Source organism: Ascidiella aspersa, chromosome 5 (genome assembly GCF_963924565.1).
Source record: "Ascidiella aspersa chromosome 5, kaAscAspe10.2, whole genome shotgun sequence".
Lineage (NCBI taxonomy): Eukaryota > Metazoa > Chordata > Ascidiacea > Phlebobranchia > Ascidiidae > Ascidiella > Ascidiella aspersa.
In genome coordinates, this window is record NC_139451.1 from 25,123,939 (window position 1) to 25,182,155 (window position 58,217).

At 36.5% G+C, this 58,217-nt stretch overlaps 1 protein-coding gene and 1 non-coding gene across 2 annotated transcripts; both read right to left on the reverse strand.

Moving 5' to 3' along the window:
• Positions 1 to 2,705: 2,705 nt before the first annotated feature.
• Positions 2,706 to 2,841, reverse strand: LOC146145583 (U4 spliceosomal RNA). Its single transcript, XR_014499976.1, has one exon. It is a non-coding gene; the product is annotated as a U4 spliceosomal RNA (small nuclear RNA).
• Positions 2,842 to 12,269: 9,428 nt separating this feature from the next.
• On the reverse strand, positions 12,270 to 20,825 carry LOC146145584 (uncharacterized). The gene is made up of 7 exons (XM_083390622.1): positions 19,970 to 20,825; positions 19,247 to 19,456; positions 18,593 to 18,698; positions 17,894 to 18,041; positions 16,904 to 16,984; positions 14,552 to 16,339; positions 12,270 to 14,497 (listed from the first exon to the last, which is right to left on the reverse strand). The coding sequence occupies exons 1-7, from the start codon at positions 20,079 to 20,081 to the stop codon at positions 13,214 to 13,216; spliced, it is 3,729 nt and encodes a 1,242-aa protein (XP_083246748.1). The 5' UTR covers positions 20,082 to 20,825; the 3' UTR covers positions 12,270 to 13,213.
• Between the last annotated feature and the right edge of the window lie 37,392 nt (positions 20,826 to 58,217).

Consider the following 58,217-nt stretch of genomic DNA (forward strand, 5'->3'; position numbering starts at 1 on the left):
AAATACAGTCCACAAAAAAAAAAACGTGTACGGCAGTGGTAGCCAAATTGTAGGGGTAAAATTAACGAATATTTTTTAACGCTTTAAAAAGCAGTATCGCCATTCTTTAATTATACACAACCAATTACGTTACGAAAATGGTACGCCGTGGCTATAGGGATGTGCGATACTGATATTTACCGATACCCGATATTTTGAACAAAAAATATCACGATCCAATTTGATACTAAATGACGTCAATACTATGCAAAAACATGCAAAAATATACATTTGAAGCGTACAAAGTTATTTTTTCCAGGCTGTAGGGCTAAAATTGTTCCTGGCGTTGAAATGTTTATTTACCTTTAGCTGCTAACCTACTACTTTGTAATAAAATTACCTTTTAATGTAGGATAGCTGCAGTTGATCGTAAACCATGGCTAAAATTTCTAAATTAATTTTGTATCCGCTCGGTACCGATACTTCCCTAGTATCGGACGAGTACCGATACTTCCCTAGTATCGGACGAGTACCGTTACTGCCACTTGGCATCGGGTGTTGACTCCGGTCAGATATTACTGGACATCCCTAGACAACATTCTTTTTTTATATATGAGTTTGCCAAGGGATCGGCAATCATTATTTTCTTCGCCAACTTAAATAAGTTTCACAAAGAAGTCCAAATGCCCTGACGTCCAATGTGTAGAACAGACACCTGAATTTATGACCATAGTAACCATACAGAAGTTTGCCTTATAATAGTTATTCAATTTTTTTATGTTTGTATTCACAAAATTATGTTAAAACAGGGCTCCGCAACCAGCGGCCCGTAAAACATCTACAGGATCTCCGTAATTGCAGATTTTTTCAATTTAATGTGAAATATTTTGAATGTTTATGTTTAAGCATTTTATTTATTTATTTATATCGACTACAGTATCACGTTTTTCGTAGGAAAGCATTAGAAGATTTCAGCTTAGTTTTGCACATATTAGTTAGGGTCAGTCTTTAACAGGTGGTGGTCCATAACTTAAAGTGTTTTGGTTCGTTTTTGGAAAATCTACTCAACCCAATGGCGCTATATGATTCTATGACATTTTACGCCATGTGCCTCGCAAACCCTACAAAGTGCAATTCGACAATAAATTCGATTAATTCCTGCAGTATGCAAATCTCTTTCATATACCTAATGCGTAACGTATTGTTTTAAATTAAAAGTTTGCCGAATATTGCTACAAATTATGACGTAAATTTGAGACGTAATCCCTGATAATTTTTATGTCGCCTCCTAACAAAAATCCTGGATTGGTTCTTGCCAGACTGTTATAAATGTTCTTTAATATAATAGATTATTACTAGGACAAGTATTTTAAAAGCAAAATTTGAAAAATATGTATTTTTTGAAATATATGACCTATAACAGTGGTTCTTAACCTTTTAAGGCTTGCGGCATTTCTAAGAAAAAATAAATAGATGGTCACCCCTACAAAAAAATTTCGTAGGTAACTTACTAGAATTTAAAAATAAACGGAACTGGAACAACACACATTAACTCGTAGAAAGTTTTAATTGGATATATTCCACTCTAATCTTACACAAAAAGTTGTAAGAGCTAAAATCAGATTCTTGAAGATTTTCAAATATATCTCGGCGCCCTTGAGCATTAGAAATGGCAACCTGGTTGAGAACCACCGACCTATAATATATTGTTTTTCGACGACTCGCCACCCTTTAAAACTAGCTCAGATGGTAGAGCGACGGTTCCGGTATGGCCGGAGGTCGTGAGTCCAACCCTCACTACAGGCTATAGTTTTTCTAGCCTGTCTTGCTTATAACATTGATCGACAGATTCGGTTAGTCGGCGATGGCTTCCGTTGCATATGATCATAAATAACTGTTTTGGGCATTACATTTTTAAAAATCTCAGTAATTTTTAGAAGTTTTTTTAAACTATTACATAGTGTATTCCAATAACGAACGAAACACTTGTTTTAACTTAAAATTACAAAAAAAAAGCTCGTGGCGAAACGTCTTAGTCAAGATGATGTCAATCTAGTCGATCTGTTTTGCTTTGCAATTCATTCTAATTGTTTATCCATTTTAAATTTCATCTTCACGTAGAAATAAGGAAGAAGACTTAAACTCATTGGACCAAAAAGGTTCAATTACCCTAAATCAGTGGTCTCGAACCTTTTTAATAAGCGACCCCATTTTCAATAAATTGAAATCATAATTAACATTGCAAACCCATTTTTCTTTTCATATATAATACTGCTTGAACTAAGTAACACGAGGGAATATGCGTAAATTATACACATTTTCAGAGAATTATGGCTAAATATGTGCACCAAAATCATTTATTTTAGAACGTTTTACTCAAATTATGAATTTGAATTGCATTTAGTGTGCTGGTTGCGCCTGCATATGTCCACCAGTATTGAAAAACGCGGCTCCACTTTGCATATGTAGCCTAATGCTATACTTCCGTGTAATACTCTACAACCGATTTACCATGTTTCATTTTTTTTAATTTGCTCATTGCGCTGAATTTCATTAAACCAAGCCATTTAGTTGAAAACGGAAAGAGTAGTTGACACACAAAATTGGACAAATTCGGATAGATTAGTTACATTGGTCCAAAAGTAAATATTTATATGCTGAAATCTTTGTAACCGTTAGCAGCTCTTTAGGCCTAAAAACAACTATTTTATGTTCTCTGGATAACGATTTCTTAAAACCGGTCAAATATTGCCGCGAAAGCTTTTTAAGCCATCGGGCGGGGTATTGGGTATAGTTTTCAACTAGCAATAATCGCGCCTCGGATAAACCTCATCAGCTACGATATCGCCACTGCGCAAACTATTTTATAAGATTATCTTTTCTATGTTCTCAGTTACGTTTATTAGTATGACGTCATTGTAAAGAAAAAAAAATACATACATCGTCCACAAACAGCTGATATATGATGAGTTATGGCGACCCCAGAAAAATTTAGGCGACCCCACTTGATGTCGCGACCCACAGGTTGGAGACCACTGGCCTAAATAATACTTAAAACTGAAGGGATAGGGAATTGGACGAAGGCAACCGGTCTAATATCATCAATCGTTGTGGTGTCAAACTTAGGGCGTAGGCTTTAGACCTTATTTCGACCGTTTAGGTCCTGTTTTGTTTCCACGGGTTTAGCTCTGGTTCATATTTAAACCTTATTTATATGTGGTATGATAGTACATTTTTTTGTACTCCGAACTATATATGTGTTGGAAAAAAATTTGTTTTAAGATGCTTTTAGGCATGAAAACTCTCGCGGCTTCCCTTATCCACAAATCATTAAATTTCCATTTCCACAGTTGCTTCTTGGACTACATCTACGAAGTTACAATTGAGTTCAATGTTAACATTATAAAGAAAAAACTAAAAGTCATATTTTATTACCAAAAACATGAAAATATGACTTTTCATGACTTCATGACTTCTTTAATAGATCTCTAAACAACTGTATTCGTTTCCTGTTTTTGCTAATTTTACCGCAAAAAATATGTCTTTAATGACTTCTACTGGCCCCAGTTGTTACTATAACTCAATTGTAACGCAAAACGGTTCACGAAACCGCCTTATACGCCAAACTTATCTCAACATTTTAATCCTAATAAAAAATCAAGAATTTTTGCGAAGAATTTCCTAAGTTCATAAAATACATCAATGATGTTTTAGCTTCGAAAAGAAACATTCGCTTCAAAAACAGGATGGTTTTATTTAATTGCTTTTAAATAATACCTTTGCCTTAGGGCAAAAAGTTTGAACCCGAAATGGTTTCTTTTGGACCCTATATGCGAAACGACAACAGTTTATTATTGCTGGTAAATCCAACCTGTCGCAACAGGTTTCTGTTTGTTTACTTCCTGTCCTTACACAGCGTACAGTGACGTTACGTCATTTGTTGTTCAAGAAAATGTACAACTCTACAAACAGCTTTGAAGCAGTTAAATATTCTCAATTTACAGAACTTTAAGCATCTTTGGAAACAAAAGAATCTTTTGATAAAACAGGTTATATTCTCACTTGTCATGTTTAGTAGACATATAATCCAAAATCTAAAACGCGTGCTATTGTTTTTAATTTATTGCTTGCCCTAAATAAACCGAATAAAATTTTTATTTATTTTTTATTTTAAGTAGTGTTAATTAAAGCAAAAAGCCTCGGGTTGGTACGAGGGCGGTACATTCTAAGATCAACTGCTTTACAAGTGAGTCATCTATTCTGACAAGGGGTTCAAAGTAAGTGAAACCGAAAGTAACTACATCGAAACTTTAATCTATTCCAAGAACGTTTAACAGACAAATGGCACCACGTTGGAAAACATTGCTATCATCTCCATTTTCTAATATAATTTGGTGCAGTTCCCAAACGGAAAATATATGACGTAATATTATTGGGTGTGACTGATAATAAATATTTTATATTGGGTAATTGGACGAGATCTGCTAGTCATGATTTCTTATTCTAGCATCGAGCAAGCACGTGACAAAGTTACCCGGAATGGCCACGTGATAGTGACATTAATCAATAGGAATGGAAAATTGGGTAATTCCGGATAAAACAGATTTCAGATCCATTGTCACTTAGGCTCGATGAAGTTTCTAAGAGTCCATTGGTCCAAACTGTTTTATTTAATACTAACAGCAAGTTCACCCGAGACACTGAGTGGCAAAACCCGGCATTTAGGCTTGACACAGTAAAATATCGACACCAGTATTGTCTTTCACTTATGGTTAATTTAGAGCAAAAAAACATACACATATTTGCTTTTGAATGTCTTTCCTTAAACGAAGGCTTCCATAGAACCTTTGACACTTGTCCGGTTAAAAAGTACTGCGATCTACGCACTAAAATGTACAAACCATTTAAACATAAAACAATAAGCCGATAAGGAGGTTGAATTTTTTAAAGAGGTGTTGAGTAAATTTGCCAATTTATCTTCGGAAAACAAGTTGTTATTTAGTAGGTAAAACATCAGTTTTAAAACACATGTATACTCTCTGTTTTAATCGTTGATTTTTGCTAGATCCCCTTACTGTGGCATGCAAAATTTGACATGGTTTCAGCCAGTGTTGTAAACAGGTTATTTTGAAATGACTTTAAATAATCCAACCTTTAAATAATCCAGTCCCAGTCAACATAAAAACAAACTGCTAAATTATTAAAATTGGTAAACTCGCCCAAATGTAAGCAATAAAATACCACAAACGCAGTATACAGCACTAAAAGTGTTGAATGTGCAAAAATTATAATTTTACAACTTACTTGACAAAATGATTTAAGTCCAAGTCAAGTCATTTGTCCGAAAGACTTAAGTCAATTCAAGTCATTTTGGTCAAACGACTTAAGTCAAGTAAAGACATTTACACCAATGACTTAAGTGCACTTAAGTCAAGTCAATGACTTAAGTCATTACAACACTGGTTTCAGCAGTGTTTTTAATCAATGTGCTTGTAAAACCCTATATGATCAGTAGCTGTTTTCATTCAAATACAGTCATTGTTTGCCTTTCTATGGTGCAACCATGGCGTAGTTCCATGAATAGAGTTTCGTTTGGGCAGGGGAAGCGAAACTTGTGATTCACTATCTGGTGAAATCTCTGTGATGCCCAATTAACTTTACAACCGACGTTATTTTCCAACATCAAAATGGAATTGCGGTGTTAAGATACTTTTACAAAAAGGAAAATACACTTGGTTTTAACAAAAAATGTTTTTATTCGGCAACCTTTTTGAAAAGATACTCATCACGTTTTTAATACTGAAACATTAAATTTGGTATTTGATTTTAAACTTAATGTTATCAGATGGTTTGCGTGTCGTCTATAACGAATGAAGTCACTTAAAATAGACCGTGCCTGGCATGATTAGTTGTTTATGGTCACAATCGAAAAGGAATTCGAAAACTCGTACTTCTGTATGTCGTACTTAAAGAACTTAGCCGGAAACGCAGCTACTAATTTCCTATACATAAAGGCTAAAACGGATATTTAAAAAAATAACGAAGTTGTCAAAGTGTTTTAAAATAGTTATAAAATATAAATTCCTAAAATCTTGTTACTTAAAAAACGGTTTGTCCTAAACATGTTTAACAAACAATCACTCCTGTTTCCAGTGGTGTAAAGGTCTAGGTCTAGGTATTTTACCCAGTTATCAATCTTGTTAAACTGCTTTATACACAACATCAGGTTTGACAAAATGTCTAGCAATTCGCTTAAGTTCGCAATCTTGATGTTCGTTTCGACGAACGAAAATGTTTTGGACAGTAGGCCTACAGCTATGAATAGTCCCGCCTGTTCTTTAGTGTTTGCAATTGGATGACGCAAACGCAACGACTTTAGGAGGTATTACTAAAATTGGTCGGACGAAATTACGATTCGTCTTCCTTAGTTTTGCAATTCATTTTTTAGTCGTTCGTCTTCTATATACAATATTATAAGTCGAACTGAAGTTCTGCGAAATTCCAGATTCCCCTGTTTTAGTGCGACTAAATGGGTCTTTTTATAGGCAAACCCTTACAAAGTGCCGAAATCCCACTTTCTTTCCAAATTTGTTGTTTAAAGTGTAAACCATCAAATGCCAAGAAAATGTGAACTAATTACCTTTAATATGGTTTTCAACAAGTACTAAAAGTGTGGTTCCTGTTCTGTTAATTTGAGTTATTAAATTTTTCCGGTTTAATATTTTTAAGCGCATTTTTCACCAATTATTACTCGTAAATAGTTAAACAGGAATTTTTAAATTTGCAAGATGGTATCCAGGGGTATTTTGTTAGATTGCGAGCTTTATAGTATTTCTTTCACAATCTTCAACAGGATCTTTGTTTGACCAAAGTACATTTAGTGGGATTAGAAGTTGTAAAACGTTGCCATTCAACCATGAACCTATACTTCAATCAATTTTAAAGACCAGTCAAAACTTCTTTGGTAAACATGTATTTAATCAAAGTAAAATTTCTGTTGTTGGCACTAAAATAGAAATGGGAAAACCAAGCTTGATTATCGATATATACTTTAGGCATGAACCGAAAATAACCTGTTCGAGGGTTCGCACTACAAATACTAAACATGCGAGACATTAATATACACCATAGATAATTTTAGGCACTGATATAACCATGAGGTATTTAATCATAAGGTATTATGAGGTACGTATTGCCTTACTGATTTATGAAGTGTGAAGCAACTTTGTTTAAACAAAAGTGTGCCGCGAAAATTTATTTTTAAACAATTCATGAACCAATGATTTAGAGTTGACCACAACTCCGTACTGCAATAGGGTCTCCCGCATTCGCCGAGGAAATTATGTCTTGCACCATAATGATCACTAACACAAAAGGCAGAAAACAGCGCATTGTGACTCATAAACGACAACGAGGCACGTCACAATTTAAGAGCGACGTTGCGTTAAATACACAGGGCCCCAGAGCGTTCTGATTGGCCCACATGGCCGACTCGTGGATATCACGTGAGTGCGTGTGCGCGGCAGTGCGTAACGGGTGTGGTTTCGCAAATCATTGACAAGCTTCTCGTGAAGAGGTCACGGTTTTACTGCCATATAAGGCAATGTTGCGTCTCGCCTTGAAATAGAATAATAAATGCCATTTCAAAACGTTTTTTAATCTAAATTAAATAACCCTGACAAGTACAAGTCTTACGGCTTTTAGACTTGTTCTTTTTTTTATTTTCCCACGGTTGCAATAACTCCAAATGTTGTCTGCTTTAATACATCTGACTAAAAATGAAGGTAACGATCATAAGTTATGTTTCTATTTAGTAATGAGAAAAACAGTTAATTTATAACAAAAAGTTAAGGGTTAAAAGCGCCACACCCAATTAGAGAAGGGCACTTTCGTTTCCTTTTAAATCTAAAAGAAGGCCAAATGTCATTTTCTGTTATAGCAAAAAGCATGGTAATCTATTTACTTTGGAAACATAATTTATGTTTTGAAGCAAGGGCAGAGAAACTCTATTGACTGGGGGCGTTTACCAAAAAGGCCAATTAAATATTTAGACAAGATTCGGCAGTGAATAGTTTCTGTGAATAGAATGATAATCTTAAAAGATATTTAAAGTATACGTGGCAAGGAATCTGGATAAGTTTTAATATAACTTTATGGCTGTTATTAAAACAGAGGATGTACATGTCGTACTTAAACAACATTAGTTACATTAACTGTGAATGTACGACAACAATAAAAATCGTAATAATATAAATCAAAAACGATTTGTTCAAAATGAATTAAGTTATAGTAGTGATTACATTTTAAATGATAAAAGGCGATATCTATAAAACGATTAGGTGAAATCAAACGAACTTTAAATAGTTTGCGAACAAATTTAAGTTTTGAGTATATTTGCGGCCCTACAACAACGCCTCTCTTAAAAATGAGTTTTACACAACTGAGTAAATGCAAATCGGACTATAAAATAGACACAATAATGACGTAAGCATCTTAGTTGTGTTGGTTACACATTACCTAAGTCCAACTATATTCCTGTTTGTGTGTACATAATTTTCTTTAAACAGTCTCCGTGTAACGCGAGATTTACATTGAGAGTAAAGGGTAAAACTACAAAACTACATACTTTAAATACCTAATTAAAATGCTTTAAAGTTTTTGTGAAAGTTTTTTAGTGTTGTAATGACTTAAGTCAATGGCTGGTCAAAAGCTTGACTTGGTGAACTTAATTCACTGTTTTCAAATAACTTGGCTTGACTTTGGCTATACATGACTTGATTAACTTGAGTATTCTGGATAAATAACATGTCTTGAGTTTGAGTCAAATGATAAGGGTTGAAATTCAGCGTTTCCATAAAACCATTGGTTATTACATTGCGTAATTATCTCATTCTTTCCACCTAAACCCAATTTGCTTGCTATGCGTTTTTTGGGCAATTTATTATTTAAGTTATTTATATTCTGAAAACGTTGCTAATTGTTAAACGTTTTATTTTCAACAAATGATTTGACTTTAAGTTAACTTTTTACAACTATGACTTAGACTGGGACTTATTTTTTTGCAAAAGACTTGATTTGGACTTATTTTATGGATCACATGACTGGGAATTAATTTAAAAAATAACCTTATGATAAGACTTGATGTTTTAAACTGTATGAAAACAGAAGATTTTCTATAATACATGGTTAATGGTAATCTAAGTGGCGACTTCAGAAGAGCAATATTGCAGTTATACACTTATGCACTGATGTGCATATATGTAATGTAAATTCATTTCAATGCTTGCTTAATGCAAGATTGTCACCGGATTTTAAAAGGCTAAGCCGTGTTTGAAATTCCCCACCTTGTTTTACGCTCATTTGTAAAACCGCAAATGTTGCGACGTACATGAAGTCGTGGCGAGCTCCAAAAAACGTTACACAATGAAATCAAGTTTTACAGCAAACAAAGCCAAAGACCAGAACGGCCGCGGAAACACGATAGCTTAAAAGGTAATATAAACCAGCGCTCGTGACAGCTTTCACAGGTTACTGGCGACGGCAAACGCAAACAGCTTTCAAACTAACACAGCCGGTTCTAAGTGTTAAACATTTTGCTCTACATTTTACAAGTGTAAATGGTTAAGTTGTTAAAAAGTCTGCGCGTTTGGCCTATAGAATAAACGTGTTTTTTTACCGTGGGGTAAAAATGTGTACTTCAATGACACAAATATAAAATTAACACAAACAAAGTTTCAAGTTTTACGGCAAATATAACGGAAATCTTTTGTAGCCATATGTAAAGTTTCATTACACCTATAATACTTTTATTGCCCAACACAAAAAACCTTTCGAGTAAAAATAGCCTATGACTTTGAATAACACAGATATGATATTAAAACACTATTTTGAAGTGTTTTGAGGAATCTTTTGCGGCCATATGCAAAGCTTCATTACACCTAATACGTTTATTGCCACCTTAATTAAAAAAAAAACGTACCATGCAAGTAAAAACGGCAAACTTTGAAAAAAAATATTTGTTCGACGTTGTTTAGTGTCGCACTTTAACCATGAAAAACGTGATTTTCTAAATCACGATTTTTAAGCGGAACTCAAAAAAGATGTCAAAGACATGTCGTTAGTCATTGATGTGAAAACTTCGTGATTTGACTGACGCGCAAAGGAAAAGTATTCCCCACAGTAAAAGCCAAGTATAGACACTGGACGGGCTGGATCTGGGAACCAACCATATAACCAACGAAGTAACGGTTTCTCCACCGTAATTATCTATAATAACATAGTATTAAGACTGATGACAAACAGCGTGAACAAGAAGAATAAAATGTACACCCAAACACACAGAAATCCAACAACGCCCCTTGTACTTTTTTGATATAATGTATTTTGTGCGACATATTTTTTGGCATAATGTGTTTTGTGCTAAATATTTTTGGTAATAAAGTATTTGTGCTAAATATTTTTTCCTAAGTTTTGACTTTTCAATATGTCTTAGCCTGGTTTGAGAAATCTTACCAGTATAAACGCACCGTAGGTTTCCTAGATTCTAAGGGGCAAAGCGAAGGCCTTTGCCGCCAAACCTTCAATTTATTTATTTATGCTTGGCTTTCGTTTCCTACTTGCGCATGAGACTTATTTATGGCATAAGGTTTTATGCCCTATAAAAAAATTACGGAGTGCCCTTTCAAAACAATTACGGAATCTATCCCAGTTAAGATCCTATCACTTTTGTATAGTCAAGTCAACAGGTTTTAAAACTCCGACAGTGTGATTGCATTTATTTCAAAAGTCCTTCAGTGTGAATTAAAATTCGCCTAAATGTGGCCTATACACAATACTATTAGTATGCAACATCTAGAACAAATGTAGTAGAACAAAAGTATGTGTGTAAGTGAGGAAGAAACCGGGTAGGCTAATCTTTATTTCTGTCCACGTTTAAGGTGTGGGTCTTTACGGCAAACCAAGTAAGAAATGTGGCTCCATGTTCTCTAATTGTTTGGCAAACTCTGTATCGTCTATAAAGCCCGCTCAGCAATGAAAATAAAAGGATGGACCACGTTGCCTTATTTAAATAAACACGCCATTTTAACCCACCATACCTAATACGTGGCGACAAACAGACATGCGAAGTGCGTGTATTGTGCGTATAGCGTCATAACGTCACACCAATAAAATGACCTGACTATGGCCTGCGTTCTGTATGTTCATTACGCTTTAGGAGAGGACCCTTGTAAAGCTACCGCCTCGGGCCTTTTATCGGCGAGAGATAGTGCTTATACACAACGTCTTTTCACATACTTGTGGAATAGTAAAGCCTTTCTCGATTATACCGGTTTTAAGGCACATAAACTTGAAGGCGATTTACCTAAAATATATATTACAGAGGCGGTGATTGAAACAGTTTACAATTTAATATACATTTTAAAGAATATATCAGTTTATATAACTTAAAAATACTTTTTATACAAGTGTTCTATTTTAATGCTATATTTGTTGCATATTTATATTAAAAGGGAAATCTAAGGCTCTTCTATACTTTGTTGGAATTTCACTGTAGCATTTTTTATGCACAGTACTGACATTACGAGTTACATGCAAATTGGTACATCCGTCGTTATATAACTTTACAAAGGCAACATAATAAGGTGCCAACACCTTGTTTGCTTCGCCACTATGCGTTCTTTTTACTTTTTCGACATTTTAAATCACAAACATTGTTTATACTGGGATGTCATATAAGTCGGACGGTTAGGCTACTGTATGTAATTTCACAATCGAAAACAACCGTAGCCAGCGATCTAATAACCGAACCATAATTGCTTCTGTGAAATAAAAACAATTTCCTTTTATTTCGACTTCCTCTGTTCCTATTTTTCTGATGTTCCAGTGTTTTTCCCATTTGTAAGTTTAACTCAAAAGCTGAACTGAATACACTTTTTAAAATACATTTTTTAAATTAGTAATTAATTTTCTAACATACAGTAGCTCAGACTACTTTTTCTTTAGACCATTGCATTTGTTAATGGCACTTTATTTAACTACTTTAGAATAAACAACATATTTGTTGATTCCCTAGTTGGACAGTAGGCCTACAATATCTAAATATCCCCCCGTAATAAACACAAACACACGCTTTTGTTGGAAAACAAATTGCAGCGAATTCTGATAACAGCACGCACAGTCACACACGCAAGTAGCACTCAATGCGCTAAATAACGAAAAAAACAGTAAATTGCGAAACTGGAAAGTTTTGACGAAAGTCCATATCTTTATTATTGTAGCTGTGGGTCCATACGATTTGTTTTAGGGAAGAAACAAGTGATTAAACTTCAGCTAAACCAGTTGTTTTTAATTTTTAAATACCAGAAACATACATTTTTTGTTAAAATATCAGTACAGCATTCATCGCCTTGGAAATTTAATTTTAGAACCATTTATTAAACGAATATTTGTTGCGAAAGACATAAAAGAACAAATTCGCAGGTTGAAGAAAAAACAGTCTTTACAATATCCAATACTAAGTACTGGTGCAAGTAAACAACAGACAAAAAGCTTAGCAACAAAGAAAAACATAATTCAGAACTTTGGGAAAAGCGTCGACATTTTACTTGGATCAGTTGCTTATAGCAGAACCCAAGAAAATCGCGGAACAAGACCGAATTTATTGCTAAAACGAAAATTTTAAATATATAGCTTTAGAACAGCGGTAAGTCATAGTAATACAATAAGATTTTTAAGCGATGTATTTGCCGATTTAAATGTTAGGTATGCCTAACTTTTTATTTTTTTAACAAAATTGATTAGTGCTTCTCGATTTTCACAAAACAAAAGGGTTAGGTTCAAAAGTTAGCTGATTTGAAAGCACAGTCCGGAATTTAGTGGCAGAGGCTAACTTACAATGACTAAAAATATATCTTCGAGAGGTCGTAACCGAAAGACTGTAGAAAACTTTGGACAGCTCTTTCAAAACTCTTGAAATTTCCGACTAAAGCAGGTAATATTCGTGATAACTGTAGGCGCTTGATGTTTAACATTTTCGTACAATCCTTCAGTAGAATGCAAGGCTATTTAAAGTCCAGGCGTTATGAAAGTACCTATTTTTGCCAAGAACTGACCAAATTTTAAACGAACAACAGAGTTGTTTATAATAAGTCCATCTTTAAAGGACTGACTATATCGCCAATAATTCTGTCTGTAAATCGGCATAAGCTGTTTCGAATTCCGCGGACGTCGAAATCTAGGACTTCTTCATGACGAGACAGAGAGGTTGATCGCTGATCGCGTGATTGACAGCCGGAGGTGTAGGAGCCGAAGCAAGGGAGGAACAACTGGACTGAGAGGTCCTCCTGGTTCTTGCAGTGAGCTCCAAGGGCATCATGTCCGGGCTGAGAGGTTGCGGAGTCGGGGTCCTCTTCCTTGGTGGCGGAGGACCGCTCATGGAAGGAGAAGGAGTCTCCCTAGATTGATGGGCTTTAGGAGGAAGCATGTTGGGCTTTTTAATCGGAGGTTGGTACTCGGAGGAGTTTCCAAGGTCAGGTATCGGAAGAGGATAAGCTCGCGAGCTCCAGGGACTCTTGGTTCCGGCAGGAGGAGTCACGACCGGAAAGGAAGGGGAACTCTTCTCCCTGGAAGTCGACCTAGCGCGCGGAGGTTGCTGCGGAAGAGCGGAGGTGGAGGAAGATGGACGGAGTTTCTTTTGACTCGCGGCGATCCGAGCTTGCATCTTGGAAGTGAGCTGTCCGTCCTTGAGCTGCGAATACAGCATCGCGGTGGCCTGGTCGTTCCTTCCTAAGCGCAACTGCTGCTCCTGGTGAATGCTAGGACGCCCTTGCCGCTGCGGATGCGGTTGCGCGGCAGCGGAGTGGCGCGGTTTGGAGAGCAGCATCCTCTGTGCAGCCGCGGCAGAAGAAGATGCGGCAACCTGCTGTTGCTGCTGCTGCTGCTGGGGATGCGGTCCGTGCTTCAACGACTTAACGAGCGCTTTCGTTCGTTCGATCGTCGTCTGGTAAGGGTCGTGGATCGTGTTGCCTCGTGGCTTCTGCATTTGCGGCTGCTGCAGTAGAGCGTTGCTGAGGCGCGCGTTAAGCTCGCTGGAAGGCGGCGGACCGTCGATCTGCGGCCTTTGGTTTATCATGGCGCGCAGTCTATCGGTGGAGAGGGCGTCCAGGGACCGCCTGTGGTGATTGGCTCCGTGGGCCGGGGCTATGTTCCTTTCGATTCTGCTAAAGCTGTTGTTGCCGGGTTGGTTAGGACGCGCCTGGAAGCTTCCCGAGGTTGGGAGCATCTTGGAGGGAGCTCTGACGAATGGCTTCACGGAAGTTTGCACCGCGGCTTGATGTCTCTGCTGTAGGGCCTGATGTTGTTGTTGTTGTTGTTGTTGATTTCGCTGCTGCTGTTGCTTTTGCTGCTGTTGCTGTTGATGGTGTTGCTGTAGTTTTTGCTGATGTCGTTGTTGTGAGGTGAGCTGACGTTGTTGTTGTTGCTTCTGAAGCTGTAGCTTGTGCTGCTGCTGTTGTAGCTGCTGCAGTTGTTGTTGTTGTTGTTGTTGTTGTTGTTGTTGTGTTGTTTTTGTGTTATTCTGCATCTGTGCGCGTCCGTTTACGTGTTGATAGCTGGAAGTGTACACAGACTCCAAGTTGGTCTGCGGCCTTCGCACGTTTCCGTTGCTCTCCGTACGGGATTTAAACCCAGAACCCTCGGGTTTGAACCTAGGTGACGGGGCGTTGTGCGGGCGTTTGTTGGGAGACGAAAGGGGTCCTTGTTTAAGCGACGGGGCCGGCGTGACAGAAGTGGCAGCACCTTGCACCTGAGGGTTATTCGCGTTACCCATCGGATAGGTGGACTTGTCGTTCTGGAAGATGTTCCGGGTCGGCACTCCGTGTCGCAGCTGAGGAATTCCGTCGCTGCCTGTCATAACAAGCGGTGAGAAGTTACTGGAACTACTGCTGGTGCTGCTACTGGTCGGGGCTTTCGGAAGAATTGGTCTCTTGTGAGCAATCTTTCGATCCGGCTGCAGCTTAACGCTTCCCATTGAGTGACGCGCGGCTTCAAAAGCAGCCCTGTGCGCCGCCTCGTTGCTCAGCATACTCAGCTTCTGGTTCAGGACAGAGTGGTTGTTGCTACTGGCGCTTGTCAGTTTCGGCCCGTTGGAACGGGCAACCGACTGAGGCACGCGCTGGCTGGTGCTGACGCTGGCCAGAAACTCGGTCGTTTTCTGCTGAGCAACGGCCGGCTTCAAAGTGGCGTCTTGAGGGTGGTTAGTTCCGGGAGCGCGCAGAAGAATAAACTGACCAGACCTTCCCTGAGTGTTGTTGCCACTCGGGCGTTCTTGCGCGAGTGAAGCTTGCGGTAAGCGTGCGCCTATTGGGGTGTGTCCGTTGTTGGGATGGGACACCGGTTCTTTGTTGAAAATCTGTTGAGAAGTAGTTCGTTGAGCGGGGGCGCCGTTTTGGCCACCGGCTTGCAGGCGTTGGTGATACGCGCTGTCTTGTTTATTGGCGGTGTGGTGCATGGGGTTGGTCGGTTTTCTACGGTTCTGGCGCGGCTGCGGGCTGGGCGTCTGTTTCACTTCGACGTTGCTGGGCAAGGTTTGGCGGACGAACGGCAGCAAATTGACGGCGTCGTCCAGTTTGACTTGAGCGCGCGGCGCCTGCGGAGTCACTTCTGGCACTTCGACCGGGGTGGGCGGTTTAACTCGGACGGCCTCGTCCACTGAGATGTTCAGCATTGCGTAGCTCTGAACGTGCTGCTTGCTCGGCGCTTTGCTGCCGCTCGAATTAGTTTCGTTCAGTGGCTTTGGAGCAATCGGCGAGACACGTTTGGGCTGGAGCGACTTAATGGCTTCACCGTTTGCTTCTTTTTCGGTTGTTGAAACGACTGGATTTTTGCCTTCTAAAGTGCGATTTTCATCCGGTTTCACTTCGGCCGGCTTTTGCGCGACTGCGTTTAATTTCGGCGCTTCGCTCTCGTTTGTCTTTGGTTTTTCGACGGTGGTGAGCTGCACCATTCCCAGCAGCTCGATCTTGGCGTGATCTTCGCGATTCTTCACCGCCTCGGCGTTGTCCATGATGGCAGGTTCGCGGCGCGACGGCAAACTGCTCGGAATCGGTTTTCGCGGCATCAGTTTCGGTAGCGGCTTAGGGGATTTCTTGGGTACTTTCTGGCTGGCGAAAAAGGCTTTGAGGTTCGGCATGGCCGACGACTCCATTTTGCGCTTCTTAGGGGCGTCTTTTTTCGCTTTGGCGTCCTTCGATTGGTTGCCGTTGCTGTTGTTGACGCCCACGTTGTCCCAGGTTATCGGCGAGAGTTTTCGTTTGAGCGATTTCGGTACGAAGAGGCCGTACTTCAGCTCCAACGTTTGGCTCTGCGAAAAAACAAACGTTAATAATGAAAAAAAGACAAACAAGTGTTCAACAACTGTGATTTTCAACAACTGTGAAGCAAGACAGGCTAGAAAAAGTGTATGACCGGAGGTTGTGAGTTCGCACCTCACCGCAGGCTATACTTGCTTTTCTAGCCTGCCCGGCTTACATCATTGATCGACAGATTCGGTGAGTCTGCGATGGCTTGGTGTACAAACGTCAACAACTGATGTTTTACTGAAGGTGACGATTTAAGTTCGTGGTTATTTAAAGTTAGCGACGATTTTTTTTATTTGTTTTCCACTTAAAATACATCTTATGTTTAAGGAAGATTAGCTATGCCGAAAAGGAAATTCTGAATCCGATAAACGGTTGAACTTACTAAGATAAAAGGCAAAATGATCGGTTTCCACACGTACACACAAAATTATTTAATAAACTAACCATTTTTAAAACCGGTGATAATATATTATTTGAAATAGCTAATTAACAAAATCATTCAATAGGTATATAAATAATTTTCTTTTAAAAATTGACCCTTTTTCTCCATAAACGCCTGAACTTACCACAGAACATGGAAAAATGTCCAAAATATCACCCAGGGTGTACTTGGGCGGAATAATGACTTCGCCGCAAAATATCAGAACCTGAAACGATTAACAGAACGTTAGTAAACACATAAGAAAAATTGTATTTGGTGTGTACGACAAAAAGAGAAATAAGCGGTCTCGCGCGAAACCGAAATTTAAGAGCATTTTAACGAAAATTGTTTTAACGGTAAACTTGTTTACCCGGCCAATAGTTATGTCGCTTTTTGTGAAATTATGTAGAATTCTGGTCTCTGGACTATATAACCTGTAGTTATGATTCTATTCTTATAAATTGGCGGGCCTGATTTTATGACTCTATTGTTTCTACGTTTAATACAGAAAGGACCTTTAGGCGGTATTGCTTCTACGCCACGTCATTCACGTGGAAATAAGTGACTTTACATATTACTCTTAATGGACGATGTTCCATCCTTCCAACAACAAAAATGCACCTAGAATTCCCGAAGAGGCCTTTTTGACGTTTCCAAAAATCTATATAATTTTGCTATGATTTGGTCCTGTGGTCTCACGCTAAAAGGGGACTTCTAGGTTGTTTTTATTATAACAAAAAAAGGAGAAATCGAGTTGTATTCACAAAGCAATCACCTGACAACCAATACATGAACGCTATCACTCTAAACCAGTGGTGATTAAACTTTTTCCTTGGTGCACCCCTTTAAAATAATCAAACAATTCTCGCACTTATAGAATTGCTTACATTACAAAACCATTGTAATTTTCCATACAAGTAACTGATAACACAGTAACACAATACCAAAATGTGAGTTAGTTTTACAATAAACTGAGCAAAGAAATAATATACGGTAATATATTTTCAGTGTCTGATTCAGCACCCCCGCACTCCCTTGGAACAGTTGTCGCACCCCCTGGTTAAGAAACTCTGCTTTAAGCAAAGGGTTTTCCGGTAATTTTAACGTTAGGATTAACATGCCGACCCTCTATTACCTCGACTTCTTCCGTTTCTTTAAACTTGAGCCGAATCAGCTTCTGGATGTGTTCGACTGTTACGTCATAGGCGCAGCGGAGGTATCGCTTGGAGCCTTCTTTTTCCAATTCCCGCCACTCGCTGCCCGCATCCGATTTTCGGTTTCGCCTGTGACGTCGACAATGAATCGGATAATTGGGCGATTTTTACGCGACAAAAGAGAAATTATTATTGAACTGCTTCACGCATTTTGCGCTTTTTGGAAACCATGGCGCGAAAATGTACCAGGATGACAACAAGCATAAATAATTCAAAAGCAATTCGACTGGGATATTCGACGTGCGTTTTTTAAATCTATATATTTTGCGTTTAAGAACTAATCTTCCGAAACAAACAACAAAACTGGAATCATTGTCCAGCAATTTAAGTTATATGTCGGTGTGGCACATAAAGGAATAACTTAAAACTCAACCAGACAGTTCAGTTTCGCACGAGTTTTATCTTTTTAAGTGTCCAAGTATGAAAAAAGGTGTTTTTTGTAGTCATTAAATTTTGGTTTTCGCTAATCTAAAATGCACAAATCGTGTAATGGCCGATATTTGCCTGTTTTAAACAGTGAGAATTACGTGTAAAGATCATTCATGTTTCGTATAACAATTTACCTGGCTTTTGTGGCTAGGATAAACAGGCCAATCTAAGATTTCCTAGCACTTTTTTACCTTTTAAATGGTTCTATCGACAGGCAAAGTTTCCTTGCGATTTTCCTCGGGTTGGCCAAGTTTTCATCAGCCTCGCCAAGGTCTTCCGGCGTTAATCCCTTTAAAACTGCAAAAAAGGTTGAGAATAAATCACGGGCCCCTTCATTTAAATCCCGAGTCCAACTCCGGCTAAATGTGCAATTTCGTCGAGTCCAGAGTCAGGCTCCTATTCTACAGCCTGTATTTCACCCATTTGCCTAAATAAAATAAGGTAATTACTTGTAGGGGTGTCCTTCAATTCATCCACCAACACTACATATGTGGAAAATATTCCGCCATTTGCTATTCCAGTTTTACAATTTACAGTTTTCGGCCTCATTAGTTTCGAACCGTGGCGATGCGCATGCGCACGTCGGACTCAGGACTCGGATAGTTTTACGTAGTCCTACTCCCGAGTCCCGAGTCCCCATTCCGACAGCAAAACAACCGACCCCGTCGAGTCCAGCGTCCTGAGTCCGCCTAAAACTCCGAAGACCTGGTTTTAGGACACCCCGTTAAGTAGGGCTCCTGTAAATTGGTGTAAGCCCGAGTCCGTCTAAAACTCAGAAGCCCTGGTTTTGGGACACCCCTTTCTAAGTAGGGCCCCGGTAATTTGTTGTAAGAGTTTTATCTCACCGTCTTGCTTGACCATTTGGTGTTCGCTCCAGAACTTTCTCCGTCGCTGCATTTCGCCTTGACGAAGTCCAGGCACCAACTTATAGACGATCTCCTGCAGCGACTGGTCACTTCGTATGTTGAGCAGGGGGCGAGTCTTGTGGACCTGGACTCTGCAAACCGGGCACGACTTGTGGTCGGTCAGGTAGCGGACGATGCACGTGCGGCAGACTGCAAAAGACATGGAGAAACGCAGTGTTACTGTTGTTTTTAAACTGTGCTACACGCCTATCACTTAAGTCGTTATACTTTTTGAGCCGACGCGCTAACTGCTTTTATGGGATTACGAAAATTTATGCAAATATTTTTGTGGTTGTTTAAATGTATATTGCTTTTTGTTCAGTCTAGCGCTGCAGATTTGCTTAATTGCTTGAGAGAATTGGTTTCTTGCCAATAGGTGGTACGCGACAAAAAAGGCTAAAAAAAACTATTTTAACTTATTTTTTTAATTTTCGGTCGTAAACCGGGGGAATATTGTTGGCAGGCCTTTAGTATTTTTATCCTCCTGGAGGGCTTTTATTTAGATACCCCCCTCTACAACATGTTTGGTTAATGAAGCATGACAATCTGAGAAACGAGGTACAGTATAAACCGCCTAACTGCTCTATTGCGTAGGCAAAACGTACATTCCACGCAAAACGGCATTAAATTTCAAATTCAAATTTCGATCGCATTGCAACTTACATGAGTGTAAGCATTCTATGATGGTGGTGGCATCGACAAAATAACCGTCACAAAGGGAACAGGTCACGTGAGCGTTCATCTCACGAACAGGGAGGTTAACTTCTTGGTCCATTTTTTCTTTTTTTAATTAGCGGGTACCGCACATAACTTTTTTTTCAAAAAACCTGAAAACATTCTGATTTTTAATCACAGTAAAAAAGAATACAATCCGGACAACGAATAACTTTACTGGGTCGCAATAAACCTTGGGTACTTTCCAGATTCTATAAATTTTATTAAAAATATCTATTTTAGGAGGATAGTCCTTTTTTCATAAGCTCTCCGCGCTTTGTGGTTCCACTCGTTAACGTTTTACGACACGTCAACACAAAAAAGGTCTAAGAATCGAGCTAATAAATTTTAACCACCTATTTAAAATATTATATCATCGCGGCCTCCTAGAAAAACCCCAGTCTAAACTATATTTTGTATTTCTTTTAGTTATATAGGAACTCTTTCGTTGTTTTGGCTAGGTTGCTCTTTTATACGGAATTGGCCTGGAAAAAATTGTTTGACGTGTGCTTTTAGGTAGCGTTGCTGGGCTGACGGAAATGTCACGCTATTGCAAATTTCGTAGGTTGGTGTAAGAATTCCCTGGCGATTTATTTCATAAAGCGTGTCAAAACAAGAAAAACGGCCATGTTCTGGGTTTAGAGAAACCCTTTAGCTTTAGTTCGATTGGTAATACCGTGCAGTTTTTAAATAAATAACTTGTTCCAAAAACTAATTGTTTAGCAAATTAAGAATTCACGTTATTGTGGCTAAAAAAACTTGGTATTGCTATAAAGGTAAAAATGCGGTTTTAAAACATTCATAAAAAGTCTAAATAAGGTAACGCGTTATTAGTTTAACAGGCAACCGACTACAATGAGAACTGTAAAAACTGTAAATTCAGTTGTCCCGTGAAATCAACACCCCCGCTTCGATTTCAACAGCAATCGCAAAGTAATTCAGAACCCGTAATCTCGTTGCCAATGCAATAAGCGTTAATTGCCTTTCCACGGGGCATCTAGAGGGTGACTAAGCTGTTAACACGTGATGGTCAGTCGGTAACAGAACATGCAACACGCAGTCTTGTATCTCAAATCAAGGGATGACTCACTATTGATTTGACAAGGCTGTGACACAAATACTCTTAACCGGTTATAAAAAAACTGGCCAATTGTCTCGCCACAAAAGTCATTGTCCAGGTGTTTACAGTGCAATATATCAGGCGAGATATTTGGTAATAGTAAAACACGTACTGGGTAACTAATTTGCAAATAAAAAAGTAAAGTGTATGTAGAAATGACAAATACTGCTTCTCTTCCACAACTAAAATGCGTAGAAAGCGCGTAACCCATACGCCTCCACACGAGCTAACGAGTCTACACCTAGCTTAACATGCTAGCGTGGATATTGCCTTTTTCCTTTCCGCCCTAGAAGCGTCGGGTAAACAGGCAAAACCTGGCACAATTTAACGAAGACCTGCGTTACATTTGGCGGGCGGCAGAAAAACGAATTTGAATTCTACACGAAAAAGCCTAACCTTTTTTCCTGCCCAACAGAAACGCGCACCAGCTAGTAACACAATATGTTTTCGACGAACGGCGACAACAGCACACAACGGCGCAGTTTCTACTTGTGACATATGCGCCATGACAAATAGCTGACACACCACTGTTCTGTTTGAATAACGAAAACCAACTGCAAAGCACTTTGAACATGAGGCCTCGATAACTTCCTAGATTGGGCTGTGCAAAAACTGCTGCGCCTTTTTCTAAGTATGTCAAGGCCCGAAAGCGTGCAAGAGAAACATTCGAAAGCGACAAGGCAACCAACTGGGCCCCAATACGCACGACTACTGAAGGTGACTTAAGTATTTCTGCACTAGACTAAGCTGGCATCGTGTTTTGCGAACCAAACGGAAAGGCGAGAGATTTTTCCGATGCTGTTCAGGAGAAGGCAAGAGAATAAAACGGGCGCGGAGGGAAAAAGGAGGTGCATCATTACAGTCTGTGACGAAACAATCGTTGCGTTCTTTCAATGGCTGTTCTGTCATCTCTTTTCACTCCCGATCTAAAGCGTTAGCCTGCCAGTTCACCTCGCGGCTACCCAGTTTTAATGCCTTCAAGGATACGCTGATCTTTGCATACAAGTAGGCCTGCTGCTTGTTTCCATAAGCAAAGCAGGATGTACATCAGTTTACATGCACTGTTAATTTATAGCCTTACATAAGACAGAAATGCCTGGACTTTTTATAAAACTGTAAAATAGCTTTCATCTGCTACTCTTCTTAAGCCTACCTTAAACTGTGAACTTGGTTAAATATGACATTTATATATTACTAATTTTTCTAGTGTAAGTTGGGTATTAATGTGTCTTGTTTTTTTTCAAATAATTATTTATAACCATATACTTACTCAACTATTTACAAGCATACGAGTGGCAGTATGTTTTTTATTTTTTTAAGCTTTGATCAACCGTATATGTGATATGTATATAACAAGTTCTTTAATGAACGCGCGCTTAAAAGCGTCGACGTTGCGTAATTAACACATACATAACAGGGATCGACTAAAGGTTATTTCGTCGAAATTGCGCCACGTGTGTTGTTTGTTCTGATTAAAATGCGTTCCTCTGATCAGCATATCGCGAACGTTTACAATCACCGTTGCGTAACTGGTAATATTTCATGATACTGACCGCATGTTGATTCTACATTTATTAATGAAGATTTAAACGTTTACCATGAAGAAAGTTTACATGAATACTGCTGGAGATGAGTGCGTTTTTTTCGCACTTGAGAGTGAAACATCTTAAATCTGTATCTTGTAAATATAGAAGCTATACTGCAAAACATTTCAGTCCACAGTTGTTTTCCGTATTTTAGCAACTTACACTCATTAGTTGTGTAGGAAAGTCATTGTTTAAAATTAAAAAAATATTCACGGAGGAGTAGTACCAATGCCAATAGTTGTGTCGTAATATTTTCCCATGTTCCTTTTAACATTTAAAATATAAAAATTACGACAGCGTTTTGAAGTGGTTTTATTATTCAGGTCTCCAGGCTATCCTCGATAATAAACAGAAATCACTCTACATAGCCAAAAAGCATTGTATAATATACAAGAAGTATACTTGCAGCAGCTTTAGGCATCATCCTCATCTTAAAATAACTTGACCAATATAGAAACGGTTATTACGTCAGCCTGTTCAAATAGCAAAATACTTCAAATAGTACGCGACTATTGGAATAAAGAGGAAAACTTCGCTGAAATGCACACGGTAGCATGACGTGTGTTTGAAAACATAAACTATACAATGCAAATACAAAAGTTCTTAGCATCATGATTACATGTAAACACATAAAAAGTTTAACATAATATAATCTGTTTTTGAGATTTATTTATGTTTATTAGGATTTTAATATGGTCGTGGTTTCGTTAATGATGAATTTGATTAAAACATTTAAATAAACAAAATGCAATTTATTGTCTTTCGAAATCCTATGAACTATCAAACTGACCACGTTTCCTAGTGATTTTATCAATAAAATGACCTATTTTGTAGCGTTTTCTTCGACATTTTAATATTTCATCTCTCAGTGCATCTAATCTTTGTCCAGCAGATTGACCGAAAAGGCTTTACGTGTTTAGCTATCGATTCGGAATGCGCCGAACGGAGGCATATCCGTGCAATTTTTGACTAAAACTTCACACTTCAATATTCTTCACACACTTCCAACTTTTGGAGTATTTGATTTGGCCAACTTTTTTTGCTATAGTAAACAACCGTCTTGTGTGGGTAACTTTTAAACCATCTTCTGTAAAAAATCGATATGGCCGGTCAAATGAGGTTTTTATTAGGTTATATATTGTTGATGGGTTGCCGGGGTAAAGGTGAGAAGGCGTTTGTCACGTTGGTTAGGTTATGTGATGTCAAACTCACTGTGGACATCTTAACAACACAGTTGTAGCACTACCTTCAATTACTCCCAGTTATGGTACAGCGACTCATTCAGCAGTAGCCTATGGGTGACATACAACAGTACCAAATAGATGAAAACACTAAATAAGGGCATTTCCTCTTCTAGAATTTAATATGTTCATATATCTATATAACGTCATTTTAAACGCATGGTGTGTAAACATTTATCGGAAATGAATATCGACTTACTTGACCTGGTGTAGTTTTCTTTTATAAGAACGATTTAAATAAAATTGCATTATTTTAGAAACCAAAACAGTTTAGACTTTCTTGTCTCAGTCAAAATCAGTCACTATAGGTTCTAGTTTATAAAAGAGAAATATATTTCGCCAATCACGGCATCATCAGTCTCTAAAAAACGAATACAAAATAATGTTAACACGTAAACCAGGTGGTAGAATTTCAAAATAATGGGAAAATAATCATAAAACCTAGAGCAACAAACTACGCGACCAGGTTAAAAATATAAAAATATAGAAGATAAAAGTTATAGGTATAGGGCTATAGAAAGCACGATAAAAAAAATCCTAAAATATTAATTAACGACTGTAATGACATCCTTTACGACAATATTAGACGTTGGAAACGGTATGCAAAACGTATGTAAACCTTAATCCTTATATTCACCTAGCATGAAGCACGGATTTAAATCTCTGGTTCACATTAGGGCTTTCTGTCATCCTTAATAAATAAACATTTTATATGTAAATCATTTATTTTTGTTGTTGTATAACCACAAGACCTGGATACCTAAAGGGCATTTAACTAATTAGTTTAAAAAGCATTTATTTTTACAAAATTATAATATCTTTTCGCCAAATTTTGAATATCAGCCACAAACTAAGGAAATGGAATAAATAGTGTTTTGGGGATTATTGAAATGTCGGTATTTCCGAAATACGACTCATTGCGTCGTTTTCAACTTATTCCAGGTAAGGATCGGTAGACAACACCGATCCTTCCAAAATAAAACCAACCCTGACCTTCGGTCGGTTCTCCGAAATAACTTTGACGCATATATCCCGTCCTATATCCACGCTCTTGACAACAAAAGCGTTGCTTTGTGACGTAAGCGAAACGCGATCGATTAACAATCGATGTTTTAAAATTGGATACGCATCGTTGAGCATTCGCGTTTAGGGTCAATATTTCGCCTATTTTCGGGGTTATTCGTAAAGCCTAGGTTAAAACGTCAGTAGAGTCATTTCCCCGTTTTTATAGACAAATTTAGGAAATTTAAAATTTAGTATAACCGTCAAACTGTTTAGTAAGGACTACAAACACCGTTCAAAAACTGCTATTCTTTACGCAAAAATAAATGCGAAACATGTATTACCAAAATTTACCAACTGAAGTCGAAGCAGATATTAAATGCAAATTAGGTATAGTCTGATGGTTTGTGGCCAATGTCTGAATCGAATAGTGATCAGAAAACAATTCTATGTGCCTTGGTATTCGCAAAATACTTTGTCTGAGTGCCACGTAAACCCCATATAATTTAAAATATTAAATATTTTCTGAAGTCTGCCTTATCAGCAATGACCAAGTTCTTCTTCGCCATGTTAACAACTATAAATTTATTTGTAACATTCACAAAATGTTCATTATTTCTGTATGGCTTTAATATATATTTTTAAGTGAAAGTACCTCCAGCCAATACGCTTCAAAATTTTAAATTATTTCTTCATTCCTATATTACTACCTTTTTTCTCAATGGAATACTTGAATTCTTATTTATAGGTTATTGTTTTGTCTTCCATGCCTTACAAACAATCACACGGTTTTGCCAGAGCAAAGATATAAACAACGCACTTTTTGTCCAAAAAATTATTTGTAAAAAATTGAAAAAAATTTAAGCAAAATAGATACCGAATTATTTAAAGGCGCTTCCTTAGTTGTCATTAGTGCGCGCCTTTCAGTGAGTTAAAATTAGTTTTTACTATAAAACGGTATCTTATATGAAGTCCGTTTTCAAGAGTCACAATGTATAGTGATTTTATTGAATGGCCAGGTTATCTAAGGCGGTTTTTAAATACAGTCTGTAACCAAAATTTCGACTCGAATAACAAAACATTTTCGTAAAACAAAATCCTTATGTCGGAAACTGTTAAGCATACCTTAAAAACAAACACATCCTGTATTTCAAATAATTTTAATGTTGTGTACGTCAATAATGAATTATCAAATAAACAAGAAGCTATACGTTTTACAAAGACAAGAGAAACATTGTAGCAGCACGTGTTGCAGGATACAATACTAATAGATATAATTAGGAACTTTGAGGCTAAATAACTATCAAGTTTGTTGCAAAATTTGTTATATTAGAAAATGTTCGTGATTTTGTGTAAAATGTGCATTATTTGTCAAAAGTGAAAAGTGCATTATTTGTCTTAAAACATAACACATGTGTCGGCTTAAACTTTAAAGTCTGAAAATCCGTAACGTATAATTTACGAAACAAACCTAATAAAATGTTTTCGACAAAATTTGTGAAACAATCATTCAGATCTTTTCACATCTTAGTTAACCGCACTCGTAAGAATACCTTGAAAGGCTGGTAAATAAAAGAAGATGTTTTGATGTTGTGACGCCAGTTTTTTTTATTGCAAACTGACCTGAGTTTACGATGTGTGATATTCGTTATGCGTTCACCGTTTCCTTGACAGCTGCGTTTTGCGATGTTGTTTTTCGCATAAAGCGCATATGCTTTTACCTGGTCTGGCATCGCTTTAATCGCTTTACTCACGGAAATGCTTGCAGTTATGTCAAGCAACGGCCAGCCATTCAATTGAGGCGCAATTGTTGTTGGTGTGGGCTGCATCCTTTCGTCGTATTGTGATAAGCCCACGTTGCTAGCACGCATACCGACCGCGCGCTGAAGGATAAACAAACCTGTTTTTACTGCCTCGTCGAATATTCGCTGCTTATTTGCTGATAAAAAGAGTGGCGTGACGACCCTTCAAGAATTAATCGTTGCGTCCACATCAGCAGGGAAATTGTTCATTCGTCGGGTTTAACGACGTTGCGAATCACGTTCAACTTAAAAGAGCGTCGAAAAGATAAAATGCAATGAATCTAATTTTTCAACCTGTCTATTACGTCAATTCAAGAATTGTTTAGTTTTACATATATTAACAAGAATATTTCCAAAAGCTTTAACATGTTGTTATTTTTCTATTTAAAGAAATAACGATGTATTTTTTAAGATTGTTAAAAGGTTTCTTTCACTGCTGTTTTACAAAGCTTTTGCCACCACTACAAGGAACCTATAGGAACCCGTTTTACAACTTATTTTCATATTTGTATAAAGCAATGTGCCAAACAAAAGTTTGCCAGTTCCTCAGGCACAAAACTTGCACAGCAAATCGCCCAGAACAAACATGACAGGAAAAGCTATAAAGGCTCACTCAGGAAGAAAAGCAGATAACACAATGAGATATCGACGGGCAAGTGGGTTAAATTTCAACTAGGCGCGTGGGGTGAACAAAGGATTCTTTTGATAGCTTTGTCATTTTCAACAACTCCAACCGAGCTACAAAGTCAGTGAAGTATCGGTGTTATTAAATAAACTATTCTGCAGTGAATAAGTTGGATTAAAAATGTTGTTTCCGTACTTATTTTTTCTTAGAAATACAGACAAATAAGTGATGAAAAAAAAGAACAGCTTTATTAAACACAAATTCGTAATCAATACGTAAACAAAAACTATTGTCACATGTTAAACCTGAAACGATATCAAACGTTGGTAAGACCTATACTTCGTTGTTTTTTCCAAAAACATAAGTTGTAAATAATTTTAGTACTTTAAAATATGTACAGCAGTTCTTGATTTTTAAATGTGTGCGGCAGTTTAAATGCTTTGAACTTATCTCCATTTGAGCTTAAATTTTGATTGAACCAGAAATATATTTCAAAAGTTTGTTTTCCAGAATAAACTAACAAAGAATTCCATTATAACTATGGTATATACGTACATTGCTTTACCTTATCGCCTAACTAAATTAACTAAAACGCCGACTACAATTTGGCGGGATTTATAAGTTTAAAATGGTCAGTTTGCAAGCGCGTTTCTAGCCTAAGTAAAGGGTTCTATGCGGACTCTTAAGTTAATGATTGGGTGTTAGGATTTATATAAGGCTAACACATAGTAGTTTTATTTTCCTGTATTCGTCCAAGTAATGAATTCAAGTAAATGACCGAGTATTGGTCGCAAAGACATAAATTTTTGAGGTACAGTACATAATTGTTTACAAAAACCGACGTCAAAATATTAATCGAGTAATAAGTTTAAATCGAGTAATAAGCAACGTTACACTCTTTAAAATAGTGGGGAATCATAGAGTAGGTATTGTACTAGAAATAACCCAAATGATTAATATGTTTAACAATTCAGAAAGAATTATGAGGGCAATACAAAAAAAGAGCTTAAATAGGTTTGATGGGCCAACACAGACAAAACTCAGCTGTGACGCTATCACAATCACACTAAATATCTTCTTTGGAATTTATTTCAAAAGCAGAAGGTTTAATTTGAATAAAGAATAGATAACTTTATTTTTGTTTAAAAATATGAAAAGCTGTGTCGTGCTTTGAAATAAATTCTGTCTGACTTGTTTTTGTTATGGCCTAATTAAAATTTATTATCGTTCTGCAAGCTCTGCAGAACTTTGTTTGCCAGTTAAACTCCGCTTGTACTAGCCATACACTCACTAGAGTTTAACGTGCTTTAGGGAAGTTCATCTAAATATAACCTGACAGGCCCGAGCTTATATTGTCCTGGCGATAAGGATAAAGACCAGATGCTGAAGTTCCCAACTAACAAAGCGTTACAAAAACGCCTGTACAATTGCGTTTTTCTCTTCTCCTGTAAGTTTGGATATTAAAAACAGTACGTTAGGACAGACAAACCTATTTCGTAAACAAACTTTCACCAGATCGACGGATTCACTGAACATGTTTAACGTTAACAATATTTTTTTGTTCAAAGCTTACCTATACTGCAAATTTACGAATACCTATTACGTGGTGAAAACAATTTTCAGAAGAAAATAATTTAACATTACAAGGTTGTTGGCATTATACAAAAGTATGATGCAACGTTTGTCGTTCAAACAAAAACCACAAAATCAAAAGATACGTCTTTTCAATTCGTATAACCTGCTATAAACAAATAAGTTGAGCTTTACGATCATCACTGAAAGAAATAAAAATTTGCATTTGAATAAATATTAAGAATTTAAACAATTAAAAGAAAACAAACTTTTTGCCATTAAGAGTTGTTAGGCTAAAATGAGTTTAATGTTTCTCAATATATTTTTTTAGTTGTGACCATCGACTGCAGCGGAACATTGTTTGATTTTTCGGTGCCGGCATATCTCAGGAAAATATTGATCAAAATTCCCAGTACAACGTGTAATAAAAGTACATACAAAGTGGGAATCCGTAACTACCATATATATTTTTGTGAATCTTGATCTTATATATTTTTAGGTTTAACTATCGGTTTTAAACTATAGGTAAAAATACAACGCGACGCGTACCGAAAAGGAAAGTGCAAATATTCGTTCCCAGTACTTACTTAATTACTTTCGCATCCGTTGTGAGCAACCGCTGCCACATTTCGTTTCAGGGTCGATAACATCTGAAGGAGAATTGGAACCTACCCTTTATTAGGTTCGTTTCACTGGCGTGAAGCGCGTGACGTATTGGTATGAGGTTTAACTCCCGGGTTTTTTGGCGTTTCTAGCTAAACGAATTTTTCCGAAAATTGGAATTTCTGCTAAATATAGCTGACTGTTCATTTTGACAACAGTTTGGTGTTTAATCATTACTCACGCGTTTTAAACCACCAGTGTATTCGCTTCAAAAACATATCTCGTCTCCGACAACCTAATTTATTTGTTCTTTTAAGTTTAAGATAATATGGGATAGATCGGCAAACTGCGTCTTGACAGTGGCTCTTCTGTTCGGAGATTTAACACCAAAAACAAGGCAGAGAGGTTTACATCATGTTTAAAAATCTGTGTCAACGTTTAACGACTGATTGTATTAAAACCTTGACAAGATTTCGTACAAACGTGATTCATCAAGTCAAAGTAGATAACTTTACGTAAAAGTGACTTCTATAACCAAGACCTGATAAAGCACAGTTATGCGAAAAACTGTCAAGAGTTGAATACAATTTGTCGTTAAACAGTGCCAACTGATTTTTAGATTTTTTCTAGATTAGCAAACGTCTATCAACAAAGACCAATATTGAAACTTCGCTTCGTTCATCACTGCTGTGTGGTGTAACAAAACAGCAATGTTTTTCATATAATCTCTTATTTGTTACTGCTTCAATGAACCAAACCACGATGTATAACTGTTGCAAATGCCTTAAACAACACAGTCTGTGAAAATCCATAATTTATGATTTCTTACGATGTTTTCAGTTGTTATTATGTGAGCCCAAAATAGCGCAAAAAAGTTTAAATTGTATTACGCGGCTCTTTGAAATAATGGATTTCAGCATGCGTCTAGTGTGCTAAAAAAGTGTCCACCCCTATAATAAGGCATAGAAAAGGGTAAACATTTTTTTAAATGAACATACAATCGTGTACATTTAAAGAGCCTTGTGCTTATATGTATTGTTGTAGCAAAACAAAACAGTTCCAACAAACGTAGACAATTGAATTGCGGTAACCTAATTTCAATACTCAAAAGGAAGGAGGTCGAATTTCCAGAAAATACATCTTTTTTTAGTTTGAAAAATTTGAATGAAGGACCAATGTCTAAAAACAAATTATTGTCGTTATCACTTTAAGGTCATTTTTGTAAGATTTGCTACGGTTTAATTTTTAAGTAGTTTATCAGCCTATTTTTAAGCACACATAAAGAGGAATGCGATTACGAATATCATTTTTTTAATGTTGCAGCATCAGGTTTTCGATTTAGAAAGATAACTTATTTTCCTAAAATAGGCATACACTAAAAAAAATAAAAAATAATAAGCATAATGAGTAAATTTGTTCCAATGAACACTTTTAGGAAGCTTAGTGCGGTCGTTAAAACGCATAACGTATAAATAATACAACCGTGTAGGGGGGATCAAGGTTTTTGTTGGCATTAATTTTTTGGAGGATGGCGTCACTAAGTTAAGCCTATCTTAAAAACGCTGTTGTTATTGAGCGAACTTCGCGTGCAGCTGTATCGAGTCTAATAAAAAAATTGCAGTTATTTGGTTTTTATTGACAACTTTCAATGAAAAAGGGTACGTGACGCAGTAGGCACATAAAAGAGATTCGTATATTTGTTTAAATAGAATTCATAGTTTAACTTAACAAAAATTATTCTTGATAATTTTATGAGTTCACATGGCGTAACATGCCATACTATGTATGGAGCTTTGGGCTGAAGCAAGCAAGAACATGTTCATAGCTGAAAGAGACAAGAGCAAAAATTAAAATGGACAGAAGTTCGAAGCGCGAAAAACATATTTTTTATAAGTAACCCTTTGCTTGATGCCGCTCCTGTATCCGTCCCTGCATCCGTCGTTTTTAAATGTTACTGTAGCACATTAAATGGGCCTCGAGAGTTTCAACTGGTCGTAGAGCTTTTACTTTAGAACTACTCTATTTATATTACAAAGGACATGCATACAGCATGCGAGACTTTAACACTATTATAAAATATAATTTTACGGCATTTATGTGTAGTTAGGATAAATATTAAGCTATAAGTGTAATTAAAGTAAATACTAAATCTATGTGTACGCCTTTAGCGTCATGGGAGTTTTTTGTAGTAAATTTATAGTTGATCTTCTTCAATAAAAACCCAACCCACAAAAAATCACAGGAGAAATGTGCTTCACTATCACGGGTCGGGTATGTGTAGAAAAGGTTAAGTGTGAGTGTCTGTACGTCTCATTTAACTTAGACGACATTTCATTCCCCTCTATTTCAGTTATTTCTACGTACTTTCTTGGCAATTGACGTCACAGTGATGTGCAATTACGTCATAGTAATGCGCAGTGGACTATTGTGACGCAATTGTTGGCGCGTTCGTTACGGTGGCAGGCTTTTCTAATCGATTCAACCGCGACAAAGAATATTTGTGTACTGGCGCTAGTTGCTAACTTCACAAGTGAAACAAACATTTGTTTTAAAAAGCTTCTTTTAAAACACCTAGTTCAACATTTCAAGTAATTTCAAAAAGTGGATTCGAAGAAGTTTTTCTCAAATAACAATGACCCAGTGTTACGCCTAAATAAGGACAAACCATCAGTTTGTATTGATTTAAATCTACATGTAAATCGACACCTATCAAACTGTGTGTTAGCTTTGCTCTGCGACTTTGGGAATAGTAGACTATAATTTATATGTTTTAATTTCTAGACCTTATTGGTTATGCATAGCTAGATTTCTTATAATAACGGACATTGTAAACCGCAGAATTACAATATCTGTCATTTGTCAATGTTAACACTGTGTCTAGCTTCTGCGAGAAACTATATGCATCAAAATTCCAAATTTAGCAATTTAGGCTTATATTTATTTTGAACCTATAATCCTAAAAATTATGTATAAACACAACTGTTTTTACATGTAGTAAAACCATTTTTTTAAATAAAATCTATACTTTTTCGTTAAACAGTAATTTATTTATTAGCTTTCTGTTTAACGATGAAAGTATAAAATTTATGGTAAAAAAAGTAAAAAGCCAGTCAGTCCTAAACTAGCCGGAGGTACAAAAACTGGCACTAAACTTGTTTTACCTGCTGTTTTAATTAAAGCGTATAGACCACACCCATCAGTTTTGCTAAAATCGTGTTGTGATTGTGTCAGTTTTGCGTAAGCCACTTGATAGAAGTCACGTTTCGGACATCATCATTAAACCGGCGACCACATACCTGTCTGGCGCAAAAAACGTCAGAACACGAACAAAAAAGGAAAGTCCAATGCAAAGCGCTTCGAAACGTTCGACATCGGACCAGTTGGGTTTTTTCTTGTGTCTAAATATACGCTGCTGTCAGCCAGCGCTCTTAAAAGACAACGGAAATTTTAGAGGCACACACAAAAAAGGATTATATAGAAGGCATCTTTTATACTTCCTCAAAATGCTATGTTTCAAAACCCAGATCTTGTTAGTTTTGTTCTATGATTTGCATACAGAAAAAAGTTTTAACGCATACAGAAAAATACAGAAAAAAGTTTTAACTTTGATCAAGTTTAGAAGTGTAAAATCAATTTACATTGACGAAAAATGTCTTCCTAAATACCCCATCGTTTTATTTATTACGTCGTAAACTTAAAACAAAGGCTTTTCCAAGTTATGCTTACAATTTTGGTATTTAAATCATAGGTTATCACAACCACCCTACAGTATATTAAGAAAGATTATAATATCAATCATAGGAGATACAGATTAATGTCTCGGTTAGAATAGTTAAGTTACATGTTTTAATCAAAAGTAGAAAAAGTATTTAAGACAATACATTGGTCAGTAGCATCGTGTAAAAGTTTTCAATATATTTGCCTTATTGAATTAAAAGTTTAGTTACATTTTACCTAATTAGTTACATTTACTTAAAAACCGCAACTTTCGGTTACTCTGGTTAAGTTAAAAACCGCCTTAAATGTTTGCTAGACTTTATAGGCTGAGTAGCGACGAATACAAGTTTAGTACACCATAATCTAGAAAATCAAATATTAAAACAATATATACATTTACACATTTGTTGTTACCAATAGGCATACACTCCAGCATTATGGACTTAGATACGCACTATCCATCACAAATTATTTATATGAGACATTTACATAGTTTGTCGTGTGTTAAGGGCAATTGCAAAGTTGCCATATTGTTGTTCTGTTAAAAGTTTGCTGAAAAATATTCAAGATTTTTTTAGTGTGCCGTGAGCGAAAAAAGGTTGGAAACCACTGCTTTATAGGCTAAGCAGCGACTAATACAAGTTTAGAACACCATAATCTAGAAAATATTCCTTAATTGTCGAGAGAAATAAGCGTAACACGCGGATAATAATGTTAATTATTGAAACAATATATATAGACATTTACGTCCATCGAGTGCAGTGCTGTGGTAGATTTTGTCACGTTTAAAGCTAGGACAAATTACAAATCGAAAATGAGCTGGGCCTTCAACACGTAGCAAGCGCCACACATGATCGATTTCGGTAACCCTAAATCGCTTGAAGGGGTTTGCGGCTTTAGATTACCTCCGCTGGGATTTCTAGACATTCAAGACTCGAGCACTGAGTTTCGCATTTGAGTAGATTGCAATTTTAGCGCCTCGGTGTACTTGGAAAACTATTTGCTTATTGCTAAGTGCAGGAAGGTAAGCCAAACTTATTAATTTTCCCGTTTATAAACGAAATAGCAATGTATTTGCAACTTACTAGCAATTCTGTTTCACAGACCAACGAAGGTTACGAAGGTTGAATAAAGCTTTAATTGTGTGAAAATAAGCTCTTATAAGCTATGATTGATCCACTTTAAAATGAATGCAGGATTGCAAGCTTTTACAAAATGAATCTAAAAAAAATAAGAGTATTCAGAATAACACTTTGACATTTATTCTGAGATTAACTGTACCTCACTATTTTTTGTTTGAATGTCAACACAACATTTTACCTATTACCTAAAATATAGTCGCAGTTTCACTAAAGAGTTATAAAAAATATTATTCAATGTCCCTTAACGAGTTACACCTGTTTCGGTATGTGACAAGCGTTTGTAACATTTGATTTGTAAATATTTTCTAAATGTGTGATTATAACATTTATTTTGTGTAAATAAATATTAACCCTGTTTGTCCCCTTAAGTATAGGCTTACCAGGCATACGTGCATTTTAGTCGGAACAGATACGATTTGTAGGGCTTTGTCCAAACGACCCGATTTGTAGGATTTAAAAATGTTTTCGTTAAACTTGGTCTGTTTTTACTAACTTGATGAAGAGTAATACCCGATGTGCGTCTTTTTAGTTCCTTGCATTAAATGTGAATATAATTCCTTATATAGTTACTATATAACAATCCATAAGTGTGCCGCGACATAATTGGAAATTTTTAGGAATCTAATTTTTGCCTAACTCTAACAACCTATTGTGTACGATTAGAGTGTATAAATCCAATTATAACTTCCTACGTTGTGTACAGTACAGTAGAGTTGATGTGTGTTGTGCCAGTTCCGTTAATGCACTATAGTGAATTACCTGCGTAAAAATCTTATGATGGGGGTGCTGCAAAATATTTATTATTTCTGAGGGGTGCCACGAGCCACAAAAGGCTGAGAAACACTGCACTATAACGTGTAATTGGTCCAATGGTGGGTTAACTTGTTAGGCCTTTGCTAGTTCAATCATGGATTGTCTCATTTTTATTGCACTTTTGCGCGAGAATTGGTTTGGCAACAACAATCCATCTTAAGTTCAATATTTTGTAACGTCACGCCATGTCGTATTTTTATGACGTTACACTTAAATGGTCAATGAACCGATTTTAAGCCTAAAAATACGGTATAGCTAAACTTTGTGCCATGCCTAATGATATGCCCATCTCTATACGGGAAATCTTTAGGATATTAAAGAGACAGACAAAAGGTAATAGGAGAAGGATCAGATCCGACAAAGTTAAATGGTTTTATTTTCCGTTTTCTGCCTTCAAGCCGTGTAATAGATAGCTGCTGTTGTACTTAGGCCCGTTGATGGCTTACCCAACACATTTGAGCATAAGTCATGAACGAATGCAAAATTGAAAACTCAGGGTAATTTAATTGACCTACACTATCCTAGCCCAAACACCAATCAAAAAATGATGTAGTATGTATTCCAGTGAAAAAATATTCTTTGCTTCAAATTATGTTTTATAAAGGTGAGCCACAAACGCAATGCATAAAGCAAAGTTATTTTAACTGGACGTCCTATTTTTTTACGGCTAAGCAAATAAACATTAACGGCCTAATTAATACAGTTAAGCTAATGATGTGACCTCAGGTTACATCCACCAGTAAATCTGCAGCTATACATCTTCTGTTGATCGGCTTAAAGTCCTAATAGAGAATATATTTAGCCGGTCCGAAAGTAGTCAGGTAAACACTTTTTTATCTCTTTTCCACAAAGACAACACGGAACTCAATATCGAAACCGATCCAAATCCGAGAAAATGCTTCAGTGCAGGAATCGACAATAGTAATTTTGGGAATATGATAAAAACGCTCAAACCATACATATTAACTGACATAATTTTGACGTCTATTTCTACGGACTTATTCAACTCTCGTATATAGACTGTATTTGTATTACATTTCTTAGCTGCTTTAAATACGAGTGTGTTGGATTGTATGTTCAATGGTAATCACAGTTTAAAATTCCTTTAACCTATAGTTTACCAGCTCCTAAATTTTAAGAATAGCCAATGTGAGTCAAACAATCAGTCAGGCAACTTTTAGTTGGGTAACTGAAAACATTATTTGATGTGCTATGAAGCTGATTAGATAAATTACATATAGTTGTTTAGTTGAGAAAAACGTTGGTCGATAAAGGCACTTAACATTTAATTAGTACAGCTTAGGTTTTTACTTTTGTTATTGGGCAATTTATAAGGTTATAAATTTCTTGCTGTTTTTCAGACCCAATATCGCCCGGTACAGTTTCACCAAACTCACGTAATAGCCTATAACCTGTCCTAATAAAGAAAATGATTTTTTCATCAAGACAACTTTGATAAAACAAATATTGATGCAATCACTTACATTTTTGTCTAACTAGAATTTCGGTGCCGAATGTATACTCACAACAGTCAACAACAAATAACATTTGATCGAGTGTGATATACTCGGGTCGAATATTTAGGTTAGCCTTGTACAATTAAATTTTGTTAGGCTATTCCCTTACAGAAAGTATGACTCGCACAATTGTATCAGCACTGCAAGCTTTCAATGCATGAATCAAATATGGTTCGAAACTAGGAATATTTTAGTGCTTCACTCCTAGTATACAAGGCTATATATCTGCGCGCCAATTTAGACATTAAGTGGAATGTACTGTGCCCAGTTTATTTTAATAGTAAATGCTTTACATATTAAGACCCAAAAAAGTCTAAATACACGAATGGTTCAGTAGGCCATACAAGATTTTAGCCTTTAAGACGTGCTTATGGCGAAAAGTGTATAGTTCATGTAACGTATTTATAAGCAAAGCGAAGATCGAATGTTGAGGCCTGATCTTGGTACAGCATTAATAAACTTTGTCCACATTTAATTAGCAGGCGTCGTATGAGCGTTTAAAACAGGCGTCGTATGAGCGTTTTTTTTAACATTTATTATTGTGTATGCGAATCTTTTGCACATTTGCAAACGACCACCAACAGTTGACGATTTTATTTATTTAACCGTCAAAGTTTCTATTCAAACAAAGCACCAAGTCAGGATCTTCAGAAAGTCGGACTTCAGACAGCAACCGCTGCAAAAATTACCCACAGCAGATGTTTATTTTACGGTCAAACCACTACGAAGCCGTTTGGGTATAGAAAAGCATTGGACCATTAAGTTCACACATATGCTTGCACCTGAGTGTCAAACTATGCTTGACTGAGTTTAAACACAGCTAACATGTTTTAGGATTTTTTTTTCAGCACAAAAACATTGATCTTTCACCAAAGCTTATCATTTGTAGTTTTGCTGTCAAAGTTGGGTTTGAAACTGGGTAACCCTATAGGACTAATATTTGAGACTTTAAATAAGGTAACTAAGCGTGGGACTATTTAATGAATGTTGGACAATGAATAACTTAAGCTTAGGTGCATTATAAATAAAATAAGGTTTTTATTTTGCCAATAGTAAAATACTACGTAAAAATATTTGGCTTAAAAGTGTAACTTTATTATGAAGTGTCCTCGTGGCTTAAATATCCTACATAAGGTATTTACAAACTTTTTTGCTAATTATGTGTTGTCATGTGGAGAAAAATCATGTAAAACCAATCCGAATGTGAAACTCAAATAATGTATAGCCGTATCGCGGTGAATACTAAAAATAAACTTATAGTTTTAAAACCTGATCACATCGATACAATCTGAGGTAAGAAAATAGCACAAATTGGTTTAAAGTAGAACCTATCCAAAACAGCCTAAACCTAAGTAAGATTTTTTAAAGCAGGGCCCCAACCTTTTTTACTCCGCATGAAACTTGAAATGAAAAGAAGCCCTTCACCAAAGGTCTACGCGTAACCCATTCCACAATGTTGTAAAATTCACTGTGAGAGCGTCATGTTATTGAAATAAATTAATTCGCAATGACGTCTGTGCCACATGGCGCGGAAACACACAGGATGATGGGTTTTCTATTCAATGCAGAATATAAGGGAGGATTTAGGTAGTTCTAACACACAATACAGGCTCATCGTATTAAAGAGGTATTAAAAAGTTTGTGGAAAACACCCATACAGCGCTGGAATAGGCTGGATGGAAAAACAATTGAATAGGTTCAAAAAGAAACTATTAACCGTGTGACGTGTCGAAACAGAAAAAGGAAATGAGAAGTTTCGCTGTAAACAAACTAGCACTTAATAACCACTGTCACGTTAAGCTGAAAGTTGACGAGGTAAATACTGTCAATCGGGGATTATCAAAACATCAAGTGTGTTTTCAGTTTTTTCTAAGTAAACTTGAAGTCGTAACTGCAAACATGCGGAAGAAAATTCGTGTTTAATTCTAAGTTTGGCGTCAGCTTTTATCATACTGTGTATTGCCATGATGATTCAGTTTAATGTCCCGCTATAGAACTGCCATGACTAAACGTTGACGCGTCGGGAGTATCATTTAAATAATGCAAAGGAGCATTCCAGCGCATCGTTATAACAACAGGCCTGTTTAAATGTTCAATATAAAAGCGCCCATAGTACTTTTAATCTTTACCTTTTTCGAATTTCAAATGTTCGAATATCAGCCGTCTTTTGACACCACTTTGTGCATATTTTCAGTCCCTGGTTTGTTTAGTTAGATTTTTGCACTCTTTCCTATATCTTTTTGTGTCACTTTTAATTAGATCACAATATGGTTGTAAAAGGTCAAGCGTGTGGGAATGTATCCTACTTACAATCTAAAGTTTTTTTTTTTAATTTTATGCCGAAAATTTGACAAGTTCTGTTTTAAGTGGTTGTCTTTTTTAAATACGGCAATTGAAGAAATAACTATTCTAGGGTCGTTACACTTGGCCTTTTCGAGAAATGCGACAAGGCAGCAAGGGAATGACTTTGCTGTTTTAAAATAACATTGTCAAAATAATCCTAAGATACGCGTCTCTTCGCTCAAACTTCTATTTACACTTTTGTTTACCAGGTTGAAACATGACACAAGTCGATTAGCTTTGGTTCAACCTCGTCACGATTTTCTGTGTATTTTAAAATACATAACTTTCAAATTACTCCAACGAAATTTCGATTGTATTTACAAGAAGTGTCTGATTTGAAATAGCATTTTTCGACGACACGAAAGTGATTTGTAAAGTCAAAGAACAATGAACCCTTTCCAATGCATGTAAAATTACTGTTTACTTTTTTGGATTGCTTACAAGTTTTCACTTTTGTTTTCACACTTAATTTATCTTGAATTAGTTTTATTCGCTTTAAGTCATTAGCTCTTCTACTCCAAATGTCGATAGCTTTGTCGTCTGTATAAAACAAACCCTAATACGTTAAATGTTTTATTACCTAATTAAGACAGACAATGAAACATATGTACACACACAGTGTTTTTTTAAGGTATTTTGGGGGACCGAAACGGTCCCCCAAATTTCTCCAGCGGTTTCCCAAATTTTGGACTTGCAACTTTTTGGTATTTAAATGAAACACTTGCGGTCTCTTAAAACTTCTTAGCGGTCACCCAATCCAAACCTTAAAAAAACCCTGTACACACATATATACCGGGACCGTCGCTCTACCAACTGAGCTATGCAGGCTCAGAAGGGGACGAGTCGAGAAACAACCATACGCCAATGCTTGCTCACTCTGTTAGTACAAGCAACTTCATATTGAATCTGCAATGGCTTTCAGTGTACTAATTAAGACAGTTTATGGCTTAGAAAGATGGCAAACACGAACATGAAAAACAGATGAAGGGTCCACCCTACCACCGAAATTGGTCAGTTGATGTTGTAGGGCTCTAGATAGGTCGACAGTCAAAAATGAAACTTCATGTTTTTTTTTACATCAACAGGAGTTTCATGAAAATTCAGGGACTAGAGAAGAGACAGCACATTAGGCCGTCCTTGGTATGACTGAGCCTCTGCAGAGAATTTCAAGGCATTTATAAACTGGTTGTAGTTTTATGGGCTGTTTTTCTTAACTATAGTTAGCCAAAAATGTATGCTATTTTGGGGTAAACGTATTTTCCAAATCTTTCTTCACAAAAAAGGAGGACGTTTAACAGGTTAACAACCAACTGTATTTAAATAATACCTATAATTCTCTTCACTTAACTTTTTGTAAGTTAATGTGGACAAAACGCAAAATAGACCATAATTAGTTGAATCAAAGTAAAGTGGCCCTCGTCGTGTTGCTGGCGCATTTGTCTAAAGTAATGGAGAAATCCTGCACAGAATCAATCTTTGTAAATATAACCACTCAAAACTGCTACGTTCAGCCACCCATAGGTTGAGAAACACTTCTTTAAGCCAAACGTTGGAAATACAGGTTGTAAAGTAAAGATAATGTAATTACTAGCGGTGTGTTTTATTTATAGACAAACTGGCGCCAGAATGCGTGGAAAATTAGCTCATAAAGCGACCATTTAATGGCGTGGTAATTAAAAAGTGGGTTTTCGACTATGGAATAACTACACTCACGAAAATTGAATTGTTTCTGAAAACTTTCATTCTCAACAAGCAACATTTCAATTGTATTTAAAAACTTCATCAACCTTAGGCCCTTCAATGGGATCTCTCGCCTAAATCGAAAAGTTTAATTTTAACGCTTTTTTTCTGGATTATAGAAGTCGAGCTTTATTTTTAAAGCGACTGATTAAAGTTATAAGTTTACAAGAAAAGTTTAAAAAGTCGACATTCGATAAAATCGACATATCTTGCTGTATTTAGAGGTTTCGATTATAACAGATTATATATACCACCATCAGTGTAGAATCAATTTATTTCTAGACAATGTTTTTAATTGGCGTTTGGCGATCGGCAGACAACGGACATCCTAACATTTCTTTATTGTGTTTCTTTACGGTATTAGGGGAGCAAGAGACACTACGGATAGGTAAAACATTCTATTTAACAATGGGTTAAAGTATCAGATAACCCCCTTCGTATGCCGAACAATTAACCGCATCACATTCCCCGTGCTGAGAGGCTACACCGCTGTACAACAAGGATTCTTAATCAGAGTTTGAATGGGCAACCAAGGGAATTTTTAACTATAAACCTACAGAAACAGAACTGCATTTGTTTTGTTAGGGCTGTTTTTGGGTAGGAAACTTACATAAATTAGCGATTCAATTCGACGCATTCATATGGGTTGAATTTAGTCATTATTTATGGGAAAATTTTGCAAAAACCTTTTGTATTTAAAACGTTAAAATTTTGATTTTTGTTGTTGTGCTTAAAGAGACGTTCTCTGTCTGTCTATTACACTTGCGATATTATTCAGGTAAATGTCATTCAGTTTGCAGAATAGTTAAACAAATCGTAATGAACCAAACGTGGTCCAAAAACCTTCGATCTTAGTGTACATCGCTTTTATGTCAAAAAATATTTTAAGCAAGGTTTAACTTCGACTAATAGGTTGTATTTTTATGAAACATAAATAGCTTGGCAATATTGCACCACCTTTCGCAACATATTACCTCGAAGGAAACTTATTCCAGTTCCAATCCAGAACAAAGTGAATTAATGGACAAATATTTAGTAGCAGCTGCTTTACATGTATTACTATATCTAACGTTTCCATTTTGAATACTGTTGCGATAAAGCTGACAATACATAACGTTAAACCAAGCAATAGTTCTATATATGGTGAGTATATTGCAAAAGGATAAGCTGGTATTCTATCAAGTTAGAAAACACAACGCTAATGGATATTAAACTTCCAATACCTTCAAATTTGAATGCATTTCAAACCAACAAATCCAAAATAAACGTTACGTAATCAGACAAAATAAAGAACGCATACAGGCGTCTCCACAAATGGAGGCGACCGTATTGACACCCCGCCAATTGACACAACAACGAAATGACACAACCGCGAAATGACATTACTCTCTTGAAACCTAAAACCACGCACCGAAAACGTTCCACAGGTATTTGGTTTAGTGCCTGTATCGTTTCCATTAGGCATTCATGGTGTTTAGGTCTTATTTATCGGATTTGGAACTAGAGGGTCAGCAAACCCATAGAATGCAGAGGTTATATGCTTGGTGTTTCATATAGCTAGCTGGTTTGGCAGCCTTTCGTGAGCATGTAATTTTCTAACGTCTTTTAAAAATAACGTAGTTTTGCAACTACCAAAAATGCCAATTTCGCTGTAGTGTGTAGCTTCGTCAACTTCCAGCAATAGCATATTGTCCAAAATGCCATATAACTTTGATGTTACTATGCATAACAGCCATTTTGCTGTGATGTCATTATGCAGAACTGTCATTTTGCTGTGATGTCATTTCGCTTTGATGTCATTTCGCTTCGATGTCACTTCGAAGAACTGTCATTTTGTTATTATGTCATTTCGCTTTTGTGTCATTATACAATGCTGTTATTTTGGTTTGATGTCAATATGTAAAACTGTCAATCTTCTGTGATGTCACTTCGCTTTGATGTCATTATGCGGAACTGTCGTTTTGCTGTGATGTTATTTCGCTTCGGTGTCATTACGCATAACTGCAATTTTATTATTATGTCATGTCATTTAGCTTCGGTGTCATTAGACATATCTGTTATTCAAGTGTGATGTCGCTACGCTTTGGTGTCATAATGCAGAACTGTCATTTTGCTGTGGTGTCATTTCGCGACCATGTTTTACGAGGTCAATAAACTGCTGTTTAAATGTTAAATCGACCAATAAAGTATTTTTACAAGATCGATACAGACTTTTGTAAACATTGAATCACAAGTTGAACACTGTTTGCTGTGCATGGATTCTGTCAAGCTTATATACTTTCGTTTTAGGAAAATGTGAAACAGCTTGTTCCGTGTGATACAACGATTAATGCGACGTCCTTTGGTAGAAGTGTTTAAAGAGCTTGGAGCGTATGACACATTATAAATGTATATATATGTTCAAATAAGAAATATATAATTCCGCTTTGGTAAAATACATATTCCTGCAAACGTCAGATTTTGCTATTTAATTAAGTTTTACTTGTTTATATGTACAAAACTTATGTTAGTCAATATATCTATCTTCCATCACAAAATTATTGCAGTTGATACAAGGGCAACTGAAATGCTTAAAAATTAAGTTAGGTTTTCTGTGGTTGTTTTTTATTACGTTAAAGCTGTTTTGACTTTTTTTCTGTTTAACAACTATAAAATGTAGGTTATACGTTTTTTATGTGCGATGTGTTATTTTTTTCTTACACACCTTGTACTAATTTCCTTTCAACGATAAGCATTAAATTGCGTGATTCTGTAAATTACAGGGTATAAAACTAATTTGTAATGTTCACTTTCAACCAATTACAGCCCGCAACCTTTGACAGACAAACACTTTCAGATGAAATTATACAGCGAATTAAACTAAAGATTGTTTGTCGCCTATGATTTAAACGGGGCTTACTAAAAATAACTGGTACAATTCGTTAGGAAGAAAGTAAGTCAGCAATTTAACCAAACCTCTTCAGACATTTTACCAGAGAATTGTTTTCGTGGGAGGTGTATTGCCTACCTATAGTAAACGCAGAGCAGAACTGCTGTTTAAATATTTTTAGTAACAGGTTGTTTAAAGTAAAAGGTGCTTCAGGGTTAAAGGTTAAGGTAACCCCGGGTTAGAGTAGTAATCTTACTAATGTAGGGGACAAAGTTAAACTTGTAGGTATAGGTCACCTACTACAGCGGCACTGATCTTTGTTAAATCTAATACTTTGCGCGTATTGTAGCTAAAAGGGCTCCCCAGGGCTCTTATCTCAACCAGTCTGGGACTTGACATTTCACGTACGCCAATATGATGAAAACGCATTATTGACCGCGATGGCCAAGTATAGCTACGTGCGCAGATAGCGCCACTCCATATTGCCCAAAAATATCACATTAAACTATACAGGAAATCTAGATTATGTGTCTAACCCACCAAGGTTTTAGTGAAAAATGATGAAGCGGTGCCGAATTCCACGAAGGTAAATTGCATTGGAACAACCTTAATAATTTATTATTTGTGTTCGAAAACGTGTAAACACTACAACTGTTTTCAAAATTTATATTCAGACAGCGTACAACAACTTGCTACGTTTAACTAGTTTAGCCACCTTTCTGGTGACAAAAAAACGATACCAAACGCTAAAACTGTTTTACACCTTACAAGTCAATAGTACTTTGCTCTCATGTTATCGCGAAACGCTCTCACCAGAACTTATTTAAATAAAGCTTAAATGGTAAGTTTATAAATGCATTATAATTTTAATTGCCGCTAATAAGTTTAACCATATGCACACCTCTTGTGAAATGGCTAACAGGTTACTGTTTAATGAAAATTAGGCGTGAATTTGTAAACAATAGCGCGCTCGTAAGAGAAATCCGGCTTAAGCTACTGTACTGTAAAATACACCAGCCCAGTGCAAAAGAGCGTCGGCGGCGCGTCCTTTGAAAGCGGGGGAGTAAAACGAGGCAAAAGTAATGGCGGGTGCGCGTCGTCATGCCGCGAAGGTCGGTCACGTGACGGAGATTAAAAGATCGCACAGTGAGAAAAAGGCAGCGCGTGGGAGCGAGAGAGCAGGAAAGGCGCACAAAAAAGAAAGAAGGCAGGAGCAGACGGAGGTTAAATGAAGGGGCGTGGATGTTTGCGCGTTGCTCGCGCACCGTGTGTGTGCATTCGAAACTGAACAGGGTCAGGGCGGCCTTCTTGATTATAGCGTTTTGCGGAGGCAGGAATTGGCCTCGGCTAGCGTTTCCCGTTTTTTTATTCTTTACTACTTGGGTCCGGGGGCAAAGAAAAAGGCCTCGCAATGGCTGGCGTCGAACGAGCGCCATATTGCTTTCGAAAACTGGCGTGAACCGAATGCAGCCTTACATCTTAGTGAAGTGACTTGCGACAGGGAATGCAATCCGGGTTGGTACTATTTTGAAATCGCATGACGTTTGAATTTATTATTACCGGTGACGCGGTCTGACGATAACAAAATTTCACGGCGGCTAAAATTACCTATACAGAGCAATAAATCAATATAATTTAGCCCAGTCAGACAACCTCAAAAACGAGGCATGCATCTCGATTTTTATATAAGAAGGAAACAAATTGTATCACATTTACCTTTAAAACAAAATTTTAGAGTAAATTAATATGAACTCTAAAACGAATGACACTAGGTTATACTGCTTGTTGATCATTGCTGTGACGACCCGAATAACTGGTGCCACAGAATCTGATAAACCACAAGCAAAGCGTATAATACTTTCAAAACAAACTATGTTTTTTGTTGTTTTACTCTTGTTTCAAAGTTTATGTTTTACTTGATTACCTTGGTACACTTAACTTAGCTGTGTACGCTGTTCAACACTATAACCCTTTTATAGCAGGTGTCTGGTTTTGTATGGACCCCATCAATATACAAATACCTTGGATAAATATTCTTCCCAATGAAATGTAAAGTTCCACCTTTTAACATTTGTATAGTTTAGCGGAACAAAAAACGGCGAGGTAGCTGCATTGCGATGTACTAAAAAATATTCTATAACACACTAAGTTGTTGTAGGAGGATGACATTCGAAATAGAACCTGCATAAACGACTGAAAACAAGTTTAAACTTTGCAAATTGCGGATGGCAGTACATAAAGAATCAATAGCTAAACAGCAACCAAATAGCGTTGTACACCAGTGCCATTGAGTGATCAAATTAATGGCAGCGAAAGGCGTTTCACGCTTATGAAAAGGTTTGATTTAAACTAAGTGATGTTTGGGCATTTTTCTGCTCCAAGCGTTTCACCAAAACGAAATGTGATTTCTAGCGTTTTGTACCATCGGGTCACACGTCCAAATACCACCAACAAAGTCGTTTACTACATTGTATCAGCTCATTGCTCATTAAATAAAGTTAAAGAGCTTTAAACCGAAATCAAGAGGACTTAAATCAAACTGAACTTGAAGATTTTAGATGTTTAGTAAAGCAGTTATACACGAAATACTCAATCCAGCAACCGGTGTCTTGCTAAACAGTCGAATCCCTTTTGATCAACTTTTTTTTATATTTGTAACCCACTCTACTGAGTAAGCGTGTCCAATTTTATTTATATCTTGATCGTATACAATTGTTTTACTGAAAAGCCCCAGGTTTGGTTGTCAAACCGTTATAACAGTTGTCAAAATAAGCAAAATAGATTTTATTTTTTAAACCACAGTACATCCAACCCAGGCCTTAATAGTCGCACATCCTGTTCCTAAATCCTATTTCTTTCAAATAAAATTCTATTCCTTTTAATTGCTCGTTTGGTTTTCGAGGTAAGCTAACCTTGCCGTACTTGGCGTTACATGGAACAAATTACCATAAAGAGATTAACAAACCATCTTGTTGTTGGCTTGCGGCAATGCTAACAACTTAAAAAAAAAATGGATGTCGAAAAATATTCGAAAATGTAGGCTAAACGGCCGGATATCATATAAAGCGCCAAAAATCAGTTTTAAAGTTCACATAAATTTTAGAAGGCCAATTGATTTGGACACTTAATTAAATCACAAAAACATCACCCGTACAAAGTAATTTTTTTACATATAGGGGCCAGTTGGTTGACAACAGGATTTTGTTTAAATTTGGGCTACATTCATTTGTTTGCGATTTATTTTTAATCCACTTACAAAGATTTATTTTTATACACTTACAATTTGGTACCTTTATTTAAAGTTGCATTTTAATGATACAGTAGTTCAATACTGAATTATAAGTAAAACAGTAAAATATAAATTAACGACATTTTAGTTAAATTGGGTTCAAAATTAACCTGGCCGCAATTTACTGGTAACTTGCGTCTTTCTAAACAAAAATACTAATGTCAGAAAAGAATTGAAATTGTATAAAACTTCCGTTTAAAGTTTAGATTGCATTATTGGATATTTTAGGGTTTGGCCAACTTAAAAAAGGATGTACCTTTGACTTAAAAAAAATCGCCAAATTGAAATTCGAATTTTCAAAGTTAAAAACATTCAATTTAATTGACTAATACAAAAAGCGCTTCTGGTGAAAAACGCCGTTTATCACGTCCGTTGCGCAACGCTGGAGTTTTATGCATTGTCTGTACAAGTAAAGTTTTAAGTTACAGTGGCTGCTGTCTGCTCCTAATGCATTTACTTGAGTGCACATGCCGTAACGGTTTCACAGCCTGTGTTGTGATATTACTGCTGATAAAACAGTGACAGTGATTGTTTTGTGCGTTTCCCGAAAAAGGCAATATTATCGTTCCATGCTGGCGTATATACAGTATATACCTGTATTTCAGTGCAAACGCTAAATGCGAGTACAGATAGAGCGTCTAAAATGACGGAATACCAATGGAATGGTGGTTACTTTCACAGTCGTCTGACCTTCACAGTCGTCTGTAATAAGCTAAAGATTGCTGGTTTCTTAAAAAAAAACTATTCCCATGGGGTCCTTGAACAAAAACCTGTAGGTTAAAATAGTAGAATTACCAACGAAACAAAAATAAAATGCAAACCATAACAAAATACCATTAGACGCGTAAAAGTAAAATGGACTCCAGCCATAAGACCTAAAAACGTCTTGGACTCTTGGTGTCAATACTATGGTATAGATTATTTTGCTTTAAATATTGTTGCTTTGTAGATGTGTGTTCCCGATATAATACAAAAAAGTTGACTTCTAAATGGGGTTAAAAAGGAAAATCCACGGCACATTGACAGCCACCGCCATTATTTGTACTCTGTCACAATGGGTTGCCCAATCTGTATTTTGCCTTCCAAAGCTCTGAACCACATTTGAACCTGGGTATTGATTGGTTTGATGCAATTTGATCTGTTCGTTTTAAAAATTCATTAATTAATCAGAAGTCTGTGTAAGGCCACCATTCCAAAAACCTGTGTATGAAATGACAGAAAAGGTTTATTGGGAAACGCATAGAGGTTAAATGCGTTTAATAAGCAGACTCGGCGAGAATGGGTGGCGCTCTGTTGGCAATACAAATATCCAAAAGTTCAAATAGTTGTAAATCATTTGCTTAATAAAGTTATCCGTTGCTTGGCCAAATACGCACAGCATCGGACGCTATGGTCTTTTGACCCAGATGAGAAAGACTTAAATCGGCCAGCTACGGTGGCGTTCAATTTAAAGTGCTGGAAAACCTAATCTAATTGCACCTGACTTCAATTAGCTGGCGTTTATAAACGGCGCTAAATGGCAAAGGGCACGAATTTCCGTGGCAATTTCAGCGGGCTTTTAAGGCACTTTTAAGCCACGGTGCGGATTGGACAGGGTGTGTTTAAACGTGTTTATGAAAAGCGAGTCGCTTAAGGCATTATATAGGCCAATTACTCAAGAGGCTTCAACATGAAACGGGTTTGTCAGCACGGCCGCTGTTATGAATGAAATAAAAAGTAAAGGTCTCACAATTTTGGCGTCACATTTGATTTCCATCCGTAATGCATGATTTTAGCAAAACTTGCATTGACATAAAACTGTATCTCAAATTCATCTGTCTTTTCTAAAAAATATCAAACTGTTTTTAGGATTTCCACCATTTTGAAATTAATTTTATAGTTTCTAATAATACTCAGTATCTAACAAATGTAAAATAGGTTTTAAAAATGGATGTTCTTTACTTTTATGAACTTTGAACAGCAAGTACGAACTAAACCGTTAGTTCTAAACATGAGGCATATCTCCTAAGACAGTGGTCTTCAACATTTTAACCAAGCGACCCCAATTTGAAAAAAATGAAATCAGAATTTACATTGCGACCCCATTTTGTGTCAAATACCAATTAAAAAAATTCAATTATTGCTGGAACAAAGTCACACAAGCGAATATGCGGAAATTGTTCGCAATTCCAGAGAACTGATGCTACACATGTGCAGAAAAATTGATTGCCTTTAGGAAGTTTTAGTTAAACCTGAATTTAACAAACGAACGATCACAAAAATTGCAATTTGTTTCAACAGTAAATTGCACTTAGTGCGATGATTGCGCCTGCAGAGTATCAAATAGTTTTTGCAAACGCGGCTCCACTTTGCACAAGCATAACCACCTATGCTTTACTTCAAGCGATTACGATGTTTCGTTTTTAATATTATGCCCTTTGCGTTGAATCCAGCCTCTCAAAGCCATGTAGTTGAAACAGCAATGAGTATTTTAGTAAAATAATCACAATTAGAAAGAGTGGGGTACGTTGATTGCCTCATATTGACTTAGCAGCTCTTAGCAGCGATTTTATGTAGAAGAAATGAGCTTGTCTCACTTACGCATTCACTCACGTAAATTAGTGTGACGCCATCCTAAAGGAAACGAAATACATTAATAGTAATAAAACAGCAGGAATATGAAGAGTTATGGCGACCCCAGAAAAATTTTAGGATTCACAGGTTGGAGACCACTGGCCTAAGAAGCCTTTGATAATAATTTCTTATCGTGATTTAAGCTCATATTTCAAATTTGTATTGACTTTTTTGCTGCCGTTCGCTTGCTGCTATGTTTGCTTTTATGGTTTCCTATACTGTGGAGTTGTCTTTTAGTCTCCTATTTGTTTCTAATTTTCTGTGTTAAGGCTACGTTGTACCGTTGCTACATTTTACGACCAACTTGCCGTATTTTTACGCACAACAATCCCGGCACTGGTTAAAAGTTAGAAGAAATCATTTATATTATATTTGTATAAATAAAACTTAAAAAAAAAAAATCAGAATAGGAAACGTATAAATTTAATCCAAAAAATTTAATAAAGTCAATTAATTCCGTACCTATATTTCGAAAAACGGGAGTTTTTATTTTGTGGTATTTTGCAATCAAAAGTATGTGATCATTTTTGTATTATTGTATCTTACCTATTAGCGCCGAACCCTGTAATAGTACAAGGAGGAAACAAAACAATTAAAAATCTATATCTGTTTTTGCGGTTACAAATGGTGTCGCGTTAAAAAAGTAAGGGAAAGCAAATAATGAAAGAGAATTTTTCGAGCCATAAAATCTATCATCAGGTCGTTTAGTTTTATTTTGTTAACCTTTGACTATAGGATTACTAATTTGTTGAGTACACCATAGCCCAGGGTGGCCAACCAGTCAGATACCAAGATCCACATTTCTTACTTGGTTAACCGCAAAGAGCTACACCTTACTAACATGGAACGAAAAGAATGGCCTATCCCTATCACTTCATTTCTTGGTCACTTCCACAAAGCGTTCGTACGAAGCGCGAAAAAGAGTGCCTTTATTTGGTTAAATGAACAAAATTGTAATATAGAAGGAGACGCGACGCATTGGATGAAAAAATGTACTTTTTTGATATAATTATTTGGGCAAATAACTTGTGGGGTTAATAACCCACAACTCTATGGCTGCACAGAAACCCAATAAGTGTTTTCGCAAAGTGAAAAAAGTAATACGTTTTGCGTTTATTTTGTTTAAAAAGTGTTGCTTAAAACACAATTGACTCAAGGCAAACAGTCTGAGTCGGAACCGGCAATAATCGATAACTTAACGGTCAACCAAACGTAATCAACAGATTCTAGAAATCGTAAGTGCAAAATGAACGAAAAATCCGTATAAAACTGTGTGAAGAACCGCATGAGGTGCTTTCAAAAAGGAGCTTTCAAAATTTCAGCTGCTATTCAGGTTTTCCAAGCGAATCCTACGCGCCTCTCTACTAACCTTTCCAGCAGCCCCGGGTCGTCCTATAATCCATTCCGTTGGGCTTGCGAAAGATTGTTAAATGATATTGTGGCCCACTATATGCTGGCACAATGTTTAACCACCGTGATATAAGCGTTGGGAAGTTCGGAAAAAATATTTCATAAATCTTTCAAATTAACCACATTTGTTTTTGCGTTATTCTTTATTGCAAGTCAATGTATTTTTAACCTAGTCGCGTAATTTTATTTTCCTATATGAATTCTAATTGCTACCACCTAGTTTACGTATTTGCATTAGTTTATGTTTGCTTTTTCAGAGACTGATGATGCCGGATTGGCGAAATGTATTTCTCTATTAATAACTAGAACTTATAAATGACTGATTTGACTCAAACAGAAAGTCTAAATCTAAAGCATATTGCTACCATTTGAAGTCATTGTTGTCATTAACGAGTATTAGGGCGAGGAGATGTCTTCTTTTTTACATATTATTTAGTTTGCATAGATGTACACGTTTAGTTTTATCGCGCAAGTCTATTGTGTTTGTACTGAATTTGCAAGACGAATGGTGAGCTGAGCTCCTTGGTTGAAAAAAGCAGAATGTACGTTGCGCCATACATTCGCATACTTCGTAGTTTTTTTTATATCGCATCAAATAGGACAGAAATGCTATTGACAATTTCCAAATAAATCAAGCCGGTTTATGTTATAAATAATAACATTTTGACCATTAAGTTATTTTCGTGGCATAATAAAATGCGAAACCAAACACCGTATTGAAATTTTTAAACGATAAAGCGCAAGTTTGAATTTTTTTTTATTATCTCGGTTTGTTTTCAATGCTCATAAAACAGTCGTACACACGGTAACTAAAATTGTTTTTTTTAATTGTCTAACCAAGGGCCACCAGGGTTTAGGCGTCCCTATAAAGAAGGCAATGACATAAAAGATAAACTATAATCAATGATCTATGGGCCAAAAGCAATACTAAATGTTGCGTGTCTTTAAACGAACTTTTACAAAAGTAGAATAAGGGTCGACCAAGGTATTTCACAACGGGGAATTGTGTTGCTTCGACATTGGCTAGGTCAGATGTTCTCAAATTGGGGTACGCGATCCAGTTCATATTGATACGGTTCAATTTGGGATATAAGGCAATCGTGGATGCTTGCGTCAATGTTAAGAGCGATAAAAAATTTCAAACTTACTCAGCGCAGCGAATAAGCCAAAACCAAGATGCTGCGCATGATAGGGACTTGCTGATAGACATCAGAATATAACTTCATTAGAATGCACAATAATAAAATCTTTCCACCCATAACCAGAACTTTGTTGTGACAATATTTTCTTGACATTCGGTGGTATACTATCTGATCGTAACAATTAGGCTTAGGGTTTATTTAGGAAAATTCGGAACTTAATGGCCCAACTTTTGTTTTTGCTAAAGTTAAGTTTTTTATTGCACATAGACCCAAGTTGGCCGTAAACACAATGCAATTTCAATTCATTACTTTTGGGGGTACGCCGTAAATCGTACATACAGCTAAATCAAAAGGATGTGCAGCTAAAAAGTTTATAGGAACCCTTGTCTTGAACAGGCGAATACAAACGCACATTTAGGTCTTATAGTGGGTTTGTCATTTTTGACCTATTTTAATGCGCTGTTTTGACAACAGATATTTTTAAACGGTTATTATATTTGGTATATTTTAGTAATTCGTGTGCCACAATGCTTTTTGTAGGGCTTAATGACAAAAACTATTTATATCCCAGAATTCGGGTGTAACGTGCAAACTTACTATAGTAGTTATCGATTAGTTGGCACAATGACTCGACTATACTACAGAAAGGTAGGATTTGTAGCATCCCCATGACTAGTAAAATACTTACATTTTGTAGGTCAACAAATGGTGCATAGAAACACTGGTGGCAATGGATGCTACTTCAAGTTGCTCAACCAGCATGAAGTTCAACCACCTTTGAATTGTGGTTAGTTTCGGCAATACTGCTTAACCGCCTTTGCAAGGGTGCAATGAGCCTTAAACTTGAGCATTTTTTATTTGCGCGCATTTTAACTTATCTTCGGTATTTTGGTAGTTATAAATAATGCTATGGCTGCTATTATTCTGATGCTTACCGTCATAAATTCCACGCTTTTGTCGAAACACAAACCACAAAAAACACTTTGATTTCAATGATATAAAATCTTACCATTTAAAGCAGACACAAAACACAATGATTGCAAGAAAGTCGAACCTCTACTAATGTTTGCTTGCTTTCGAAAACAGGTTGGGAATATTTGAAAGGATTTTGGTCAAGTAATTGTAAAACATTTCTTTAGTCGCTAAAGCCAACGCCAAATTATTTTCACTATAGAAGAGCAAAACATATTTTGAATAATAATGAAATGATTAAAGAAGACAAAAGGTTTTACTAGCGTGCAGCCAACACTAACTACCATTAAACGTCCGCGACACATTGCTGTTATCAATGTGTGACGTTCATTAAAACGGAAATGACACGCTGGACTAAACGTTTGCTTTGTCACATACTAAAACAATGCTACTCAACTCCCACTTTTACCAATCTTTTTGGCTTTCTGTAACTTTTAACAACCTTTATATCCTTGCACTTACTTTTACCAGCTTTATCATTGCTGTCACTTTTACCAACATTTTTTGCCTGTTTGTCACTTTTACCAACCTATTTATCTTTGTTGCCAATCTTATCAACTTTTTCATCCTTTTTGCCAATTTTGCCAACCTTTCTATCCTTGGTACAACTTTTACCATTCTTTCTATTCTTGTTTCTAAACTACTACCAACATTTTTATCTTTGCTGTAACTTTTACCAACCGTTTTATCTTTGCTGTCACTTTTACCGAAGTATTTAACCTTGCTGCCAATTTTAGCAACATTTTTATCCTTGCTGCCAATTTTGCCAACCTTTCTATCCTTGCTTTCACTCTATTAACAACCTTTCTGTAAAGCGACTTAGCACTGCGCAATAACCCACTGGTTAAAAATCTCTGAAATTTGGCGATTTGGCGAATAATTACGCCAAACAAAACACGGCGTTTTGTTTTGTAGGTCTACTGATGTAAAGTTAGTATAAGTTTGCAACTAAAAAACTATTGGCATTTAATAAATTTTAACTGGCCTAAAACAGCAAAAAATATACATATTTAGATGACAGTAATTGTTTGTTTTGGAAAGAGGTGCAAGTCACGTTTTGGTTACCGGTACTAGAAACAAAATTCTGAGGTTTTGTGTCATGTTGGATTGTTGGTGTCAATATCAGAACTTGCAAAGTCATGTATTCCGTTTATCAGTGAATGTCAAAATGGTCTAAAGCAGTGGTTCTCCAAGGGAACCACTTGGCTTCCTCATGGAGGAATGTAAAAACTGGAAAGGAAATTTGTTCCAGGGAGGAAAATGGATAGAAAAAAAGAAATTATTTAATAGGTTATATGCCATTTATTTAACTGTAATGAGCTTGTTTAACTGTAATGATTGGTATTGTAAAATGTCTATCAGGTTACTAATTTAAGTCTATTGTTTATTCACAGTTACATTTGAGAATATATACCTATGCAGGCAATTGTACATATGTATCAAATTAATACCTACGTCATACGTTCAAACAAACTCAACTTTCAGAGAATTAGTGCATCCAAATGACCAAGTGTTGGCTTTTTAGCAGATATTTCTTATTGCAGTTTTACATAATCTTTGACTCTCTTCCTGTAGGTCTGATTTTCTGTCAGCGGGTACATGGAAGTTATTTAAAAAAATAGAATGTTTCATGTTTTTTGCTGTGTAGGAATTCACAGTGTTTGGCTTGTAAAAAAGAAATATGAAAAACACTTTGAGAACCACTGGTCTAAAGCATGGGCGTCCAACCTGCAGGCCAAGGCCTTAGAAGCAGGACTGCGGAGTCGGTTAAAAATAACCCGAGTCCGACTCCGGTCCAAAAATAAAACTAGATAACGTAGATATTCAGCAATCCAATTATAGGGGTGTCGCATAATTTATTTACTCAAATACATGGTTGGAAAATATTACACCAAATACTATTCCACCTTTACAATTTCCAGTTGGCGGCCATATTAGTTTTAAACTTGATAGTGCGCATGCGCATGTCGGACTCGGGTAGTTTTACGTGGTCTCCAGCAAAACAAACCGACTCCCCGAGTCCCGAGTCCGACTCCGCAACCGTGGTATTGATAGAATCAAAAGCAAACACTCTACTTCGTTCACAATGTATTGTGGCGCCTCTTCGGCAATCACAATGGAATGGTGAGCCCAACAACACACATAGCCAATTGCTCACCTTTAACAGTAATAACGTTGCGGCAAAAAACTATATGTGGGAAGACGAAAAATAAGTTTCCATCCGTTTGTCTACCCGCCGTTTTTTCATGAAATGCATTTTGACACAATGTCTTAAGTGACAAAATAGCGTTGCCGCATCATTACGCCACATTTCTAATTTCTAAATGCTACATTGTACAGTTTTTTTCTCAGTCCCGGTTCTGCATGCAAGATATTTACGAAGATAAGTGGCTTAATAAAATGAAAGCCAGTATTTACAAATTGTTATTGCCCCAAATCAAGTATCGCCTGCGTGTCGTTATTGTATTCCAACAACGCGTCTTTCGACCTGTGTGATTGTTTTTGGACGGGAGTTTTGCATGCTGGACTCAACTTTAATTTTTTTTTTTTTTTTTTTCTATATGTGTTCATTTACTATTGTTTTAACTATTTTAGGTTAATATTGTTGCTTAATTGTTTCGACTAATGTGTATACTGTTTTGTGTTTTTGTTGTGCGAATTACATACATATAGTCATATATACACAATTTTTAACGCCGTCTGGCTTTGACACTGGCATTGTTACTGTAGGTCAGGGGTGCGGGCTGCATGCGGCCCTTTTCCATTTTTTGTGCGGCCCTTTACCTTCCTCCAGCGATTTTTACCTAAATAAGGATATTAGTGTGCACCATCTTGGGACTTTTGCTCTATCATTTTCCTGTTTGAAGTGCGATGTAACTCATAGGCTACACCGCTACACTAATGCAGTTGAACTCAAATGGGAAGCATCTATTACAAAACAATCTTCATTCATAAAGTTTTACTTGTGTCACGTTGTTATGATAAAAAATTGTTTTTCATCAATTGCACTTGTCTAGTACGCTAAAGGGATAACAGACTTTTGCCACGCGTATTGACTGAGATGTCACCCGTGCTGTAGGTCATTCTGCAGTACAGGTGTTTTTCACAACAAAAAACTCATGCCTGAAGTGTACAGTTTCTTATTATTTCTTCAAAATTCGCTATTATGATATCAGTTAATTACTGCTACAGCATATATTGTAAAGTTTATTACTAATAATTTGGTACTAACAAGCAATCAAATATATACTCTTTCCTGTGTTGACATATTCAAAGGTAGGCCTACTCATTTTCAAAGGGGATGCTTATTAGGAATAAGGCGTTACTCTTTTTCACACAATCTTGCAGCCAAAGGAAGACTAGCGCCTTTGCTGTTTTGCAATGATAGACTTCGTGTTTTTGATTACCGCGAAATGCACAAAAAACGCATCGCATATTATGAAACTTCTATTTACCTAACGCGTAGCTTTAAACGTTCACAGAGTGCAATGTTTAACACATATTTAGCAAACTAAACACATTCGTTAGAGTATTTTTTGTTACTACTAAAACAAATTCAGCCCATCTTTGCGGACAATGGAGGACTGAGGACTCGGCAATTTTGGCTGGAGACGGACTACTCAAATTTATTTTTTGTTCGGAGTAGAACTCGGGTGATTTTTAGCCGACTCCACTGCCCTGATGCAGTATAAAATATTCAGTATTATAGAAGATTTAGACCAATAAAAATACTCCACCTGGATCACACCAGGGATTCACGTATAATATTACAGTTATAGGCCTAAATACAAAACTAACGAATACAAATTCGCGGCTATAGTACATTGTCGTACATTTTATACTAATTATTGGTCCATTAACATCCAAAAGTAGTATAAGTGCACATCAGCTTCGCATGCGTTAGATCAGTCGTTCTCAAAGTGTGTTTTTTATTCTTCATTTACAAGTTCAAACTATTGTCAATTCCTCTCAGAAAAAAAAAAGTATTATACCTTTTAATAATATTACTTGGTGTACCCTGCTGACTAAATGTCAAACCTACAGAAAAAGAGTCGATGTACTGTTAATTGGAATTGACTTGCTATTTTTTGAAAAATACTTTTGGGCGGAAGTTATTCGGCAAATTGCTTGACTGGCACTTTTAAAATGACTTCTTTGCAACACGGTTAATGCCCTTTTGTTATAGATGTGTTTGGCACAAAAGGTAAAAAACTCTATAGGTTCGCCAAGTACCAAAATAAATATTTTAATTCAGAAGAAATTATATTTAGTAGAGTATACGAGTCCACATGGGCGCTTGTATGTGGTCGCAAAAAAAACGTATAAGAAAAATGTTTTCAGGAAGTGGAATTAAGTTTTACTATATATCCAAAGTTTACCTAACTATAAAAATTTTAACTAAAATATGACTGTCATACTTTACAGGTGTTATATATAGCTGTCACCTGTCATACTTTACATGTTAAAATTAAAGACGTGAAAATATGCTAAGATTTGCCTAAAATAAACTAGAAAAATAAAAAAATATTTTGCATTTACATATTGAATTGAAACTATCAATATAGTGTTGGGGTCCATGGTCTGGTGTCCCCTCCCTTTTAGATCGAACAGAGATTAGTTGGTAAAAGGAGGAAATCATAATACAAAAGTAAAGTGAATGTCTATTAATATTTAGGCGGTACAATAAACAACAAAATTACAAACAATTTATTAAAATAAAAAACACTGACAAGTGACAATTACAAAGTTAAACTTTAAAACGTATCAAATCTGGCTTGCATAAGCCAAAAAATGTTTAGTATGGCAACTAGGCTTATAGGTTTTGGAACCATCACGTGACTGGGTCAAAATCTTTAACAATAAATAGCAATACTTTTGGACTGGGACACTGCCTTTTATTTGTAAGCTTAATTGATGTTTATGATTGTTGCAATTTTTGACATTCGGTAACAAGGGAATATTCAATCTTGTTTAGACAGTAGAATTCGCTATTGGTGACACCCAAAGGGTCAGCAGAAAAAGTTTCACAAAAGGCGAACTGACCCCATATACAGAGCGTTTGCAAGTTACGTCTCGCAA

Coding starts and splice junctions, on each gene's coding strand:
- LOC146145584 (XM_083390622.1), bottom strand. CDS start 20,081: ATGGACCAAGAAGTTAACCTCCCTGTTCGTGAGATGAACGCTCACGTG. Junction 19,457..19,969: donor CATAGAATGCTTACACTCAT/GTAAGTTGCAAT, acceptor TGTCTTTTGCAG/TCTGCCGCACGTGCATCGTC. Junction 16,985..17,893: donor AAGAAACGGAAGAAGTCGAG/GTAATAGAGGGT, acceptor TAATCGTTTCAG/GTTCTGATATTTTGCGGCGA.